Raw genomic sequence first — 72,089 nt, forward strand, 5'->3', positions numbered from 1 at the left:
AGTTCCCCCTAATATATAATCTTTCAGCCCAAGAGAGAGCTTAATGAATGAGGCTATTGACCCTGCAGTAAAATAGGCTTCCTTTGATCAAGCCATGCACCTGGGTGCACACGCACTGTTGGCATAAGCAGATTTTAAGTCAGTGTTCCGTCTGTTGCCAGTGCACCCAGATGACTAATACTTGTTGGGGGTTTCAATTTGATGGTTGCTTTTTTTTAACAGATGTATGCTAACGCAGTGTTCAGTTTCCTGCGTATATTTTGAAATTGTCAGTTGCTTCCTGGAGTGGGTCTTTAAGAAAGTGACAGGCACCAGATGGGTTCTGCACTACTTCGATGATTTCCTCTTCCTTGGTGTTGCAGATTCACCATTCTGGGCTCAGAACCTAGATGGTTTTGTTATTTTGCTGGGTTGCTTCAGGGTGTCGCTGGCTCAGGGCAAGACGTGTGGACGTCCACGGTAATGACCTTCCTGGGCTTTGAGTTGGACTTGGTGGCGGAGTGTGCAGGCCCCCAGAGGATAAGTTGGCTTTGTTTAGGGAATTCCTGAGGGAAGGTCTGGCAGCCAGGAAAGTAATGCTTCATCAATTGCAAGTGTTAGTGGGTCAGAAGATAGTTGCCCTCCGTAATATTCTCATGGGGCACCCATTTTACAGATCTTTTGTGCAAGCCATTGTGGGCCTTAAGCGAAAGCACCAGCGCACAAGGCTGTCATCTGAAGTTAGGTAGGACTTGAGGGCATGGACTCCTTTCTGCGATGCTTCAATGGGTCAGTGGCATAAGTTACCCCAAAAACCTAGTTCAGAATTGGGTCTGTTTACAGATTCTGCTGGAAGTGATGGTTTTAGCACTATCTTTGGAAGCCTGTGGTGCACGCAGCAGTGTACAAACAGAGAGGATGACAATGGTAAAACAAGGATGCTAGCACATACACAATTCGGGAAAGTACAAAATACACTTGTAGAGTAGGTGTGCTCAATGGAAGCAAGGACACTATGGCATCCCTAAAGTGTCAAGTACAGGGGGAGAATACCCATCTATACAAACTAATTCAAAAAATGTCCAGAGCACCACCAAAGAAGACAATCTGAAGGTCCATCACTTTAACGGGTGCATACAGGTAAGTCCAAAAGCATTCAGCAAAAGGTACACAAAGCCAGATGTTTGGTTCCATTTAGTTTATTCCAAATGATCGATTAAAAAGAGCCGACACGTGTTTCATCGCACTCTATTACTTTTTCAAGGCTCAGACCCAACCGGGACTCATGTGAAGTCTGGGGTATAGTAAGTGTATATATAGGCGGTCAAGACCTTGATAAGTAACGAGCACCCAGTGTAGTCATACTGCAGCCGCCTCTACAGCGTGTATATCCATGTGTTTGCATGACGGACCTTCATATTGTCTTCTTTGGTCATGCTCTGGACATTTTTTGAATTAGTGTGCACACAGCAGTGGCCTGCCGACTGAGCTGAGGTCAGTTTGGGCAGAAACACAGCAGTCTTGGAGTTTTTCCCCTATAGTTGTTGCCCTGGTGATTTGGTCTGTGCAGCTTGGCAATTGTGTGGTGGTATTTTGGTTTGACACTGTGGTAGTGATGTAAGCCACAAATCAATAGAAAGCTAGCTGCCAAATGGTGTTAAGACTGCTCAAAGAATTGATTTTACTGTGCTCATATTACCACATTACCTTCAAGGCAAACATGTCCCAGGTGTATTTAATAAAGATGCTTTGTCTCACCTGAAGCTGCAGGAATTAAGGCACTTCCACCCAGAGGCAGTAGAGCATCCCACTCCTTTCCTAGACCATCTTTGGAAGCTTGGTGCCCCATCCTACCGGACCTCGTGGCAGTCAGTTAGCTCTTAAATCAGGAAGAGCCTTGAGGAGGCATTCCAGCATTATTTGAAGTTTGAGGGTGAAAGGAGAGAGCGGGTGGTTTCTTCGCAGTCCTCTTGGGTGGTGTTCCTAAAAAAGCTTAGACGTGGTGGTCAGTCTACAGCATATGCCAGAAAGCATCAGGCTGCCCTCTCTTTCTCCGCACAATTGGGTGGGCATAAAGATTGGGCTGCCTCATTTCCTATCAGGAAGGTGCTTCTGGTTTGGCAGAGACTTGAAGGGAAGCATCACAACTCGAGAAGGCCAGTTGATGTGCAGAGATTGTCTAGCGTAGTCTCTAAGTTGCCTGAAGCGAGCAATTTACGTTTTGAGGCTCAGCTATTTAGGGAAATGGAATAAGTGATGGACAGAATGCTGATGAAGGGTGAATTCCCGAAACCAGTCCTAGGATGCTTGTTTCTGGTCCAGGGAGGACCTGGCTTGGCAGTTCGGGCTAGAGTGTTCCCATGAGATACAGGATCAAGACTGCTTTGCATATGGCCAGGTCTAAACTGGGGTGGCATGGTGAGCAAAAGAATGATGGATTTAACCCAGATCTCTAGAATGGTGGTGAATGTTTTGATTTGTTCTGTATTCTATCCATCAAATGTGTGTCTTTTATTTTCTGGCCCGAAGTGAGTCGGCTATGCCCAGACGTGGATCCCGGGTTCATTGTGCCACTGGATTCAAGCAATCCTGGCTGAAGAGGGGTGAAACCCCGAAACCAGTCTTAGGATGCTTGTTTCCTTTCCAGGGATGACCTGGCTTGGCAGTTTGGGCTGGACTGTTCCCATGAGGCATAGGGTCAGGACTGATTTGCATATGGCCAGGTCTAAACTGGGGTGGCATGGTGAGCAAAAGAATGATGGATTTAACCCAGATCTCTAGAATGGGGGTGAATGTTTTGATTTGTTCTGCATTCTATCCATCAACTGTGTGTCTTTTGCTTTCTCGCCTGAAGTGAGTCAGCTATGCCCAGACGTGGGTCCCGGGTTCACTGTGCCACTGGAATCAAGCTATCCTGGCTGAAGAGGGGTGAAACCCCGGACCGGTCCTAGGATGCTTATTTCCGGTCCGGGGAGGACCTGGCTTGGCAGTTTGGGCTGGACTGTTCCCATGAGGCACAGGGTCAAGACTGATTTGCATATGGCCATGTCTTAACTTTGATGGCATGGTGACCAAAAGAATGATGGATTTAACCCAGATCGCTTGACCGGGGTGAATGTTTTGATTTGTTCTGCATTTCGTCCATCAGCTGTGTCTTCAGCTCTTTATGGAGACTTTTTGCCAAGCCTTTAATTGGGCTTTCCCGGTAGGGGAGTTAGTCGGGCATTCTAAGAGAGTTTGATTGAATAAGCTTAGCTGGTGAGTCATTGGTGGCTACCTTGCCCTTTTCCAAAACAGATTAGCTGGGCAGAGGGGAGCGTGTAATCTTGCAGTGAGCCAGGACTCACAGCGCTGCCCGGTCCAATCTTTCCTGGTTCACCAGATAATACACCCACAGGAGCTGCCTCTCACTGTTCTTACCTGCCAACAGCTCCCTTCTCTCTAGGTTTCAGTTTACAAGGGTTATACATTCCGCTTGGGGGTGGCACATCAGCGACTGGGGAAAGGTTAGATGGGGAACAGTTTGAACATTTTAGGGTATGTCAGTCTGACTGCTGCAAGAGTTGTGTGCTCTTGCACGTGATGTTGATCTAATAGACCTCTCCCCTCCTTACCCATCCCTGTGCACGCAGGTGCTATGCCCATTTGGGAGATGTTGGTGCTGGGCCACCCATTCATCTGAAGGGCTCAGGAGGGATATCATACAGGCAATTTCATGGCATGTGCCAAAGCTGGAGCGTTCAACATGAAGTGGCATGGGCAAGGAGGACTCAGACTGAGAGATCTCAGGACAGCGGTCAGCAGACTGCTACCAAGGGGGCTTCCATCACCGGTGCTGCTCCTTCTTTATCATGGGGTAACGAGATGGCGCGAATGGTGAAAAGGGATGTATTTGACGCCATTGCAGTCAAGGTAATGCGGTTGGCTAAATGTTTCCCCGGTGTCATACAGGAAACAAGGGATGTGAGGATAAATCATTTGCATCAACAGTCTCGCAAAACACAACTAATTTGTTTTCATGACATCCAACATCCTCAGCAGAGCTCTAATAGAATATTCACCACACATCTATGTTTGACCAGTTGTATGTATTTACCAAATATTTTATTATTACAACGAACATATTATAGTGCATTATTCCATTATTCATCAAAACACAAGACAAAAATGTAAAGGTTGATTTAGGCGTACATTCCTAAAAACAAAAATAAGAATAAAAAATAAAGAACATAATCACATCAAAAGAATTAAGGGGCATATTAACAAGGGCTTTATCTCCGCTTTTTTGGCTTTAAAAGCCAAAGTAGCGGAGATAAAAATATCGTCCTATCAACAACAGGGTGCTAACATGCAAAATTGTATGTTAGCACCCTTTTTCACTACGCTTCCCTTTGCGTCTCTAATGAGATGCAAAGTGGGTGTTCCAGAGCAAAATAATAGGAGAAATGTCGCTAAGCGACATTTCTCCTATTATCAAGCTTCACACTAACCCTGTTAGAGACAAAAATAGCAGCACTAACCATGGTTAACGCTGCTTTTTTACGTCTGCTAATTTTCAGACTTAGCCATGTAATCCAATGGGAGGTGGATTACATGGCTAAGTCCACCATGGGCTATCAACAAGGATATCCGTATCCTTGTAGTTTTATCGCTGCATTACCAGCGATAACCTCTCAAAATCCCGCTATGGCTCGATTTTTTTATCGCTTAGGCGGTTAGCGTTATTAATAACGCGATAACCAGGTGATATTATCCAGCGATAGCGGGCGTTAAAAAAATTAACGCTAAGCGCCCTTAGCGTTAATTTTCCCTGTTCCTTGTTAATATGCCCCTAAATGGGTCAGTTCTCACCAAACCTGGCCAATTCATAAACAAGAGTTGGGGGCATATTATCAAAAAACAGAGTTAAAATTATCGCCGCTTTAGCGGCAGAAAACTGCCGCTAAAGCGGCGATAATGGGCTTGATAATATGCCCTTGAGAATTCCCATAGAAGCCCATGTTTTGGTGACAATATGGGCTTCTATTGGAATTCTCAAGTGCATATTAGCAAGCCCATTATCGCCGCTTTAGCGGCAGTTTTCTGCCGCTAAAGTGGCGATAATTTTAACTCAATGATTGATAATATGCCCCCAAGTCTGTCTAATCACTTAAGGGCTGTGATGGGGTACACTTGTGTCCAGAGGGAAATAATATGTTTGTGAACAACCTTTTTGCTTTTGCTTGCCAGTATGTCACTCAGCTATTGTGGGGTCTAGATGGTCTCTGAGCCATGCTGGCCTGTGGTGGTGTGAGTTTATGGTTGGTCTGTACTTTCCAAGGTCACTCTGCGCATTCTACAAAATATCCTCACGATATCGGCATCAACTGGACGTCAAAGGGGTGCGCTTGCAGCATTCATAAGAAAAACTGCAATTAGCGGCATTGGGGTGGTCACTTCCACTGCCCCTTTGCCCAGACTTACGCATGCGCATTGGCGCTTGGTGACATTGGCCCTTTGGCAGTTGGAGGAAGTGCTCTGCGCTAGGAGACCAAGGCATGGTCTGGTTGCACAGACTGTCTCTCTGATGATATGTTGGGGGGGTGTACCCCAAGGTTGGGTCGCTCTAGAGTGAGCAGGCCTCCTGCATGCAGTTAAGGTACATTATTTTGCGTAAACATCTGTTTGAGAGCGAAAAGCATAGGGATGATCACGCAAACGTGGTAATCCAGTAACGCGCACAGGGTGATCCAGGACAGGCCAACCATGAGCTCACAGAAGTCGTTCGATCGGGTGGTAGCGAGATTAAGGGGCATATTATCAAGAAACGGCGTTAAAATTATCCCCGCTTTAGCGCCAGAAAACTGCCGCTAAAGCGGCGATAATGGGCTTGATAATATGCCCTTGAGAATTCCCATAGAAGCCCATATTCTGGTGTCAACATGGGCTTCTATTGGAATTCTCACGGGCATGTTATCAAGCCCATTATCGCCGTTTTAGCGGCAGTTTCCTGCCGCTAAAGGGGCGATAATTTTAACGCCGTGCTTGATAATATGCCCCCAGGTGACTCGATGTGTAGCTAACTCTGTAAAACATGGGGAGCGATGTAAAAATCTTGTACAAATATGATTGGTGTTTTCCTTGCGTAAGGTTTCATAAAACATTACTGTGATTGAGTAAATGCTAATAAAATACGATCTGGGATTGAAAAAATCTCTAAATAATATTTCAAGGTGTTGTCTCAGGCTGTCTAGTTGGGGTACAGTGTGGGAAAGTTGTGCGGGCGAGGGTTCAAGTTGTGCCCTTATTTAGGTTGAAGAATGGCGGCTAAGGTCCTCAACGCGTCCCCTTCCCATATAATCCAAGCTCCTGTAGTAAGCATAATGATCTGTGTTGTTTTATTTTTGTGTCAAATCTTTGGATTTCTGTTTCTAAATTGTGGATGTAAGAAAGAAAGGATATCATTACAACGAAAGGGAGGAGAAGAAATTGAAATGAAGAATATTATGGATTGTATTTCTAACCAACCGGAAATGATGGTGGAGAAAAATAGAAGCAGAAAGTGATGCAGGCTGTGCTACAATTTCTTAAATAATTAATTTTTTGTTCATTGTGTTTTTAGTGATTATAGAATAATCAGAGGGGGGGGTTGTTAAAGATTTATATGGTTTGTATTTTTCGTGCATCATTTACAGTGAGAAGTATGCATTTAAACACACACATTAATATGTACAGACTGGTATAATGTGATTTTCTTTCAAACAAAATTCCTATGATGTGTAGAAGTGTGTTTTCCTAATGTTGGTTAACCAGGCCACATTTCTGTGGAAATGCCATCTTGTCCAAGATGTTGGTCATCTCTGTCAATCATTCAGTGTTCAAGTGCACATCCTCTCCCCGCAGGCTCCACACAGCACGGTCAAGATGTAATTAAAGAAGTTATTTTCTACTGTTATTGGTGTTCAGCTGTATCTTGTGAAGGGTTTCATTTTTCTTCTGCTTGTTCAATGACACCTATTCATTCACATAGAACATTACTGTTAATGTATATTCTCCTTGAGCATCTCAGGATGATATTAGAGTAGATGGTGCTTGATAATCATTCATGTAGTGGGTTAGTGCTGAGGTTTTAAGGCAACATCTTTATTTTTCATGTGCTCTGATTTGCTGAAGAAAGGCTACATTTGCTCACAGCGCAATGAACCTGCAGATCTTTCGATTTAATGTGCAAGAATAATGTATAGAATCCTCCATTTCAAGCATGAGCCAGAGCTTTCCGGAGTGCTGCTGGGGGTGCTGTCCTTTTTCCTATTGATTTCACCTGAAACTTAAAATAGTTTCTAAGTTTTTGCATACTCTGGGGCTCATTTATGAGTCCCTGCGTCACTTTTGCGCCACCGATGCGTCACTTTTTGTAACGCACCAGTGGCGTAAAACATGCGCCATGTCGCGCCATATTTACGAAGTGACGCATCTAGGAAGATGCGTCACTTCGTAAACCCCTGCGCTACATTATACCTGCGCCAGGTATAATGTATGCAGGGTGGGCGTACCTCCGCAAGAAAGGGTCGTAGGAGTGGCGCAGTGAAATTTATGAGATTTCGCTGCGCCACTACTAGGACGCCAAAGCGTCAAAACCTTAGGCGTAAGAGTGACTCAGGCCCTTTCACATGGGGCTTGCCCCATGTGAAAGGAACATTGCTGGAGTTGCGTCAGGCTTCCGACACAACTCCAGCAATGCGCCACTTTTTGCGCCGACAGATACGTCAGTTGTACTGACGTATCTGTCCTTCCTTGCGACATGATGCGTCGTATTATAAATATGACGCATCATTGGTGTCGCAAGGAGGGCGCACTGAGAAGTGACGCATCGCTGCTTTCACGCAGCGATGCGTCACTTCTCATAAATGAGGCCCCCTGTCTATATCTGCATAGAAATCATTCATAGCATTGACTCTGTAATGCTTCACCTTTTGAAATTTTGTAATAAAGCCCTTTTATTTTCCATTGATTTAGCACCCAGATATTGAGTGGGTCCAATTGATCACAAATTGGAATTATTTAATTAATTGTTGTATTCCTGATTTAGCTGTTTTGGGGGGTGCCTTAACACGGGGACTCATTGCCTCATGAAATTGAGGTTCAACACTTTCTCCGATTCACTGATTAAAATGCATTTTGGGATGTTCTGATTTTTGGGATACGATGTTCTGCTCCCACAACAATGAACACTCAATTGAAGAATTCGTGTCCATAGAGTAATTCGGTCACACATGATGGAGTGGTACGTTTAAGGCTAATAGATTTGCTCAAAAAATATGCAGAGCTCCTTGCACAGACACACAGCATCTCTGACCCATCGTTAATTACAACAATACCGCTTTTCCTTGTGTCCCTTTCTAACATGCATTTGAGCTACAACTTCCTGAAGAAGTCACATTGGGGCATATTTACGAGCTGGCGATAAAAAATGATCGCCACTTTTGCGGCCGTTTTCGGCCAAAAAGCGGCGATAATTTTATCGCCTAATTAGCAAGGCCCCGCTAACGCATGAAACCTTGCTTTAGTGTCAGGATTCCTAACGCCCAGCTTTGCATCTCTAATGAGATGCAAAGTGGGCGTTCTTGACCTAACATGACAGGAGAAATGTCGCTAAGCGACATTTCTCCTATCATCAAGCCCCACCCTATGAAGCATAGCGTCAGGAAAAGTAGCGATAACCCCTGTTATCGCTACTTTCCTTACGCCTGCTTCAGGACTGACTTAGCCATGATATCCTATGGAAGGTGGATATCATGGCTACGTTTGTGAGTCCCTATCAGCAAGCTAACGTGAGATTATCGCGTTAGCATGAGGATTTTTATCGCTGAGGAGATAAGCGTTGCTAATAGCATGCTATCTCAGCGATAAAAATCCACGTTACCCGGCGATAATTATCCTCACGTAAAGAGCGCTAAGCGATAATTATCGCCGGTTGTTGCTGATATGCCCCATTGTCCTCACATTGGGTAGAAATTTTCTTAATTCTACAGCTGACAGGCTTTGCCATACTATTAATCCTACTACAGAAACCAGTCAGAACACGGATTTCACAATCTGCAATTCATTCATGTGTCTCTTTATCTGAGTTCGTAAAGCTGAGCCACCTTACAAAACAAAGGGGCATATTATCAAGGGACATAACGCCGCTTTTTCGGCACATAGTGCCAAAAAACGGTGATTAATTTATCGCACAATCATCAAGGTGGCGCTAACATCCATTAGCGCATGTTAGTTGACGTTTCCGTGACGCTTTGCATCTTAGCGATATACATCGCTAATTAGATGCAAAGTAGGCGTTCCTGCAATGAAAGAATATGAAAGATGTCGCTAACACGACATTGGAGTATTTACAAGGCGGCCCCGGAACCACGTTGCAATTTAAAAGTCCGCACAAACCGCGGTTATCGCCGGATTCTTACGCCTTTTTGAAAGTTGACTTAGCCATGTTTTCTATGGAAGGGGGATTGTCTGGTTACTTCCACACTCCCCTATTATCAATCTTTTCATTAGCGTGTGAAATCATCGCTGGATTTCACACGCTAATGAGGATTATCGCCGTCTATCGCTGGTTTGTACATCGCCTGTTGGCAGAGCTAACACGGCGATGTGAACCTGCAATAGACGGTGATAATCAAATTTGCGCTAAGCGCGACTTGCGATATTTACCTCTACCTGTGGATGATATGCCCCAAAGAGTAAGCCAGTTAACTTTGGTACCCTCTGAAAATGAAGGCCTAAAGGGGAGTTTTTGTTTGCATATCAGTAACCTTATAGTACTATTTTGTTTCAAAAGCAACAGCGATATCTGTGGCGAGGCTTGCTACGTCGCCCATAAATTACTTAGGCATTGAGGGTCACCAGCCATAAGCTGTGCATGCAAGAGGAGTGATTGGAATTAGAATTTTGTGTTAGGGACATTTTCTCACCAAGCCCGAGCGAAATGTTTAATTACACCAGCAAGTTTTGCGAATTTCACATGATGTAACATTTACACATTTCAAAAATTTTGGTTGTGGAAAATTAATTTGCCACAATTTTTACACACTGGGTACATTTTTTCTAATCTGACTGATTTTTTAACTTGAGGTATTGCCTAACATTTTATTTTCACAGTAGCTACCACAAAGTGTATTCAACAAAGTTTCTGATTATTTTCACAAAGTTTTGTGAAACAAAATGTTGCAGTTTCACGCAACTGTAGTTCTGAGAAGCTGAGCTAACTGACCAGACCAGTGCAAATTCCTCTTTGGGATATGTAAGGCCAATTTCAGAAAAGATGGATATCGCATTTTCTGAATGATTTCTTAGCCAAGTGGCGGACTGGCCACCAGAGACACCGGGGAAAATCCCCAGTGGGTTGAGGGACTGGAAGGGCTCTAGGTCTGAAAACCACCCCCAAAATAGAAGTAAGAAATTGGCTTACACTTTCCATGTACACCTGCAGAGGATTTTCAGCTGTCAGGAAATAATGGTCCTTGATAGGGTGTCAGACTTTGAGCTGTTGGAATATTTCACGATTCTTTTTAGAACTGACGGTAAATACTTTTATTTTCAGCGAGTACCAGTGCAGCCCTGCACGTGGAAATCTATAAAATAATCATGTGGGTAATAATGCAACATCTCTCTCTTTAATATCCACGTTGTCTCCTTGGTTCTGTGTCCTCCCAATTCCTTCTCCTCTCCCCACGCGCCCTTTCCATCTGAGTCACAGCAAGAGCTGCATGTCTCTGCCAGTGGCTCTTGTTAAAGTGAAGGGTCCCGCGGTGGCTCTTGTTAAAGTGAAGGGTCCCGCACAATGTCAATACTGTAACGGTTTAAATAGTTTTCTATTGAAAAACATACTTTGTGATATTACTTTTTACAGTTGAACAAGAAAATGCCAGCTGCGTTGGCCGGGAATCGAACCCGGGTCAACTGCTTGGAAGGCAGCTATGCTCACCACTATACCACCAACGCTTGATGGATCTACTGTCCCTACCTTTGGTACAAGAAGCTGTGCATGAGCTGTGGCATCATGTTACATTAACTGTTTATTCACTAACACTTCTTCAGTGCTCTTCCCCTCAAGAGTGCTGTGAGACAATCCGGAGCAGGACCCTTCGGGTGCAGGAACACCTCCTCCCCCTTGAGTGTCTCTCTCTCTCTTTACAGTGCACGCGCTGCTCTGCATTAACCCGCTCATCGAGAGAGCTGGAGTTCACTGTCCTAGGACAGGATTTAAGTTGTAGTCAGCATCCGGGCCCTTGCGGGGGTTGGGTGAATGACGCAGCTGGTTTCACCGGTGTGAAGATGAGGGCTCCGGTCCGCGCTGCTCCGCCTGAGGAGGGGCTGCTAGAAGCGGACAGACTGGGGGTCTTGGAATGGGTCATTAGACTGAAAACGGTTGTGCGCGAATTGTTGCCTTTAGCTCCACGATGACATTAGCCTCTTGAGTGTTTGTGGCCAGTCTCGTCTCACGAGTAAAATATGTGAAAAACTGCTCAAAAGTGAACATCTGAGGAACGAACGAAGAAATCCGCAGAAAGATACAAATCCAGATCTGTAAAGTAAACACGTCATCGAATAACGCGCTCTGTGTTTCTGTACATAGATGCATAAGGTTTAGTTCGCAGCATCCTTGAAATATACAGGTGAGATTCCCCATCATTGCACAATGTGCTGTACTGGTGCAGTATTTCTAACCAATCACATATCAGGTCACTCTCTCCGTCACTGGTGTGGATTTACAAAAAATAATTGAGGGGAGAATCGCAGTCACAGCAGAGTGGCGCAGCGGAAGCGTGCTGGGCCCATAACCCAGAGGTCGATGGATCGAAACCATCCTCTGCAAGGTTTTTGGCACCATATTTTAACTTTACATTTCCTGGTTAGTTCTTTATTAACTGTCTTCTATTGCACATCCCTCTTTCAGCTTTAATACAATACTAGTCTATTTCTCAACTATTTCCTCGCACTTTACACTTCCTTGATCATTTTGTTATAAAAACAAATAAATAAAATCGATTTGATTTCTTGAAATGACTATATGACTATAGGTGGTTACTAGCACACAATATAATAATAATTCAGCTCAAAACGTGGTATTTATTTTCCATTCCACTAGAAAGAATGATTCGTCGTGAGCAGCCATATACTAATACCACAGCGCCATCTGCTGCTCTTCAACCGAAGTATCCAACGAAGACAATAGATAGCTAGCTCCTGTTAATATACTCATTTCTGATCTTATTACAACACACAGACCACGAAGTGGGCAGCACTCGCTATTTTCGGTGCTCAGTGTATCTCAAATACTTGGAAATAAAAAAGTGTACTTGCGCACAAAAGTATAAAACAATGTAATGTAATACTGCGTGGTGTAGACATTTTTAACTAGCAAGTCTGTTCCATGTAAATCCATGTGAACTCGATCTGTAGCTATTTTTTACATAAAATTAGTTTGTGAAATATAACTATTATTTTTTCTAAACTGCCAGATTTCAACGTTTAAGGTTAAAAAGGGCTTTTGCGTGACGCCGACGTGATGTGAAGACGCAACCTGCTGATCTGGAGTCAGACGCGCTACCTTTGCACCACGAAGTCAACTATAAAAACTTGCAGCATGATGGGCACATAAATATCGGTGGCTGCGGTGGTGTGACTTGTTTTGTTCTTGTTTTTCGTACTTGCTTGAGGAATGATGGGTTTAAGCTACAAGAAGGTGCTCTAACAGGGTGACACTCGGCAAGTGTTGCTAAAGTAAAAACGTACGATTTATTAAGTGAAATCGAGTCTACAATAACACTTATTCCGGTTGGGAGGCTAATCCAAGCTCATATTTTTTGTGCTCTCCGACCTTTTCGTGACGCCAAAAGGCTTAGGGGCATATTATCAAGCCAGGCAATAAAATTATCGGCGCTTTAGCAGCAGAAAACTGCCACTAAAGCGGCGATAATGGGCTTGATAATATGCTCTATGGAATTCCAATTGAAGCCCATGTTAGATGTGAAGGACATCTAACCTGAGCTTCAATTGGAATTCCATAGAGCATATTATCAAACCCATTTTCGCCGTGCTGCTAAAGCGGCGATAATTTTATCGCCAGGCTTGATAATATGCCTGTTGATTTGCTTCCCAAGCGGCTGTTTATATTGCTGCCTAGTGTGACACAGACTGTGCAAAAGCTATGAGGCATATCATCAACGAGGCCATAAGAAATTATCGCCGCTTTTGCGTCCGTTTTCGGACGAAAAGCGGTGATAATTTTATCGCCGCCTGTTTTCTGAACGCCCAGCTTTGCATCTCTAATGAGATGCAAAGTGGACATTCCTGCCCTGACATAACTGGAGAAATGTCGCTAACCGACATTTCTCCTATTATCAATGGGCACGTTAACCTGCAGAGCGACAAGCAAAGTAGCGATTACCTGTGTTAACGCTACTTTCCTTACGCCTGCTTCAAGACTGACTTAGCCATGATATCCTATGTAAGGTGGATATCATGGCTAAGTATGCCTTGCCCTATCATCAAGCTATCGCCAAACTTTGTGAGATTATCGCTGGGATTCCAGCGATAATCTGCCATTTGGCAGTTAGCGCTTGGAATTTTATCGCTTTTGAGATAAGCGTTGCTAATAGCACGCTATCTCAGCGATAAAATCCCACGTTACCCGGCGATAATTATCCTAAGGTATAAGTGCGCTTAGCGATAATTATCGCCGGTCCTTGATGATGTGCCCCTATTTTCTTCTATCACCGCAAGTGCAAGATCAGACATTTGTCACCACTTCAGCCGAGATCCCACAAATTTACCTGACTTGCATAAGTGCCACCCTCCCAGAGGGCACGGAGACAGAGCCCCGCCTCACGGCCCTTCAGTGGGAGCAGCTTTGCTTTTGTCGTCGCTCGTTTCCCCCTGATTAGTGGGAGGGTCACGCATGAGTCCAAGCGGAGAGAAGATTCTGGAGTGAACTGTGGACAGCAACCAGCTGAGCCAAAGAGAGCCATAAGAAAGAGGCAGGCAATGCTTCTCCCCTACAACCCTTTGCATCTTTGATCTATCATTTCCCACCTTCCCTGGCCCACACCATTAAGGACCCAACTTGGTGGACAGACATCAAGTACCTCCACTCTAATTCAGTGACTGCCGATTATACTACATTTCCCTATGTCTCCGCGGCCACATTTGAGATCAGATTTACAGACAGGGTATTTCTCATGCACTCACTGTGCTAGCTGCTACTTAGTTGAATTTGGAGGCAGGTCATACTGCAGTCCTTTTTTAGGTCTCGCCTGAGCCAGCGCGCATGCGTTGCACTGCGAGGCATTTAGTAAGGGCTTTTTAACTCTGAACACACGCTTGTGAGTGTGCTTTTCTTTGATTAACCCGCAATTGGCCTGTGCATGCGTCTTTCAAAGAAAGACAGCACACAATTGGTTCAAGGCGGGTGCATGTCCCGCCTTCTCTGTCCCCTGGCCTAGGGTGCTCGGGAGCGAGCAGCAGCGCCATCTGTTTCCAATTATCTCACCGGTGTCTCGCGGTCGCGTTAATAGGAAACAGATGGTGGTCAGCGCTGGTCGCGCTGGTTACCTTATCTTTCTGCCGCTTTTTGCCTGTCGCTGCAGACCAGCTCATGTTTCGCGCTGCCCTACCCACACTATAACTTTCTGCCCGTCGCTGCAGACCAGCTCATGTTTTGTGCTGCCCTCCCCACACCACCACTTTCTGCCGCTTTCTGCTTTACTTCTCCAGTCACTGCTCGCTTCAGTCGCCTGCTATGCAAAACAGATAACCGGAGGCTGCTTCTTCGTACTTCCTAACTGCTGGAGCACATCGCGCCTCAGGTGCCTGCCTGTGCCCGTGAAGCAGCCCGGTTACCAGCGTCACTGCCCCTGTTTATACCACAGATGGAGGAGCTTCCACTCCTATCACACAGGTAACTGGAGGCTTTTTGTTTGTGCTTCCCAGACCAACACAAGCTCCAAATGTTAACACATATTTACAGCCCATAAATAGTGCATTCCGTGACTTGCAGGGCTAATAACCTTAAGCTTCCAGCAAAGCCATTTGAAGGAATGCAAACAGTGGAACATATTTTCATTTCGGGTCACTATGTTAAAAGTATGTGCCGCGCAGCTGATTAAAGAAGTTGCTCCAAAGTGTTTGCCATTACTTAGCTCTCACTGTCTTGCTGAATTTAAGCCACATTTCTTTTATAGTGAAGTCTCAGTCTATTTCTGTCTCTTATAAGAGCAAATTCGGTTTTCCTATTGTAATGTTTGTATACTGGTTTTTCGTTACCTTTTATGTTATTTAAAGAAGTACATTGCATACAATGTTGTGTGCTTTCTGTTGAAGCAGGCATGATGTGCTGTCTGCTTTCTGCAACCCTTCATCGTTTTACTTCATGTACGAGGCACAATAGGTGATATTGTTTAACGCCTATAATTACTTAATTTTTTTAATTCACCAACTTCCATGTACTTTTCCCACCACCGTGTCACACTAATTATGTTACATTTTTTCCTTTCTATTTTGAACGCACACAGTTTAAAGTTCATTGCACCATGCTAATTAGATTTTCTAAATGTAAATCTTTTTATACTATGTTTCGGTAAACTTTCATTTAATTTACACAACTACAACCTGTACAATTTTGTGTTTGCATGATATTTTTTGTGAGAACAGAGGGTAAGCAGTGCAACTACAAAAAAAACAGAAGACATTTTTATGTTAAAATCTTATTTTAAACAGGTTGTTCAGTTGTATATAATATCGTCTTGGTTTGTATAAAGGTAACAAAAATGCTTAACACTTTTTATTATAACTTTTCAACATGATGCACAGCAGCCACAATGCTCTACAACATAGCCAAAAGTTCTGGCTAAACACATAAGGTCCCAAAGGCGAGACCTATTGGCTATGCCAATGCTTGTTTATTTAAGGTTAAGTCTGCAAGAGCATGGGCTAGTGCATGCGCTCTCACATGTGAGACACTATTGTTTAATAAAAGGGCTTGGAGCCCACTCTTTGCTTACCATTTGTTGGCTTCAGTGTCCCTCTTTTTTTGCAGTCTTCTTAATTGTCCAGTGCTGGCCAAATGTCACTCCCAATACTTTCAGTGGAGCACGGACCTAATACAGATTGGTTCAAGATAATCAGTACCCGTCCGGTGCTTGCACTGTGATTGAGGTACTATCAGTGGTGGCTGGCAGGGAATGGGTGTGGCAGGGGGAGTATGGAGAGGGACGGGGAGGTCAAAAACAAAGTATTATAAAAAAACACTTACCTTTAAACAGCTGCCGTCTCTCCTCTGTCAAAGCTCTTCTTCTTGGTGATACCAGAAGGAGAAGGAACACAGGCTCCCCTAAGTCAATCACAACGCTGCAATGCAGCATTGTGATCAGTGATGGCTCCTCGGCTAAGGCAGAGGAGCGTCACCCCACTGCTATTGCAGCAGTGAAAAAAGAAAATGATGATAACAAGACTTTATAATCTTTTCCTTTTTCTTTCCCTGAGGCCAGAGCAGGGGAGAAGTGGTCTGCACTCCTGTAAGTGCACATGACAGTTTGGTCAGCCCTCTAGGGTTAGCCAAAACATCATGCGCACTTGGCATGTTCCCCATAGGCTGTGTTGCACAGCCCCGTGGGGAACATGCCCAGTCTCCCCAGGCACTGCCTGAGCATCCAAACAAGACACTCTGCCACTCAAGACACATTGGCTGGGAGAGCCCGGAAGCCTGTGTGCTTCCAGTGATTCCAACAAACAAATGATGGACGGAATGCTGACAATGCATACATTCTCCCCCAGTCAAGAGATCTGGGTTAAATCCATCGTTCTTTTGCCCACTACACCACCCCAGTTTAGACATGGCCATATGCAAATCAGTCTTGACCCTGTGCCTCATGGGAACAGTCCAGCCCGAACCGCCAAGCCATGTCTTCCCTGGACCGGAATCAAGCATCCTAGGACCGGTTTCTGGCTATCAGCCGTCATCAGCCAGGATAGCTTGACTCCAGTGGCGTAGTGAGCACGGGTCAAGACTGATTTGCATATGGCTGGGTTCAAACTGGAATGGCATGGTGAGCAAAAAAACGATGGATTTAGGCCCAGATCTCTGTACTGGGTTGAATGTATGACATTGTTCTGCATTCTGTCCATCAATTGTTGTTTTTGCATTTGTCACCCCGAGTGGGAAGGGTATGCTCAGACGTGAGTCCCGTGCTCTCCATGCCACTGGAATCAAGCTATCCTGGCTGACGAGGGCTGAAAGCCCGAAACCGGTCCTAGGATGCTTGTTTCCAGTCCAGGGAGGACCTGGCTTGGCAGTTCGGGCTGGACTGTTCCCATGGGGCACAGGGTCAAGACTGATTTGCATATGGCTGGGTTCAAACTGGAATGGCATGGTGAGCAAAAAAACGATGGATTTAGGCCCAGATCTCTGTACTGGGGTGAATGTATGACATTGTTCTGCATTCTGTCCATCAATTGTTGTTTTTCCAGTGATTCCAGCAGAGGAGGAGAGGCGTGTGGCGGTGGGAGAGGCATGAGAAGGAACGTTTTTTATTGTTTATGTTTATTTTTAACCCCCCCCACTCAAGCCACCACCCTGTTGGACTTGGCCCTTTTTGCAGGGTCATCCCTAAACTTTTTGCCTTCCTCCTGCATTTTTTCTGACCTGTTGTTGGTTGTTTTATGACTCTGGGCACTTTACCACTGCTGAGCAGTGCTAAAGTGCGTATGCTCTCCCCATTGTAAATTGATATGTTGGTTGGATTCCATGATTGGCTTATTTGGTTTACTGTCAGACCCCAGTAAAGTGCACCAGGAGTGCCAGGGCGTGTAAATACAAATGCCGCTGGTGGGCTTGCAGCACTGGTTGTGCCACCCACAGAAGCGGCCTGGTAAAATGTGTCTAGGTCTGCCATTGCAGAACCAGCATGCAGTCTGGTACTGACATGCCGACTGGCAAGTGCACCCACTTGCCAGTCCCTAAACCTTCCCTTAACTTCATGTTAGTCACCCCTATGGTAGGCCCAAGGGCAGGGTGCATTGTAGCATAAGGTAGGACAAGCCCTGATATGTGTGGCATGTCCTAATAGTGAATTACAGCCATTTTCGTTTTTCACTATTGTAAGGCTACCTGTTCTCATAGGCCAGAATGGGCTGTTAAGATTGTTACATCCTATGATCCTAACAGACCCAGGGAACATGGTAGAAAATTGAGTTTAGTATGCCTGAACTCAGAATAATAAGGTACATCTTTTAGTAAGGTTTATTTTAATATTCTGCGTTTGCAGATGCCACTTTTAGAAAGTTGGCCTTTGCTTGCCTAACCATTTCAGTCCGCCTCTGCGTGATGTGTATCTGCTGTCTGGCTTGTGTGAGTGACAGGGCTGGGGAAACCCAGATGGGCAGGGCTAGGTAGCCTGGTGGTGAATAGGAAGATTGGCAGATTGATGGGTGGGAGGAGTACACCTAGACTCTGAATTGGGCTGTGCTCTCCCACCACAATGCTGGCTCCGCCCCCTGTGGAGCGTCTGATGGCTCTGCCCTGCACCCTGAAAGAAGCAGCCTGCATCGCAAAAACAAAGTGCTCAGAAACCGGACTGGACTAGGTAAGGGCCCCCTGGCCTGGCAGAACAAAATAATTGCTGTATAAATGTAGGAGCCCTGCTCCCAAGAAATTAGATCCTGTCCTGCCAAGAAGAAACCTCTGTCCGACGAGAAGGAACTGGGAAAGCTGCATGGAGGAGTACTGTCCCTGACCTGGGGTATTGGCCTGCAGTGGTTGCCTTGCTGCTGAAGAAGAGGAACAAAGACTAAAAAGACTTTTATCTTACTTGTGCTGAAGATCTCCAAGGGCTTGTGAGTGAGCTTGCCCCCTGAACGAAGTCCCAGGAACAGTGGACTTCACCGCCGTGGAATCGCCTTGTAAAATGGACCGTTTTCCTCACATGGTCGCGTCGAACGGCTGTGTACGCCTCGCTGATCGCGGCGTACTCCCTGTGAGCTGATATCCCGCTGTCTGGCACGAACAACGCGTCTTTGGCCCCTCTACGAGCCGTAGCTCGCACCGTGAATTAAGGTACTACCAGCCCAAGCAACACGAGTTATTGCCCCTACGAGCCGTAGCTCCCACCGTAATTGAAGGACATCACCATACCAGCTCGCACCCCCCTACGGACCGTACTATCACTGTACGCGCCTCTCCCCTGCTTTGGGAAAGGCCGTAGTACTTGTGGTGGTCGCGTACGTCTCTCGTCCGGAGCGTACTGTTCGCCTGTCTCAGCAGTCCAAGTGAAGATCAGCGATCCAGGTACATCGCGTACCCGAACGTCTGGCAGTACGGACCGTACTTTCGCCCTGTCCCCTGAGCCACACATGACCAAGGTCTCCCGTACCGTAGTACACGCCGCCCGGAGGACTTCGCACCGTACTGTACGCCTGCTGCCAAGGAAGTGTCCGTGACGAACTCACCAAGCATCAAGGTACTGTGCCCATTCGCGCCGTAGGGCGTACGCTTCACCTGAAGTGCCTGCAGCGCGTGTACGACCCGTCCCAAAGCCTGTGTCTACCGCGTCTGACGCGTACGAAGAGGGACGACGCGCACAGAACTGTAAAAGTACGCTAAACTTAAGAACTCTTTGAAAATAAGTATTGTGGCCTGCTGAAACGTTATTTGGTCTTGTGCTAAGCCTGATAATTCTATATAAAGTATTTTTGATATATATCCTGTGTGGAGTCCATTTGTGGAGGGTCACTGTATTACTGTGTGGGTATTTACAAATGCTTAACCTAAACGCCCTGAGATAACGCCTTGTCTGCTCGCGCCAAGCTACCTAGAGGGTGAGCAGGGGTTATTATTGGAGTGTATCCCCCTACCCTGACTAGAGGAAAGGTTCCCTGCTTGACACAAGTACCTACCTGTGCCAACCAGAGAACCCGGATTCTAACATTGGTGGTCAGCGGTGAGGAATGCGCATTTGCATTTGTGATACATATACAGTGATTGGTGAACGCCACATAGTGAAGGCAGACCAATAGCGCAACCACTTACTTTTAATTCGCATTTTTGCTGGAAATCGCCGGTTGTTAAAGAAATCATGCCTGGTTCAGTTGTTGTGGAAAGGGCAGCATCCCTCATCTCTGAAACTGAAGACGTGGAATGAGAAGAAGAGAGATTAGAGAGCTACACCAAGGCCCAGCTGAAGGGCTTCTGCAGAAAATTCAAAGTCCCCACTATTGGATGTAAGCTCAAAGTAGATCTTTACAAGCGCTGAGGGCCTGGATGGAGTCAAGAAAAGACTCTGATGAGGTGGAGGAAATTGAGCGGGCAGAGAGCATCGCTAGCTTGGGTAAAAGACCTGTCGCCAGAGGAGTTGGCCGACAGGAAGGAAACCAGAGCTCATGAGATAGAGATGGCGAAACTAAATGGACAACTGGAGCTGGAAAGCAAAAAGCTGGCTCTGGAAGAAAAGAAAATGCAAATGGAGCATGACTTGATAATGAGAAAGCTTAACTTAGAGATCGAGAGGCTTGAGACCATGAGTGTCTCAGTCCAGCAACAAGAAATATGTGTAGCTCAGAGATTGAGCTTTGCTGAGTGGGCGGAGGAATCCAGCTCAGATGGTGGCAGCAATATTGAATTTAAAAGTGCTGAGAGAGTAGTACACACACCCAGAGACATGGCACCTGACTTGAAGGAGTGGGTTAACATACACCAGGAGGTTCAAGGACATGAGGTAGCTCCAGTAGTGCGCAGTGTCCCTGAGAGGAATAGTGTAACTGGCGCAGGGGTTCATGGTCCTAGTGGTGGGAGGGACACTCTACTGACTCTAGATGAGAGGTGCAGGGAGAGGGGTTCCCCCAAAATTGAAGTCCTGGTATGTGAGTGTGAAGACCACCCGGAAGAGTGTGGGTTGTGGGATAGAGACAGTCAGATACTGTCTTGCCAGTCTCAGGAGAGTGGTGTGGAGTACGTGTGTGAGGCACTGGATGGTGAGGTGAAGGATAGTTTGGTTAACCCTGCTAGGGGGCTGTGTGATCCAATTGTGGGAGAGCATATTGTAAGTCCCTGTTTTCCAGAGCTATGCCAACACCTGTTGGAGAGTGAGTTCTCTGACCGCAGGGAGCTCACATTGGAGGCAGACCTTTTGGTGGAGTCCAGAGGGTCTGGAAAGGCATTGGGGAGTGATCCCAAGAGGAGTGGTTCAGGTATCTTCAAACCCAGTGTGGTGGAAGTGGCTCAGAGTAGCCCAACTAGGTCCTGTAGTAGTGAGAGGGGTGGTGTAGGGCCTCACGTCCTGTCTTTAAGGGGAAGGAGTGAGAATGGGTTCTGTCCCGGTAGTGCCCAACCTCAGTCTCAGAGCCTGGATGGTTCTTTAAGGGAACACCAGGTGGGGAGCCTAGTCTGTCCTGAGGGGCTGCCTGTTGTGCGGGATCCCCTAGTGTCTGGTGAACGGGGAGTGTCTGTAAGCAGGCCTCCATCAGTTCTGGTGTCTGGCAGTACCGCTCCAGTTGGGAGGGTGCAGAAGTCCAGAGTGAAGGGTGAGAGGGGGAAAGAGTCCCCAGTGGAAGAACCAGTGGGTCAAGGGCCAGCCAGAAGGACTGCGTCCCCAGTGAATGACCATGGTGACACCACTTCTGTCCTGGGGGATCTTTGTGCACTGTCCGATGGACAGGGGTGGGGAGATCTGTGCCAGGCAGACTGTCACACGACACATGAGTTATGTGTCACCCTCAGGGGTGGCATGCGTGCTCCCCGGGAAGTCCTGGTGCGCCAGGCGAGAGTTCAACCGCATGGGTTGGTCCCAAGGTTGGGAAGCCAGGTTCAGGTGTTGTCTGACCTGGAGGGTGGCACAACTGTAATCAGTGTCCTGACCCATGTTGCTTCTAGGGGTACCACTCCAGATGGGAGTGTGCAGTACTCTGGAAGGGGGTGCAGAGGGAGGGAGTCCTCGCCGCTGACCCCGGTGCAGCCTGAGGGTTTAGACCCTAGGTTGGAGAGTCAGGTTCAGGTGTTGTCTGACCTGGTGGGAGGGGCATCTGTAATCAGTGTCCCTACCAGTCTGTCTTCTTGGTGTACCACTCCAGGTGGGAGGGTACAGCCATCTGGAAGGGGGTACAGAGGGAGGGAGTCCTCGCCTCTGACCCCAGCTCAACTGAAGGGTTTAGACCCTAGGTTGGAGGGCCAGGTTCAGGGTGTCCCCCCTGACCTGGACGCCCAGTTGCAGGATAGAGCCCCTGAACTGGTGGGCGAATTGCGCAGGACACCTGCCACAGGTGCCCTGGCAATTCTGGAAGGGGGTACCACTCCAAGTGGGAGGGTACAGAGCCCCAAGGAGGAGGACTGGGTGTGGGAGAGGCCACCCCAGTCTTTGGCCCAGCCGCCGGGTACAGGCCTGGGGCTGGTGGGTCAGTGCCAGGATGTCATACCTGACCTGACAGGAGGGAGAATGGACAAAGGTTGCCAAGCACCTGGGGCTACTGCCCCCCGCTCCCTGGCGCCACAGAGGTTTGAGAGCCACGAGAGGCATAAGGCCTGGGTCTCATCCCGAACTACTGTCAGTAGCCACTGTGGCATTTTGCTGTCTGTCTGTTGGGACACACCTGTGAGCCAGTTAAGGTTAGGTGCTGCACAGGTGGTGTCCACAGGTGAGGAGAAGGGTTCCCCATGAATTGGCTTGGTGGGCCCTGAGAGTATGGACAGAGGGATTCCAATAGGTTCAGATTGGCGTAGGACTGGAGTTTGCCCCTGCAGTTGTGGGCCAGGTCCTTGTTCTATCGCCCCAAGCCCCAAGCAGGGAAGACCATCACGGTGGTGATTGGTCTTCCCCTGGATAGTATTTATTGCCCCTTCCACTCTCCCTGCCTTCTGCTCCCTTGTGTGTGTTTGTAAACCCCATTTGTTTGTGACTATTAGGCAGTTTTGTTATGTTATGTTAATTATATTTCTTAAGTGCAGACGTTACCCGAAGGTGTCCTGGTGCTAGCCGCAACCCTATGAACAGAGAATTATGTGGTGACCTATGCACTGAAAAGCCAGGATTTTAATCTTTTCCTAAATGTCATTAGCGCAGTGGCATTCCTGTTATCGAAGGAAAGCTCGTCCCAAGCCTTTGCGGCACAAGTGATGAAGCCTCTACCGCCCGAGTTGGCTTTTTTAAAGGAGGATATTAGCAGACATTTGGCTCCTGAAGAGCGAAGGGCTCTTCTGGGGACATACCATTGAAAAAGCCATCTCAGGTATTCCGGCCCTGTTTCTTGAAGGGCTATAAAAGCTGCGCATAAAGATTTAAATTGTATCCATTGTTTGACTGGAAGCCAGTGCAGCCTTTCTATTTCCTTAACGACAGATACAAACTTTGGTGTACCGGTAAGCAGTCTGGCTGCTGCATTTTGCAAGAGTTGGAGTTTGTTTAAATTTTGCTTTTGGATGTTCAGGTAAAGGCTGTTACAATAGTCCACCCGCGAGAGAATGAGAAGTGTTATCACTACACGTTGGCTGTCTTCCGACAGAAATTGCATTATTTTCTAGATCATTCTAAGGAGGTGGAAGCTAGTGGAAGTAACCCCGTTTATCTGGTGTTCAAAGGTAAGTTTATTGTTGACTATGACAGATTTTTAGCTTTCCTAGTTGGTTTAGGAAGAGTGCTTAGTTCTATCGGCCATCAGTTGTGGGTCCAGAAATTGGCATTATTTCCAAAAATAAGGACCTCCGTTTTGCCGGAGTTTAACTTCAGGCAGCTCCTTGTCATCCACATCTTGACCGATTTCATGCAGTCATGGAACCTTTTCCCTTCCTTTGACTCCTGCCCTGGTCGCAAAGACACCACGATTTGCGTGTCATCCGCATAAGATGTTAACTGAAATCTGAAAGATCTAATCAGAACCGCCAGGGCCACATGTAAACATTAAAACGTAAGGGACTAAGGGAGGAACCCTGGTACTCCACAAGGTAAGGAAAAAGGTTCGGAGCGGACCTTGTCTATAACCACCGTTTGAATTCTTTCCACCAGGAAAGACTTCAAAAGCTTCCAGGCTTTGCCTTGAACCTTGCAGACTGACAAATGGCTCATAAGAACTTCATGGTGGACCGTATTGAAGGCAGCAGAGAGGTCCAACATGACAGTGAGCCAATATTGCTGCCTTTATCAGCTTTTCTAAGTTGGTCGTCCCTTGACCCAGTACCACTGGTTTTGCTAGTAGCATGCGACCAATGGATAAACAAGCACACTTAGCCTCACGCCCTTTGATGGGCTGTTCCTGTGCTTGCGACCTGGCTCGCTGCACAAAATTCATCTTTGCTCTTAGCCCCTCATTGATGGATAAGTTCCCTGCTGGATTTTTCAACAGTTTCTGCTCAGAGGACAAACAAACATCTTCTCTGATGTGGTCTCTCTGTCGGACGTTGTCATTCAGCACGCTGTACCAGCATGACTCGTAGGAGGTGGGGGTGGGGGCGGGTGGGGGATGCGGGGGTGCGAGTTAGTGCAAAGAAAAACAAAACAAAACAAAAATTACAAACTTACCTTGCCGGCGGTCCTGCCCCCGCTTCTCTGCTCCTTGCTCCTCCTCTCCTCATGTGACAGGAAGCCAGGCTCCTCTGACAAATCACAACTCTGCAATCAACATTGTGATTGATAAGCACCCAGGCTCCCCTGACCATTCACAACACTGCAATGCATCGTTGTGATTGGTTTTGAATGTCCTGGTTCGACGCTTAACCAGGGAATGGGTGTCTGGGCTTGTTATCTACGCAGGCTGTAACCATACTAGTAGGCAGTATATCTTCAAAGTGTTTGGTCTAGAAATGCAAAAACTCTGGATTTAAAACATACTACAGTGGTTGGGGTTGGCTTTCTTAATAAGAATGTATTTCTACCCAAGCAAACCTGTTTTAGCAACATTGGGCTGATTAAAGATTGGGGAAAAAACATAACGCCCCTGTCACTGATGTAACTTGTAAACTTGAGCAGGGTCCTCCTCTACACTGGCTCACTCAGTGCCACTGATGCACGCTGTGCTCCTGGGCAACCTACTCCTGGTCACTCACTGGTGCAGCTTGTGCTCCTGGGCAGTCACTTCCACTAACCTAGCTCACTTAGTGTCAATGGCTGACACATCTTGGGCTCCTCTTTTGGGCTGGCCTCTCACAAGCCTGTCTCACTCCCATCGCTCCCTGACACTGCTTGAGCTTCTTGGCAGCCCACTCCACTAGCCTGGCACACGCAATACCATTGACCCATTTTGTACTCTTGAGCATCCCGCGCCCCTTCATTCACTGATGCAGTTTGTGCTCCTGGGCAGTCCCTTCCACTAGCCTGGATCACCCAATGTTGCTGACTGATGCACCTTGTGCTTCTGGGCAGCCTCCTCCATGGGTACCACTGGGTGATCCTTGTGTTCATCAGATCAGTCACACACCACACAGACATACGCCCGCTAGAGTTCACCCGCTCTTCCCAACAGAAGAGAACTAGCGCCTTTATGTGCTTCCAGCACAGGCTCGCCTCTTGGCACTCTAAATACTAGTGCAGCATTCCAGTCCTTTAATGGCACAGTAAAAACATTTACATTTAACAAAAAAATGGCGCCACTTCTCAGCATGTCTACCATACCTTTAATGGAACAGCCGGGACCACCATTTCTCTTCATGGCTTTTGTACATTTTAAGGAAACTGCCAGCACGACTCAGCAGGGCAGCTATACATTTAATGGGAAGTACCAGCACATCTCTGCAAGACAGCAATAACTTTTATAGGACAGCCTCAAACACATCTTCTCAGCAAACCTGTTATCCACATGAAATACAGTTATGTGATCTGCATAGGAGACATTCTTTGCAGCACGCACATTAGCCCTCTGTGCTACTTTATGATGAATCAAAACTGCCACTAGACAAAACTCTGATCTCTCGCCAGCAGGAGCATTAATCACCAGTTATTTTGACATTTTAATTGTTGCCTGAAAACTGCTGGACACACAAGGAACTCTGCAGCAGGTGTTTTAAAACCACAAATTATTTCTAAACTCAGCACCCCTAAACTCAGCATCAGGTACTGCTGCACTGGTTGCACTGCCCTAAAGCCAGTCCTGCAGGTCAGACAGGGGAGCCTTTTGAAAAAGCGGCAGCCCCCACAAGAGAGGGTGTGGCTTGAGTGTAAGTGCATCTATGTATCCTGAGTTCCTAGTGCGTAGGTCACTCATTGGTTGCTGTTGGTAGCCGCTGGGATCAATGGGAACTGTAGTCTGTAAACGGACGCTGACATCTATGTGATTTGCTTTCAGCATCAAAAAGAGCAAGACAAACAGTGATTCCGCATCCACAAGAGGGAGGTTAAAAATGCTTTTGAAAAAAGGATTAAAAAGGCGAGGGAATTATGCACAATTGGCAACCACCATAACTCATCATTGGATTGATAAGAACGCCTAAAGTTAAATGTATGGTATGCTTTCAGCGCTAATCAGGGGCCAAGTGTACAATTAGCAACTTAGGGGCAGATTTACAAGCCCCCTGCGCCACCAGAATGTCACTTTTTGTGTCGTACCGGTGGCACATTTACTGCTCCATTTTCACAAGGACAGGAAAAGCCACCCTGCATGGCTTTTCCTGTCCTTGTAAATATGGCCCCTTCACACGCAGCATTTTGCGTGAAAGGGGCGCTCCATGGGTGTTGCTGTGGGTGTTCCCGGCAACACCCATGGAACCAGACACATTTCCAGATTAACGAGGAATCGTAAATCTGGAAATGCGTGTGAATGCTACGCCTCCCCAGGGGAGGCGTAGTGAGGCGCAACGAGGAGAAGTGTTTTCATTTCTCCCTGTTTCTTTACTCCTTCAATGCGTGCTGCATTCTACAGCACGCATTGAAAGAGGAACATGCCTGTAGTGATTGTTTTTGTGCAGGAAGATGCCCCTTCCTGCACAAAAACAATCTCCCCACGACGCTGGCATCCTTGCCCCATGATGCAAGGGTGCCTGCACCGGTGCATGGCAGCAGTTTGTGCGCCAGCGCAGGGGGAAGCACAGAGATGCAACATATTGTTGTAAATATGTTGCCAAATAGCTAGCGGAATGCACTGAGTCACTATCATTGTAAACCTGCCCCATAGTTTGCCTGACTATTAACCTTACTGAAGGCAGTGGTCAGAGCTCTGCTGTGTCAATCTGTCTGTTGTGTTACTCATGTGTCGCTTTTATCTGTTTCTGAAGCGATATCACCTTACAAAACCAAGATGAAGCCGTTCAGCTTTTATACTCTCTGAAAAGGAAGACAGAAATGGAGGCTTTTCGCATATCAGTAAGCTGATTACATCAGCAGGACTTGTGAACTTGGCATGATGCAACATATACACAATTTCAAGCACTTGTTGCTGGGAAATTAATTTCCCACATTTTTACTCACTGTGGTCATTTTTTCTTCGAACGAGTTCCCTTATTCATGTCAGCAGGCTTTTGAACGTGAGGTTTGGACTCACGTTCAGTTTTCATGGTAGCTAGTAGCTACCACATAGTGAATTCCACAACATTTCACATAATTTTCACAAATGTTTGGGAAACAAAGTTTTGCGGTTTGACACAACTGTAGCTCTAGCCGACTGAGCTACCTGACCGGACAAGTGCAAAGTCCCTCCCTTGGGATAACATCCAGGGTGCTAGAGTAGGACCTATTTCAGGAAGGATAAATCTCTTTTTTTTAATATATTTCTTGGACAAGCAGAAAGTGCCGGACTGGCCACCGGAGACATCGGGAAAATCCCCAGTGGGTAGAGGGCACGGAGATGCTCTTAGCGCTGAAAAGGCTGAATGATGCGCAGTCCTCCCCAACACCAAAATAGAAGTAAGAAATTGACTGACTGTTTCCACAGAGTCATGCACAGGACTTGAAGCTGCAGGGAAGCAATGGTCCTGGATTCAGTGCAATAAATGCAATTTAAACTCACCCTGTACTACTGGGTTATTTTACGATTCTTTTTAGAACTGACTGTAAATAGTTTTATTTTCACCAATGTGTTGGACGCCAGTACAACCCTGTAGGTGGAGATCGATGGCAAATGCTCGTGGGTAATAATGCATTTATCTCGCCCCTCCCTCTCGGTGATATCATTCCCTCGTCGTCTCCTTGGTTCTGTCCTGCCAGTTCCTTCTCCTCTCCCCATGCCCTTTTCCATCTGAATCACAGTAAGAGCAGCATTTCTGACCCAGTTGCTTTCATTAAAAAAAAGGGTCCCGCACAATGTTGATGCTGTGAGGGGTTAAATAATTTGCTATAAAAAATAATGACATTTCATATGTATTTTCAGAGAAAAAAAAAATACTGTGTGTTGGCCAGGAATCAAACCCGGCCAATTGCTTGGAAGGCAGCTATGCTGACCACTAGACCACCAACGAAAATGGATGCTTTGTGCTGCATTCGCATAAGAAGTGGCACTAAATGTAAATGTATGTGTCTTGTAAAGCGCACTGCTGCCCTGAGGTGTCCTGGCACTGTAGACCGCTGGGGAACCCGTCCTGGCTATCCCTGTGAGATGGTACCTCCAGGGTATCTACAAGGTGAAACCAGGCATCCCTGGCGAATGTGGGGGGCCGTTGTGGAGATGAGGCAAGCTAATACCCAGAGTTGCCGAGTGTGTTCCTGGTTAGAGTAGGTACCGAGGCGAGAATTATCGAGTCAGTTTTGACCCTCGTCCACAACCCTGCTGCGTCGGGAATTGAACCCTGGTCCCTGGCCGATTCTCTGCTTGCAGATCTGCCGCCTCTAACCAGTGAGCCACACCTCACACTAGGTGTGCCACACTGTACTCATAGAGCATTTGTGAAGTTAACTGCACCATATCTGCACAGACATTATCACTCTAATGACCCTTCTAAGACCCCCAGTCTGTCCGCTTCCAAGAGCCCCTCCTCAGGACGAGCTCCGCTGACTGGAGCCGTTATCTTTACTCCGGTGAAACCAGCTGCGTCATTAACTAAACTCTGCAAGTCCCGGGATACTGACTACAGATTCAATCCTGCTCTAGCAGTAGGGGAGCCTTAGTGTCATAAGCCCTAGTGCAAGGAAGGAAATGGACCTCTGAGGCCTCTGGGCCCGGTGCCACTGCACATGCTGCACCAATGCAAGCTACGCCCACGTGCCCTGGAACTGTGGACTCGTGCTGTCTCGAGGGGAGGGTACATGCCACCTGCAGTGCATAGGTAGGGGGGTCTCTAAGGGATTATCCCGCTCCAGATATTCTGCTTTAAGGAAAGTGATGGAGGACACCCCCACCCCATTACCTCAAGAATGCCCTCATTGAACTAGAAAAGAGAGCGGCACTGGGACATTTATTCCACCATACAGGGTGATTCTCGTTACACTTCATGGTTCTCAAGTCTCCAAGGCCCACGCATGAGAAGCTCACCCAGTCCATGCTTTTATTTTATCTGGGGTTTGTATCCTGCTTACCTAATTATAAACCCAGGCCACAAGTCCCAGAATTGAAAGAACAAGCCTGGACTGGGAGAGCGACTCACCCCTGGACCTGGGAAGCTTCAGAGCTCTATACGTTCACCAGGGCAGATGTACATCTGATGGAAAGTACCAGCAAATCTCTGCAGGGCAGCAATAATCCTGGGTGTGAGTGTTGGAGACAGGTACGCAACACCCATAGAAAAAAAGGGATTCAGCCCCACCCGTCACGTCTCAGCCCGGGATGCTGCAGCTCGTTCTGCTGTGGGTTCGGCTGGGCAGTGTCTGGAGTCTTATCTTCGGCACACCCAAGTTTTTCACAGGTCTTTAAAGACCATTTGCATATTTGCATACGTTTGTAAACTGGTTACAGAGGCTTACATTTTTTTCTGGTTTCAGTACCCCCTATCCCCCACTCTGCCTATTCTTTACATTTGCATTTTACATATACTGCCGTAGTGTGAGAATGCATTTCATGAAAAGGAATATCAAGTAGGGTTTCCTAAAGAAAAATGCCAGCCACGTGTTGTTTAAAGAGCCTGCAAAGACCTCCTCTTGACACTATGGGCCTCATTTCGATCTCGGTCGGAAGTGCTCCGAACGCGATCCGGCCCGAAAAAGTACGAGCTGAACGCGTGTTTACGGACTGACCCGTACAGCTGTACGAGCGAGCAAGTACGATGCGGGAAATGCAAAATCGCCATCCGAATCATTTACGGCTCCGAACCGCTCCATACGTCTCGTCCGTAAGCAAACCGCGCCGTGCAATGGAGGCCATTTCCAACCGAGTAAGTACGATGAACAAATCGGATGGCCGGGAAGCGGGCTTCAGGGGTTGTAGGGGGCCCCCCTTCACCAGTAGCCATACGAGTCAGTCACAGGGGGGACCCAAGGGTCCCCCCTACAATGCATGCATGGTACAGATGGCACTGATGCGTCCCAACGACAGGGGGTGCCCTTTACCGCAACCTACATTTTCGTCAATGGCAGCCTTTGTACGAATCGTACAACAGGTTCCCATTGACTTCAATGGGGCTCCGAGCGAGCCGTGTCCATCAGCACTTGTTCGTATCGTACTCGGGCGCTCCGAGGCCTGCGGCACGAGTCGGTTGGTAAACCCTCTGGATCCGAGTCGGACTTAGGCTTTTCCGACCAGGATCCGAATCAGGCCCTAAATAGGGTAATAAATAATAAAGTATGTATTCATTTGTAATGTGACTTTTCTGTCTTTGTTCCTTTACTTATCAGTCATGGATCATTCAGACAGCCCTACAACACAATTAAAAGTGCTTTCTATTTATATTTGCTGTTCCAAGTATGCACAGGTAAGTTCTGAAAATACGCTTTAGGTGACTGCTTATTTTTGTACTATCTGGACATCAAAATAATGAGCTGGCAACCCTAATCATAAAACTGGAAGTTTGTTGCAGGATCAGCAAATTATTTATTTCCTCCACCCTCAATCCCTGATTAATGCCATAATAGCAATAGTTTAGCTTATATCTGAAACCCTACTCTGCCGTCAATAACATGCTGAGTTACTCAAGTGTCTAGGAATGAACCCTGCATTCAGATCACTCACTCCTCATTCTCGCCCTTCACTTTCACGCTCACCCAACAATCACAGCGATCACAATCCACTCACACTGATCACCATGCACTCCTACCATTCACCCGCTCACCCTGCACTCACAGTGATCACTCTGCACTCACAATGCACTTGCGCTGTTCACCCTGTACCTCACCCTGCAGTCACATGAGCACACTACTCACCCTGCACCCATGTGACACTTCTCACCTGTCCCCCTTACTGCTCAATCTGCAATCTCACTCAAACAAGCCCATCCCTAACCATGCATTCATTCGTCCCACTCTACACTTACATCCACACCCAAATTCATACGGTTGCCTCACTCACCCTGCAGTCACTCCTCTTACCTGACTCTCACACTGTCACATCCCTCACCGGGCACTCACATGGGCACTTCTGCCACCCACACAGCACAGAGGGTTAATGTGTCTGCTACAAAGAGCGTGTACCATGCAGATCACAGAACTGAGTGTGAGTAAACTATGAGTAGCGCTATAAAAATATGAAATGTTTGTCAGAAAGGTGCTATAGAGAGATGAGGTGCATTGTTGGTGAGCGAAAGTGAGGGAATTCAGGGAGAAGGAGGAAATGGGGGAGGGAGCGCTAAAAAAGACTTGCACCGTGTGCGACCAGTGCTAGGGCAAGACCTGGCTGGGAGTGTTAGCCCCCTTCCGAAATTCAGGTTTAGTTGCACCCCTTATTGGAGAGAAGACTGCTCTTGCACCTCACTACCGGCCTCGCACTGCCCAAGCCCCACAGTCTTGTTGTCGGTTTGCCGCCCTCTCCCCAGATGTACCTGGGCCTCTCCTCTGGGCGTTCGGGTGACCAACTGTCCATACATTTCACGGACCGTCTGTTATTTTAGTATGATGTCACAAGGCATCCGTAGTTTGGGGTCCCCAAATTATGGACGCCTTACAGACATCATACTAAAATCGAAAATGGGAAATTTCAGTGAGGAATGCGGTTTCCCTGCGAGAGGCCCCATGAGTTTAAAAGATTTCACTCAGGGCCTCTCGCACCCATCTTTTAAACTGTAGAGGCTGCCTGCAGCGGCCCCTCCCCCCGGGCCTCGCACAGACTGTGGAGTGGCCCATTCTCATTCTGAGACTGCAGCTGGTTAGCACTTATAGAATGACAATGGGCTCAATTGTAGTGACAGCATGCGCCTAACTATGTGCCGGTCATGATGGCTGACGACAAGGGTTCTACACCAAAGCTGAAAGATCTGGCTTTTCTGAAAGATAAGATGGAAGGGTGGAGGAGGGGGTGCAAGCTGGCGTGACCCAGGAAGGCTCGTTGCTAAGTTCTCCATTTCTGAAGGGCTTCCTCGCGGGGTATGTGGTGGCCAAGCTCCGAGCCTCAGCTGTCCTAGGTTTTGCTATTGGTGCCTGCACCGGGATCTATGCAGCTCAGAAATATGCTGTTCCGAACGTCGAGCAAACTATCCGTGATTACCTTAGCTCTTTGAAGAAAGGGCGGCCGAACTAGCAAAGCACCCCAGATATTGCAGATCTCATGCTGCTAACCTTAAACAATCTGCACAGTGAAATGTGTGCACACCTTCCTAATGAGAGAATTATATGCTGTTTTATTGTTGACTTGAGAAGGTGTTTGACAACTCAGCCGGTCTGCTCAAACACTACGAATAAGGACACTTAGTTTAGGGGTCAATACTGGAACTAAGGAGCCTTTTCATTTCCTTTTCTGACCTGAAGACTCTTAAGATATAGGTGTACTATTTTAATAGTTGATGTATAAAGGAAAAGTTGGCTTTATTTCAGCAGAAATCTCTCATAATGGAAAGTGTTCATTACTTCAACTGGTTTCCAAAGGTCAAGTTGTTGATGATGCTTTTTCTCAAATTCTAAAGTAGCTCTGAATTGCAAAGCAGATGAACGTGGGTCTGCTTCAGCCATGTTTGTACCCTGCTTCTCAATGCTACGAGGTCTCTGCTGCAGTGTTTTCGTTTGGGAACATAACTTCTGTCGCCTAGTTTCTTGAGAATATGGTTCTGTAAGAGGCTGCAAATAAGAAACCCTCCTGCTCTATACTCGGCAAGTGGTTTGGTGCCTTTACTTTATTGTAGCATTGAAGTTTTGGGTCGAATTTCAAGGTCCTCAGTTTGAAGGGGCAGATTTACAATCCCCTTGTGTGACTTTTGCACCGCCGTTGCATCACTTTATAGACGCAGCTGCGGCGTAAATGTTGCGGCCCATTTACAACGTGACACATCTAGGGAGGTGCGTCACGTTGTAAAGCCCTGCATCACATTATACCTGCGTCAGGTATAATGTATGCAGGGTGGGCGTTCCCACGCAAACAGCCATGTAGAACTGATGCAGTGAAATCTACAAGATTTCACTGCGTCACTCTATGCCTTCACTGCATCAAAATCCCTATGCCTGCTCAAACCAGGCATTAGGAATGATGCAGGGCTTTTTGAATGAGACTCACCCATATATTGTGGCACATTGCTGGAGTTGCGTCACTTTCATGAGCAACGCCAGCAATGCGTCACATTTGCACCAACAGATGAGTCAGAATTAGGGGTGGGCGGAATTTGCGAAAGTCACTTTCGCAAATTATCGCGAAAATGTTAAAAATCTCCGCAAACACATGGAAATATCGCGAAGAGGCGGAAGTTTTTTTCCCACCTGTTCGTGGTATTTTCTGCGTGGTTGCGGCTCGCCAACTTACCCATGCGGTTGCTCGCGGGCGCGGCCATCTTGTTTTCACTCTTCTCGCGGTGCATGATCGCGAGAAGAAAAACGTGATCGCGCGACTAATGACATTACTGCGGGCGCGAACTGTCGCGAGACAGCGCAAATGGCTACCAACAATCCAACATCTCTTGGAGAACGCGACCGGATCGGGAAAACTTGTCGCCGAACGCGGGGATTCAGGTAAGGCGATCGCGCGCGCGCAAGAATGTATTATTTTACAGCGCGAGCAAGAAACAAATTATCGCTAAGCTGCGGAATGCGGAAATTTTTACATTTTCGCGCTCTCCGCGGAATGCGAAAATGTCAAATTATCGCAATTTCCGCGAGCGGAACGGAAATTTAGCCCAGGCCTAGTCAGAATTTCTGACGTATCTGTTAATCCTTGCGCCATGGAGCACTGTATTGTAAATACAGCGCATCCATAGTGGCGCAAGGACATTCGGCGCTGATGCAAGGACACTGACGCATCTCTGCAGATGCGTCAGTTCCTTGTAAATCTGCCCCGAAGTCTTTAAGGTTTAGGACTGACTGTTTTACGTTTGGCGCAGAATTATCGCAACTATCTGCATGCCTACCAGACAAAGCGTATTGCCCACAGGTCTGAATTTTCTATCAAATGTGCTGCTCCTTTCTTGCTTTGCTTCATACATTATGTAGAAAACTTGCTGGTGGCAGCGCGTGGTGCGCCTCCTCCTGCATCGGACTAGGGCAAGGCCTTCTGCTTCTGTCTTGGCACCAGGCTGGAGGAAATAAAATAACTAACAGCGTTTTCACTGTACATTTAAAAGTCAGATTTCAACATACAAATAACAAAATACTATTTGATGTTTGTTACATCAGCACAAATCGCGATTGCAGAAAGAGCCTGATGTCGCTTTGCAAAGCTGCGCGCATACTGGAGAACTGTGGCGTGCACGATAGTCACAACCTTATATAAACGTATTTTGACTTGTATTTATTTTGGTTGTCTATTTACTTACTTTTATATTATTGTGCCACCTCCTCTGATATGTCTGTAAAACGTATGTTTTGTCCCAAATTTTTGTCCTGAATTTTGACCTTTTGTCCTGAATTTTTACACTGACGGTCCTGAATTTGCACCCATGCCAGTTGGTCACCCTACTAGGCGTGGCAGGGGGCCGCTTGACCCTTTGGTAAATAAGAGGTGGCTTTGGGGCACATTTTGGAGCAAACTTTCCCCTCCCACCCTCCCAGTGACGTCATTCTATATGAGGCTATCCTAGTGCCTATCTGCAGAGAGGCCCGTCCTCGGATGGGTAAGGACGCCCGATACTCCGGAGAGAGAGGTCGATGTTGTAAAAATAGCCGCGTGAGAGAGAGCGGCGGAGAGAGCTCGTGAGCCGCCGCCAGAGCCCCTCCTGCGGGGCAGTGAAACCATGAAGCCTGTCCATGGAACCGAGGCAGACCCCAGGCCGTGGCAGGCGGTGCCAGCTGGTTCTGAAGTGAGACTGAGAGCTTTTAAAGCTAGAGTATTGTGAGAGATGTGCTGAGATCTGTGCGCGAGTTCAGTGCAGCAGAAAGCGCTAAGTGAAACAAAGTGCTAGCTTGGCGCTTGTGTAAGACATGGATGGTCCACTGTGTTTCCAAACTGACAACCCTTCGTGGCCCAGTGCTCTGAACTCTACTGAAATTCTGTCTTCACAGGAACGGCTCAGCAGGTCTCTGTGGCGCAATCGGTTAGCGCGTTCGGCTGTTAACCGAAAGGTTGGTGGTTCAAGCCCACCCAGGGACGGGCTCATTTTTTCAAATTTTGCATTCAGCACACGCTGCTCATTTTCCCTCCTACACGTCTACTCCTTGCACCTGTTGTCATTCACCTCAGCTCTGAAATACCAGAAATAAACACATCCACCCCTCGAGCACCGGCCGAGCCTGGCCGCACGAAAACACTTTTAACTGTGGTTTTAAAGGACAAGCAAACAGAAGTCTTACGAGTGTTTCTTTTAAGAGGGATCTAGTAGACTCGCACGCTGGACTGTCTCTTGCCCTCTTTTAGAATAGACTTTATCTGCAATAGACTGTAGGACATGACATCATTCGACTGAGGTTCCATTGAATTGCTCTATGGGAGTTTAGAGGTGACTGTCTTTTCCTAATAAATGCAACACATTCTGTAGGCTTGGCACCAAAGAAGAGGAAATGGTCATTTGTATTTTTTGTGAGTCTTTGGGGCACTATTAAACAAGATTGTGGTTGCAGAGAGTAATTTTGACAAAAGGGGCACACACCCCTGAAAGACTGACTACGGTGTAATATTGGGCCTCAGGCCCACATAGTAAGGAATAACAGACACCAAGGGTATGCTACAGTAACTGGCCACGAGCACGTGCAGCCGGACCCTTTTATTGATGGGGCATGTCACTCGTGGCACCCGTGATGGATGGGTGTGGGGGTGTAGTGTGTCCAGCCCTCGAGGGAGTGGCTTGGATGACAGCTTCCTGCAGGACACTAGAACGTGTCTCGCAGGACATTACATTCCTCCCCAACTTTATTGAGGAACAAACAAAGTGTTATTCCAACCTCTGGGGATAAAACAAACAGTTAACTAAATACCACAGGGTCCATCAGTCTCTCGAGTCAGGTGGCAGGACGACATCAGACATGGGCTGGTGACCTTGCTTGCAACAGAACCTTCTCGGCAGGCACCCGTAGTTTAACCTGAGGGGTTCAGGACACGACCGCTGGCTCAGAGACGTCCGCTGCATACCGTCAGTTCGCTGACGATGACATGTCTTGCTGTCTTGCCTGGCTTCCACTTTGCTGACGTCAGTGATGGTCTGTGGTGAGTTCTAAACAATTCCTTTACAGTGGATTGCGTCTTGAGCATGGATGGAGTCCCAAGTGAGAATTCACAGAGGTGTTGCTAGACTGACTGTCCCTGTCGAACTGCTTGGCTGTGACCGGTAACCTGTCAGTGAGGCAAAGTCTCTTCTCGCTCTCCCGCCTGGGGAGGCCCGTCGTCGGGGTTGCTGCAGGACTGTAGGAGAGCTGTAATGGGGGCAGCTTGTGTGCCATCTGGGGGCAGCTGCAGGACCGTCGAGGAGCCGTTACTTAGTCGCACGCACAACCTTCACGAGTGGATGAGTCTTGGCCAAGACTTGCACTCGCTGCAGCGGTTCCGGTGTATGCCAGGTTCCCAGGTAGCTTCTGATTTTGTTAGTCAGCTGGCGTGGCAACGGTGTAGAACTCCAGTCCACTGGTGCTCTGGTAGTGGTGTTTGACGCAGGTGCTGAGGGCTGGCGTGATGGCGGTTGCCAGCCATGTGGTGAGTCGGAATGACAGGTGGTGGTGACTTGCTGGGAGAGTACGGATGTCAGGAGGGACTTAGCAGCCAGGTGTCTCCGCTTTGTTGATGTTGATCTTCGGTGGTGGCTTGACACGTAGAGTGTATGGATCCTCTCTTGCCTGTTTTGGGGCCACTGCCGACTCCATCTTGAGGCAGTGTGAGGGCGGGCACTCAGAGCTGGTCTTCATCCGTGGCATCTGCGGACAGGAGCAGGGATGCTTCTTGACTTAGACTCCTGATCCTCGGGGATGGACGATTGCCTGGGGAAGCGTTAGGATGAGACAAGTGTTGGCGCTTGCTGCGGCTTATGTTCGGTTCACCCATAAGGCTGTATCCAGGGACATCGGTCCACCTTGGTGGCTGTCTGGTGTGTCAGGGTGTGCTCTTGGCTTGCTGTGTGAGTCCTCGGTCTTCTCCCTTTGTTGGTCTGTTCAGCCCACCTGTGTTCATCCGGTTTTCGGGGTGAAAGGGCTGTCGCTCTCTTCTTTCGTCAGGGCGTTGTGCTTGGACTTCGAGGCGGCGCTATCATGGTGCCGGCTTCTGTCTTCGCTCCGGCGCGCTATTTGCTTGCTGGGTGACGTGACGTCCTGTCGCGTGTTGTTGGTTGTTGGAGCGCTTGCAGCTGTGGCTTTTCGCCAAGTGGGGTTTGCAACTCCTCTCTTGCCTGTCTTGGGTCGCGGCCGACTGTCTTGAGGCAGTGTGAGGGAGGACACTGTGTGTGGTCTTCGGCCCACTGCGGGGTTTCGCTGGGGTGGTGGAGAGGTGGGTGCTCTCCTACCTGCGATCAGCAGTGCTTCTTTGTGGAGATGTCTCCTGGGTTCTGTCTGTGCAGTCAGGTTCACTGGCGCGGCTTTCTGCGTGCTTCTGGCTTTGCGGGTTCTTTGCATGCTCTGTCGTCTTCCTGGACGCTCCCTTCTGGCACTTGGGGTGCCTGTGGTGCGGTTGGTGGTTGTGCCAGTTCACCCGTAGGGGCGAGTGATGTGACCTCTTCACTGGCGGTGACTTTGGGCAGCCATGTGTGTGGTGTGTACTCTGCACCAGTCTTTCTTGCACTATTGCTGGCAGCAGCTTCCCTTGAGACATCGGTGCCTTAGCTGGTCGTCCATTCTTGTTGGTGGTGGCTGTCCGTGCATAGCTCTGAGCTTCTTGCAGCTCTTTGCGGGGTTTGGCAGTCTCTCCCTGTACTTGCAGAAGTGGCAGGCAGCACTCTTGCTTCTCTGATGCTGGTTTGCGCTGGTGCAGCTGGGGGCACCTTGGGGCTCTTGGGTGTGGCGGCTACCTGGAGATTTCGATGTCTTCGAAGGGCGTTCTGGCTGTTCTCACTTGCAGGGTGCAAAGGGCCGCTCTATGAGCATTCTTCTTTGAGGGCGTGTCTTGCTGTGCCAGGTGCAGTTTGTCTCAGCCACTGGGCGTGAGTAGGCCGTCTTCCAGGTGACGGCGGTGTGCTCGCTTGGATCTGTTGACTGCCGCTGCCGCTGCTGGTTGGTTAGCCAGATGCTGTGCTCCAGTACTGATGGTCAGTAGGGTGCAGCGCAGCTATGCTTGTCGCAGGTCTGCAGCCATGGGTCACGGTGGGCAGTGAGTGTGCTGGACTGCTCTTTGGATGTGCTCGTTTGGGACCTCCTGCTCAGATCCCTTCCCTTCGCAAACTCCTTTTGCTGATCCTGCTGCTTCTGGCAGGGTAGTGGGGTGTCAGGGCTTCCCCTCCAGTCTATAGTGCTGCTGGCAATTATGCCACGCGCCTACCCCTGGACCGTACTGGTCGCCTGCAAAAGGTAGGGGGGCACAGTCGGGGTGTCGCACATGGGCGGGGCAGCTCACAGCTTGCTGGCGGTGGCGCTTTGAGCATGGACAGTGTGGCCTGTACTCCTCCGCGTCCCAGCTCATTCATGTGCAGGCTTCACACCAAGGGATAGCAGCCTTGGTTGTCTCTCTCGTTGGGTGCGCACCAGGCTGGTGGGTGACAGACTTCTCGCGCTCACCGTATGTGCTGGGCATCGCTTCGCTCCAGTATGGTCGGGCAGCTTTTGGGTGGTCTTTGGTGCCTCGTAGGCGGAGGAGGCACGGGACACTCACCACCCTCCTGTCGGCGCCGCTCGGACTCCGGTATTCACACTGCCTGTTGCGTTGGGTAAAGGCACTCTTCCCTTGCGGCAGCGACCGCCACGACTAGGGTTCGTGATGATGGCAGCATGAAGAGGTTCCCATGGAGCTCTCTGGGGCCTTGGTTGTCTGTAGCACCTCACCGTGAAATTATGTGGGCAGTTCTCGCCTCGTGGCGCTGCGGCCGCTCCCGAGGCAAACAGCCGCTCACGTCGTCAAAGGCTGTGGGTATTGGCCGGGGGTATGCACCGCGGTGTGGCAGCTCTGCGCCCTTCCTTCACTCGCAGGCCACTGTGTGCCGGCTGCCAGTTGCAGGTTTACGCTGTGCAGTCAGACGGATGTCGGTGCCTCAGGGTATATCACTCTTCCTACTTTGAGGCAGACGTACCTGTCGTGCACGGGGCTGGCACCCCCTCGTCGACATTGTAATATTGGGCCTCAGGCCCACATAGTAAGGAATAACGGACACTAAGGGTATGCTACAGTAACTGGCCATGAGCACGTGCACCCGGGCCCTTTTATTGACGGGGCCACGTCACTCGTGGCACCCGTGATGGATGAGTGTGGGGGTGTAGTGTGTCCAGCCCTCGAGGGAGTGGCTGGGATGACAACTTTCCGCGGGACACTAGAACGTTTCTCGCAGGACATTACATACAGTTACAAGGAAACTCTGAGAATGCACAGATTCTGTGTAGAACCATTACCTTTCTGTGAGAAGTCATGACTGGCCTTCGTGCTGAATGTGTGGTACATTCAAGTCTAGCTTGTGAAAGTTAAATCCATCTATCATGTAATACTGAACAGCAGAGAGAAGATCAGGGCACTAGAGAACCTGCACCAATCAGATTAGTACAATAGTGTAAATAAACAAAAATGTGGTGCAAAGAGCCAGGGACGTGACCTTCCTGCGTCCCTAATATTTGGTGTCACCCAAAGAAATTACAGAAAACAGAAATGGCTCAGCACACAACTCAAATTCACATGTAATGGACAGAAATATATGTCAAAATCAATAAACAAACAAATATGTGAAGTATCCCCAAGGATTCACGGAAAACTTCAGCATCTGGATGATGAAATTTTCTTTATTTTGTTGTTCAAATTATTCTGATTTAAAATTACAGCATACAATTCATAGCCGACGCGGCGCGTTTCGTCCCAACGGGACTTCTTCAAGTCTCACAGAAAATGCTTATAAGATCCAACGCGAGTCAATGTTTTCCCTTATTCTTTCTGTAATTGTATATTCAAAGGTCTAAAGCCTTCATACAAACAAAAACCTCTATATTTATGTGATGTAGAGGTGGAAGATTCAAGGTGAGATAGCCTTGATCGTAAGATATGGTCAAAATGCCACAGGGTCCGCGCTCAGCGTGTTCGAAAAAGTAGAACACGCTGAGCGCGGACCCTGTGGCATTTTGACCATATCTTACGATCAAGGCTATCGCACCTTGAATCTTCCACCTCTACATCACATAAATATAGAGGTTTTTGTTTGTATGAAGGCTTTAGACCTTTGAATATACAATTACAGAAAGAATAAGGGAAAACATTGACTCGCGTTGGATCTTATAAGCATTTTCTGTGAGCCTTGAAGAAGCGTCGGCTATGAATTGTATGCTGTAATTGTAAATCAGAATAATTTGAACAACAAAATAAAGAAAATTTCATCATCCAGATACTGAAGTTTACCGTGAATCATTGGGGATACTTCACATATTTGTTTGTTTATTGATTTTGACATTATTGATATTTCTGTCCATTACATGTGAATTTGAGTTGTGTGCTGAGCCATTTCTGTTTTCTGTAAATCCATCTATCATGCATTTCGTCACCTCGTTTTATTTTTTGAGATTTTTCTGATTGTAATGGTTTTGCTCAACTTCGTAAACTACGTTGAAATTTAAATTCATCTAAAAAACACCTGGGCTCGGCTACTGTTAGTCCTGCATGATAACTTGCAGTGGGGGGGGAGGGGGAGAGAGAAATATCACGCAAGACTGACCGTCTACTCCTGCTTCTCAGCCTGATACAAGGTGCACTGCTGTACCACGATGGAAACCATGGGGCAGATTTACAAGGCCCCTGCGCCACCAGTACGTCACTTTTCATGACGTAATGGTGGCGCAGGGGGCTCCAACATATTTACAAGGAGAGGAAAAGCCACCCTGCGTGACTTTTCTTCTCCTCGTAAATATGGCCCCTTCACACACAGCACTGTGCGTTGAAGGGGCGTTCCATGGGTGTTGCTGTGGGTGTTCCCACCAACACCCATGGAACAAGACACATCTCCAGATTTACGAGAAATCGTAAATCTGGAGATGCGTCTGAATGCTACGCCACCCTCGAGGTGGCGTAGCGAGGCGCAACGAGGAGAAATGTTTTAGAAATGTTTTCATTTCTCCTCGTTTTTTCCTCTTTCAATGCATGCTGCATTCAACAGCACGCATTGAAAGAGGAAAAAGCCTCTTGTGATTGTTTTTGTGCAGGAAGGTGTCCCTTCCTGCACAAAAACAATCTCCCCATGACGCAGGCATCCTTGCACCATGGTGCAAGGGTGCCTGCGCCGGCGCATGGCTGCAGTTTGTGCGCCAGCGCAGGGGAAGCACAGAGATGCGTCATATTCTTGTAAATATGCCGCATCTCTGTGCTTTCCAAACTAACGCAGAACGGCGCAGCAAAATGACTTGCTGCACCGTGCTGCGTTACTTTGTTGTAAATCTGGTCCCATGGCCCTAGGCATCACTGCGTCTCCCCTGCAAGAAAGCGCTCTCCCTCTGTAGCTCAGTCCACGAGTAATGAGTGAAGCCCTCCGGAGCCCCCAGGGTGCACCATCACTCTTCAGCCGATTGCCCACGGCTCTAGCTCTACTCTGTGGTTGGTTTCCATCTTGCCTTCTTGGTTCTTGGAGGCCCTCATGCTCTTTCCAGGCATCAAATCCAAACCTCGCCAGCCTGACTGAGACAGCTGTTGCCCCAGCCCGCCTGGCCGCATTGTCACATGGATTGTGCCCCCGGATCCCTGAGGCCTGGACCCCACCCGCCTTGAGATGCGCCTCAACCAACCGCGCCATTGAGCTCTAGCGCTCTCCTTCGTATCCAGACTCACAGTGTACATTCGACTGCAGAGTTTGTGTCCAGAGAGTAATTCAGGAGCAGCTGAACCAGGTGTGAGGGAGCGCTACTCTTACGACTGATAGACGTGCGCACAATATCTGCAGCGCTCCTTGCACAGACACGCAGCATCTAGGCACATTGATGATTATGAAACACAGGTGTTCTTGTCACCCTTTCTACCATGCAACTGAGCTCAACTTCCTGAGGAGGTCAGAGTGTCCTCACATTAGGTAGATATGTTGTTAACTATAGACCTATCATAGTTTGACTATTAACCTTAACAAACAAAGCAGTCCGAGCTCTGCTTCGATAATCTGTCTATTGTGTTATTCATGTATCGCTGTTAACAGAGTTTCTAAATCAATATCACCTTAGAAAACAAGATGGAGCCGTTCAGCTACGGTACCCTCTGAAAATGAAGGTTGAAAGTGGCGGTGTTTTTGCTCATCAGTGAACGTCCGGCACTCTTTGTTTCAAAGGCAACAGTAGTACCTGCCACAGGGCTGGCAGTATCACCCCATAACTCCTTAGGCATTGAGGGTCACCTGGTATGAGCTTTGCAGGCAAGTCAAACAATGCTGTTTACACTGAAAGGGCTGATTGATGCGCAGGCCTCACCAACACCAAAAATTAATTGAGAAAATGACTTTATATTGATGGAGCGTGGGTTACCAGCTCCGGTTACACACACACATACCTAATACTCAACTGGGCCCGTAACATTTATTTTTTTATTTTTTTTATTTTGAGAGTTTTATAGAGCACGAACTAGACCCTTGCGAATATCAGAGCGCTTTACAAGGTAGAGTCTTAGTTACATAAAAACACGGTAAATAGCATAAAGTTCGCTGATAGACAATGATCAACCAATCATTGATACACGGTATAAGATACATAACAAAGCGTTCACTGTATATCAAGCATAATATAGATACAATATCTAGGATGGCTGGGCAGTGAACATTATAGAGTTTAACGTGGAGGATACGTAGGTCTCCAATGATACTAGCCCCTGCTCAGATGAATTTAGCCAAGAGGAGCGATTTCACTTCTTTTTTTAAAAGTGCAATAGATGGATGGATTAAGTCTGGTTTCTGGGGGTACAGCATTCCAAATTCTGGGCACCATCCCTGAAAATGTTTGGTTATACATTTTTTTCTTGTTGAATCTTTGACGTTTCAGTAGAAGGTTGTTAGCACTTCTTAAGGATCTAGCCCCACATGAGGGCACCAGTTTCTGTGCCAGATAGCTGGGTGTGTTGTGATGAATGGCTTTATGAGTCATACATGCTATTTTCAAATGAATTTTGGCTTCAAAAGGTAGCCAATTAAGGGATTTTAGGTCAGTGGATATGTGGGAACTTCTTTTGGAGCCAGTGATAAGCCTCGCTGCGGCGTTGATTGAGGCTCTTAGAGGGGCCGTTGCCACTCTGGGCAGGCCACAGAGAGAGACACTACCGTAATCCACTCTTGGGATGACTAGAGCTTGTACTGCCAGTTTGAAGTCCTTATCTGGCAGGAAAGGTTTCGGTTTTCTCAAAGTGTTTATCTGAAAGTTTGCTCCTTTTGTTGCGTTGCTGATGTGGTTTTGCATATTGAGGTTTCTTTCCAGAGATATTCCCAGCGATTTGGCTGAATCCACGCTGAGGGGTTGGCAATTGAGTGCAGTAAGGTGTTTGATCCAGTCTTGCATTATGGGTACTTGGGCAGGGGGAGCGATGAGGAGGAATTTGTTTTTGAGGGCAGTCAGTTTTAAATGATTTTCTGCCAGCCATGGCTGAGTTTTTGGAGAATATTGTTGAGCGATGTGATATCTTCTAGGGTATGGATCTTCAGGTATAGTTGCGTGTCGTCAGCGTACATGTGGTATTGCACGTTAGACAAGTAGAGAATTTCAGTGAGGGGTTCCATGAAATATTTGAACAATGTCAGAGATAATGCAGATCCTTGTGGGACTCCTAAAGTGACCAGAGCAGGTTTGGACAGGGAGGGATTGACCTTGAATCGTTGTGATCTGTTTTGGAAGAACGAGGAAAACCAACTTAGAACTGATCCACCCAAACCCATTCTGTGTTCCAGAAGATCTATTAGATTATTTTGTTTGACAGTGTCAAAGAATGAGGAAAGATCTAGTAAGATGAGTAGGCAGGTCCCGTTCTGATCTAGGATTTGTAGGGCATCGTCGATTATATGGGTCATGGCCGTTTCAGTGCTGTGACCTGCACGGAAACCTGATTTGTATATGTTGAGTAGGTTAAACTGTTCAATATGTCTTAGCAGCTGGAGGTGTACACATTTTTCCTAGAGTTTGGCCACGGTAGGTATGTTGGCTATAGGACGGTAATTGTTCAAGTCTGCAGCGTCCGCCATAGGTTTCTTTAGAATGGGGGATACCTGCCCGGCCTTGAGGGTTTCAGGGATGCAACCCTGGAGTAAGGAATTATTTATGATCTTGGTCCAGACAGGTAGCAGCAGCGGGGTTTCATTCATACATTTACACAGATAAGCTGATAAACCCCGCTGTCATCAAATTTGAGTTTCACCTGTAATTTGATATTCACCTTTACCAAGTCTTACCAACTTGATCTCCTTAATAATTCCTTTACTCAATGAATCAGGTTGCTGAGATAGTTTAAGGCAGAAAATGACATTTAACTTTAAACTTGGAATAACCACAAACTCAAAAGTTTTAAAATCTTTATCTAAATCAATAATTTTGTGAGTCAGAATCAAATACAGTTTAAACACCTTCTCTCAAGAGGCAAGACAAAAGTCAAATAGAGCAAAGTCATAATAATGATCAATGAAGACAGTACCAGTAAATGGGAAAAAGAGAGAGCAGGCTCAAAGACAGGTTTCACAAAATTATATTTGCCTAAGGTGATAGATGAACCCAACTCCCTGAAGATGGGCCAGATAGAATCTCCCAGGACAGGATGTAGACAGAGGATCGGGCAGATTCAGATCTGGGAAGGTGACCTCTTCTAAAGTGCAACGCCAGTGTCGCACCCCTCTCTGGCACTACTCTCCTCGAATGTCCCTCGTCCAAAATCCCCTTCTAGATCATTAGATTATCGATCAGTATCTCATTTTCTCGACAGAGTTTCTAAAAGCAGCAGGGTCTGAGACAGTGTCTCGGACAGAATCTGTAGCAGCATACGTGTTGGGTCCATGACGAGTCAGAATAACGGATCTGACAAATCTGACAAAAGTCTCTAGGTAACTTCCCCTCAATTATACTATTCTGTATTCGTGTACCACCCCAAAAGTTTCAACATTCGTGTTTTCCCCTATTCTGATTGGTCAGGGCGAGGAGGTGAGTTCATCACACAATACTAAAAGTAATATTTTCTCTTTGGGCCATTGTTCTATGTTTCCGCCCCTTAATTTACTTTCCCAAAGCTTTATTCCCACTCTCATTTCACATTATGATCAATACAAGTTATACATTTTATTCAAAATTGTTGCTTTCCGGGTCAATAGTTTGCTTCCCAGGCGTCTTCATCCAATGTGGCCTTGGCTGTGATTCAGTGTGCCATCAAAGTTTTTGGCAAGTTTCTATGCGCATGCGCACGGATCAGGTGGGGTAGGAATTTCAGTCACCCTCCGAGGCCCAAATATGAACTAATAATAAAGTCAGAAAAAGACACGTTAGAATGTGACAATAAATGATTTCACTGTATACCACTTATCCCTAATCTATCCCCATTTACTTATTTTAATCTTTTCGCATTAGTGCTTAGTAGAACTTAGAAGAACTCCCACTGAAGGTATCAATGCACCAAAAATGTCACCTACAATTTCTGAAGAACTAGCTCTTTTTACATTATTGTCTTCATTGCTTCCAGTGATTCTTTTTACTTGGTAAACTTTAGGGAATACTATTCCAAAATAGCAACTCACATACCAATGGTCTGGCAGCCTAAAGTGGGCTTTATTGCCACACACACAATAGATTCTAGGAAATACTGATTCCGTCCCTCCTTTTAGTCCCCATCCCCCAATTACTAAGAAATTATGTTCACATTCACTGGAACCAATAAACACATTGTTATATTCAGTCTCTAACCTATGGAGACAGAGCTTTCCCTTCTTTTAAAAATCCAAGGACATAGCAGCATGAGTCTTGCCAGTTGCATAATGCCCTTCCTCTTCAGCCCATTTAGGTATCTGAGGTTTAGGTTCAGCAGCTCTCCTTTGAAAATCCTGTCTCCTCGTCTCAACTAAATCAAAAAATATTTTCTCTTCTTCATGCAATTTACAAGTTAAATTGTGCTTATGTGCTTCAGCTATATCTATTGCTTTCATTGTTAGAAAATATTCACCCATAAATTGTGAGTCCCTCGTACTAAGGACAGGGTTCATGCACTTTTGCATAGGAACCTCGGAAAAGATCACATCTACATTAGAATAATAATATTGCAATTTCCCTGATCTATAAAATAAGCTTGCTAAAGCACTACACGAAATACCATATGTCAATGGTAAATTATGATATGTTACTCCTTCTGCTACAGATGCGGGTAATTTCATACACACATAGCAATCCTCCATGGTCTCTATATATTGTACTAACAGGTTTGTTAGTAACATGTTGAAACATTTAAGTCTGTATCATTTTTATGCACAGTGTGATGTAAATCTAACTCATCTGGTGCTTCTAATTTTACTTTGTCTCCTTTGATGGTATCTACCCTTTCATGTGCATTAATGCTATTTTGTACATTTGTAACCATCAAATAAGGAATGGCCACAGTTAGTACTAACCATATTATTAGTGCTAAAAATATACTACATATACATATTCTACAACATTTCTTAAAACAATTCGGTTTTCCAGTAGCTCTATTGTCAGCCATTTTATCAAATGGAATAAGAAGATTTCTCGTCTTTACTTTAGTATTTTAACTTTGTGACAGAATATAAAGGGGAACATTCTCTCCAAGTTGTTCTCACTTTTTCATCGATTTGCTCTGCATTTAAGCTTTCATCATCTTCTCCAATTATATCCAAATTTCCAAAATCTTCAAGAATAACGTACGCCGATTCAGGACCTTTGAATTTATTATTTACTCATTTCAATCTTGGACTTCTTTGTTTTGGTATTTCAGTTGATGGTCCAGATTGACTTGATACTTCGTCTACTTGCTCTGGTTCTTCTGTTATGGGTTTAAACCGGTATTTCACTCTTTTGATAACACTAGGCCAATTATCGCCTCTTCTGATTCTTTTAGCTTGCACTGTACTTTCACTTTTTTCAAGTGTTCTTTTATTTTCATTAATTTGTGGCGCAACTTGATTATTTTCGTTTTCCGAATCCCTCTCTACCTGACCTTGTCCAGGGCTTATTATTTTAATGTCACCTGCCTGGATGCGTTCTTCTTCCCTAATATGACCCTGTTCAGGTTCAATTTTGATTGGCTTTTCTTCTTCTTTTCCTGAACTTGTTTGACTTTTCCTGTCTGGTCCTGCTCAGGTCTTTCTGCTTCTTGATTTTCTTCTGCCCGAACGTGTTCTCTAAAACCTATCTGTCCCTCCTCAGACTCTGGGGCTGTGACTTCGACTTCATCTGTCTGAGTAAATTGCTCTTTCCTTGTCTTGTCCTGTTCAGGTTCCCTAACAATCATATTTTCACTTACCTGAGCGCGTTCTTCTGTTCCTACCTGGTCCTCACTCTTTTCCTGACTAGCTAATCTAGTTTGGCTCCTTGTTCTTACAATTTCTTCAGGTATCTCAACTATTGGGATCCAATCATCCTGACTGGTGCTTGGTTGTTCTCGGTCAGCTACTTCAGAATTTATTATTCAAGATCCTTCAGCTGTACAACCTTCAGCCCCTTCACCTGCTCGAGTCTGTTGAGGTTCTTCTTCGTCAGGTGCTGGTACTCTTTTAGTACAGCTTGCATGAATCCAATTAGGCAAACCTGCACATTTTACTGCTGTTGTTGTAACCAATATAACCTGATGTGGTTTATCCCACCTTGGTGCTAGGCACAATTCTCGAGTGTGATTCTTCACTACAACCCAGTCACCGGGATTCAGATCATGCGCTTGGTTCAGCTGCCTGGGGACTACGTCTTCTCCAACCTGGTGAGATATAGAACGCACTTGCTCAGCCATCTCTTTGCAATACTCCAGTACCAAATCATCAGTTATATTTAACAGCTTGTGTCCTGGTATAAATGCCTGCCTCATTGCTCTTCCCATGATTATTTCATGGGGACTCAATCCGGTATTCTTGTCTGGAATACTTCTAAGTCCCATCAGAACAAGAGGTAAAGCATCAGTCCAGTCCAGTGGAGGGGATGCACACACCTTTCCCAGCCTTGACTTAATTGTGCCATTCAATTGTTCTACCACTCCAGATGCCTCTGGGTAGTATGTGCAGTGCAGCTTTTGTTCAATTTTAAATGCTTCACAAATTAATTGAATTATTTCATTATTAAAATGAGATCCTCGGTCTGATTCAATATTTACTGGGTAACCGAAACGTGGTATAAGCTCTCTTAATAGGAGTTTGGCCACTGTCAAGCTGTCATTTCTTCTGGTGGGGTATGCCTCCACCCACTTTGAAAATAAACAAACGATGACAAGTACATATTTCAATCCTCGACAAACAGGCAACTGAATGTAATCAATTTGAGGTCTTAAAAAGGGACCTTCAACTGTTCCAATTTTCCCCGTACAGACTATTGTTTTCTTTCCGGGATTCATTTGTTGGCATGTCAAGCATCTTTGGCAAAGACTCTCTGCAATGTTCCTGAACCTTGGATTAAACCAATCTCGTCTGAAGAGTCTAATCATTGCGTCTCTGCCTATGTGGGTGTCTCCATGATACATCCTAGCCATGGGTGCAAGCATACAGTCAGGCAATACAGGTATGTCATCTAAGTAAACCTATACACCATCTTCTGCCCTTCTCTGACAATCGATTTTCTCCCACTCTTCTCTTTCCTTTGCCTCTGCTTCATCTTGGAGTTCTCTTCCTTCTCTCCATGTTTGTAATCCTGACAACAGCATAAGTTGGCAGCTGATTCCACAATTTTCAACTTTCCTGTTTACTGCCATTCGAAATTTTGCGCAGTGTTGGGCAACCTGGTCAGCATATTGATTACCTGCAGTCACACAGTCATTTCCTGACTGATGTGCGGCACATTTGACCACTGCCACTTCTTTTGGTAATTGTATTGCTTCAACCAACTCTTTCACAAAATTTCAGTTTTTAATGGGAGACCCTGAAGAAGTCAGGAAGTCTTGCTGCATCCAAAGCTGGCCAAAGTCATGCACAACCCTGTAACCATACTGACTGTCAGTGTAAATGGTTGCTCTCCAATTTTTCCCATTTTTGCAAGCTTTAATTAAAGCTATCAATTCGGCTACTTGTGCAGACTTGATTCCTGGTAAATAGGATGCTTCGACTATTCCAGCCAATGTATACACAGCATAAGCAGCACTCAAACCTCCTTCATCATGGCACATACATGAGCCATCTACAAAAAGCTCCTGCTCAGCATCTTTCAAAGGCTCATCCTGTATGTCTGGACGGGTTTTTACTGAGTTCTGTTACGTCAAGACATTCGTGTTCAGCTTCATCTTTCACTTCCTCCTTGTATGGATCTGGCAACAAGGTACCTGGGTTAAGAACAATACATCTAACTATGGTCACATTTTCTGCTCGTAATATGATCCTTTCATATTTTGTCAATCTGCTCGGAGTGAGATACTGAGTTTGAGTTCCTGTTAAATGAATCACAACTGCATGAGGGACGTCTACGGTACCTTACAGGGTGTCCCATCACAATTGACTCACTTTGTTCTATACTTACACACGTTGCAGCCACAGCTTTCAGGCATCCTGGCAATGCAGATGCTACAGGATCTAAGGTAGCAGAAAAATATGCCACAGGACGTCACATTAGACCATGTCTCTGTGTTAAGACTGAGAGGGCACAGTTATCTCTCTCACAACAGAATAATGCGAATTCTTTTGAATAGTCTGGCATACCTAGAGCAGGTGCTTCACATAAACAATTTCGCAATTTTACAAAAGATTGCATGCTCTGATCACCCCACTCTATTAGGTCTTTTGCTCGTTTCTTTGTCATTTGTATCAAGGGTTTTGCCATTGGAGAAAACCCTACAATCCATTGCAAGCAATTTCCCACAACACCAAGGAACATTCTTATTTCTTTTTGTCACTGCGCTAGTTTAATTTGCCTTATTACTTTTATTCTCTCAGTGGTCACTCTCCTTAATCCTCGTTCTATTTGGTGTCCCAAATATTTTACTTCGTTTCTGCAAAATTGTAATTTCTCAGGGGGCACTTTATGTCCACCTTTTGCTAGATGGTTCAATAGGGCAATGGAATCAGTTACACAATCACTCCTTGTTTTAGACGCGACCAATAGGTCGTCAATATACTGCACCTGGACTGACTCTCGAGGTAGTACCAATGTCTCAAGAAATTTTCTCAAAATTTGGTTAAAAATCGAAGGACTTTCTGTGTACCCTTGAGGAACGAGATTCCAAACATAGATACGATCCTCAAATTAAAAGGAAAATAAAAACTGAATATCAGGATGTAGTGGGATGGAGAAAAAAGCATGGCATAAATCAATTACGGTAAACCATCTTGCATTCCATGGTATTTGGTACAAAATCACTGCAGGGTTGGGTACTAGGGCAACATGGCACAACAATCTTGTTTATCTTTATTAAATCTTGAACTACCCTGTATTTTCTGTTTGGTTTCTTAATGCCAATTATAGGTGAATTACAGGGACTACTCCTGAGTTTTTTTAGAATGCCTTGATCGACCATTCGATCAATTTCTGCTGCAACACCAGCTTTTACTTCGGGACTCATCTTGTATTGTCGAGTATTTGGATAGACCGCACCTTCTTTTACAGTCACTTTAACAGGGTCTACATCTGTCATCAACCCTACTTCTTTTCCTGTAAAATCCCACACTTCAGGATTCACTGTCGTTTTGACCTCATCGGGTAAGTCATCTTTGGTCATCACTGAATGCAATTCATCTACTTCTGTTCCTTGTTTGGCTAACATGATCTTATATATTCCATCTTTGTCAGGGGCTTGAATGGCAACACCGTCCGGTGTGAAAAATATGGTGCAATTCATTTTGCACAACAAGTCCCTTCCCAATAAATTTACAGGACTGGAATCGCACACCACAAACTTGTGCATTTCTTTAAAATTTCCAATGCACATTTCCATTGGTTTTGTAATAGGGGTCCTAATTTGTTTATTAGAAATGCTCACTACTTGGATTGCTTCTCCAGAGAGGGGTAGGTTTGGTATGTCTGCTGTTCTCACAGTAGAACGGGTAGCACCAGTGTCCAATAAATAGGTAATGTCATTTCCTTTTACCTTTCTATCACTATAAGGACCTGACTGATCTACCGGTAAGGATGCGCTAAGTACGCACTCCTTCTCCTCCCCTCTCAGGCACCATCATTGATCTCCGAAATATGTATCCTGCAAAAGAAACTGCGATGTTAAATAATTTTTCTTACCACTTCCTTCTTGGAATCCGGTGTCCGCACTGTACTTGGCTTGACTCACAAAATTTGGCAAAGGGGCAGGTGGCAATTGACTCTGTAGGTTTACTACCTGCTGTGGTTGACTCACTAGCACCTCATTCTGCGTCTGTGGATTTAAATTTTGACTTGGGCCATTATTATGTTGTATGCTTTTACACTCGTTCTTCCAATGTCCCAATTTTCCGCACACATGACAAGGGAACTTTTTCTTGGCCTCTTCTCTGCTTTTCGGTTTACCCCCATTATTTTCACCTTGACCTTGCCCCCATCCTGTATTTCCTGCCTGATTTTGTAACTGGAGTTCTTGCTGTTCTACTAATTTCACTTGAGCCCACATCACTTTTTCTTCTAAATTCTTTCGTCAATTGTCAATTTCATCTCCACAATATTTTGCATATTTCAAAAACTCATCTATTGGGTTTGCTTGCCAGCACCAATTATTCTGCTTAATCATTTCAGATATTTCTTTTCGTAACCCTGACACAAACCGATACACAAAATGAGTCATGTCCTTATCCCCAATATTCTCAAATCCACTATACTGTTTGAACACCTGTAGGAGGCGCTCATAGTACGCATGTACAGACTCATCCTTTTCCTGAGTTGTTCTATCTATTTTTATCCAATCTGTTTCTGCAATATAGTCATTAATTCTTTAACCTGCAATTTTCTTCCTGACACATTCATGTTTTCCAAATCTTTATCAGAAAATTCTGCTCTATAAGGTTTTTGCAATACTTTGGATCGCCCTATTTCTATTCTCATTTCAGAGGATATATTTACTTATTTTTCATGAAATGCTTTTGTGTTTCGGGTTATGCTTCTGCAAATAAACAGCAATTCTTCCTCATTATAGGTATTTAACCTATCTAATCCTACATTTCCAGCTATAATTTCTTCTAATTCAACTCTTAATGTGAAGATGTCTAATATTTTTGGTGGTGGATTTGGTTTCTCTATTTCCTGTGCCCATCTTTCTATTTCTTCTGGAGTTACAATTGTGACACTTTTTGATCCGGTGGATGTCTCAATTTGTACCTCTTTTGAGCAACCTAGTGTGACTCTTCTGGGTGTGTCATTTATTTGCCCTCTTATCGGCAAGTCCATTAATGATATTACAGACTCGCAATCACTAGTTTGATCATCAACTGCTAGCTTCTCTTTGACTGGTTCGGTGAAGGGTTTGGGTTAGCACAGGAAGAAATGGCGCTCAAGCAAGTTCGCACAGGAGTGTAAGAAATGAGGAGTAATTACGGTGCTGCAAGGTCAGGGGGAACACACCCCAGAAAAGAAAAAAGTGTGCGAGAGTGTGAGTAGGAACCCCCACTGAAAATTGTAACCAAGTCCTGCGCACACGTTTTTTTAGGGTGTGAGTTTCAGTGTAAAAAGCATCATTTGGAATTATTGTTTGTACAAAATATGAAGGTCAACATCAGGAATGTCTTTCAAGTTGAAGTTTATATTATGTTTCCTCTAATAGATAAAGAAAGAAAAACCAGCCGACACGTGTTTCGTAATTCGGGAATTATCCCGTGACTCTTCAGGGCTGTTGGAGAGGAAAACACGGCTGTGCGTGAAATTGCTGGACCGGTGATAATTCCAACCCGGTCAATGAAACGGGTTAATATTACTGAATGGTGACTGGAAATGCCACAAGAGGTGTAAGGGGAGGACAGGTCCGTCACTATCCCCAAAAGTTCAGTTTTCTGTGTGAAGTAGGAGGACGTGTAAGTCTGTCCTATGGGTGGACCGTGGTTCTCGGTCCGATGGGAGACTGCTCCGCCTCATCTTCCGGTTAGCTTCTCTTTTCTTGGCTCAATAATGGGTGTAGTCATGACAGGTGTTTTAGGACAATTTGATTTATCCCCGCAAAATGGGACTACAGGACCTATAGTCACTGGTATAGTCAGAGCTTTGGGATGTGCGTTTAACTGTGTTATCTTCTGTATTAAATTGTCTCTATTCTTGTTTATTGCTTCTCTTTCTTTTTCCTGAAGTACCCTTTCCATTGTTCTCTCATGTACTATTTGTGGCACTAAGGGTGTATCTAAAATCGGAGAACTCGGGGTAGTTCTATTAGGTCTTTCTTGATAAGGCGGAGGATTTTTCATTAAAATATCTTCTAAATAATCATCTTCTGAGTCTCTGCAACCCGTTACTGTTAAATGCTTTTTCTTTTATGTGCACTTTCCTCCTGTCTGTTCCTCAGCCATCAATACATGATATAACCCTTCAGTTAACATGCCCTGCCTCCACTGTTTCATCTGCTTATCTAGAGTTTCACGTGGAAATTTTGGATAAAATCTACTCAAATTTATGTCACTCCTGGGTCTTTCTCGCTCAAATGCCTCAGTCTTTCATTCTTCTAGTGCTTCATATTGAGTTAATCTGGGTCTTGGCTCTAACTCATTCATTCTAGTGCGTAAATTATGTAATATTCTTCCATTAAATGTTCCGTACTCTGGGAACGCCAGTATTCCATCATCTTTTGTATATTCTACCCAATTCTCTAACCATACGCAAGTATGATAACCTCTTTCTGCCATCATATAGGATGCAGGAGTTTTTGGAGGAGGAATGAGAATTCCTCCTCTAGTTTTAATGGGTTTATCCTTTTTAGGTCTCGGCTAGCGAAGGCTGCGCTTGCGCAGTCTCGCTCGCGAGATTTATTGTTTTTCAGAAGTGGGGCTTGAACCCGCCCCTCTTATCCCCTCTTCTCTATTGGCTGGCCTCTTAAATGCTGGTCAGCCATTGGAGAAGAGCTTTGTCTCTCCAAACAAGCCCCGTTTTTTTCGGATTCGGGGGCGTGTTTTTTCGCTTCTTTCTCATTTTTTACTCCCTGCCCCTTTTACGAGTGGTGCGTGTGGTGGGCGTGTTTATTTTTGTTTTTTTACCGTCGGAAGGTTCGGCCATTTTGTGCGCGGTCGGAACGGAGCGGGACGTGGGGTCGCCTCTTCCTTGCTCCAAGGCTGATCTCGGCGTTTCCTGGCGCTCGAGGACCCGCGGCAGATAAGTAACCAGACTCTGTCTTTTCCTTCTTACTTAGAGAAGAAATATACAGTGTCCGCTTCTCCTCTTCCGCTTCAGCTGCCCCCCCCCACTCTTTCCCCTCCTGCTCACCCCTCTCCAGCAGTGTTTTGTACAGTGCCTTTGACGCACACAGGGCCGGCTTTAGTGCCTGTGGCGCCCTGTGCGACAATGCTTCAGTTGCCCCCCTCCCTCTCTTTCTGTCTAGCAGTTCTTCTCTTACTGAAAACCTTGACTTCAAGATGGGGTACTTTCTTTTATTTGCTCCCCTGTGAAATGAATCCAAAAAAGAAAATAATTTTTGCTGGAAATGTCGTATTGGGTGGCGTAAGGCTGGGTGACGAAGCCTGCTAACGTGATCCGCGGTTCGCTGGTAAGGGGCATTGTTCCATCGGTAAACGTAGGTTTTACGCATGCGCAGAGCGCCAGCGATTGTGGCTCTAGGTTCTTCCGAATATGTCCTTCTCGATGCTCAGCACGGGCGGAGATACTGTCATGACGTAGGGTCATGCCGCGTGGCTTGCGCCAGTCCAAGTTCACCTCCTGCTCTAGTCCAATCCACAGTAGAGTCCCGGGTCTCTGAGGGGCGGAGGCTGCTCATTGTCAGGAACCGGCTGGGGCAGCAGTGGATACCGCACCAGCAGACAGGTGAGTGCGGGGCTTCTGTCAGGAAGGAGCCTGATGGGTGCCGATGTGTCCAGGGTGCACTTGTGTCCTCTGTGGGCTCCCCACGGAGGGGCCTGCAGAGGTAGCCTGAAACCCCGGATACCTCTCGGCTCACCCCCAGCCTAGTGCTTATCCACGACCCTGTCCTTTCAGTGACTCCATAGAGGGACTTCACCCAGCTGGCCTTTCTTATCAAGTGACTCTCAGAGATGGGCCATGAACTACACCTGCCTGGCCCTCCCAAGTAAGTGACTCTCACAGAGGGACTTCACCCTGCTGGGCCTCCTTATCAAGTGACTCCCAGAGACGTACTTCACCTAGCTAGGCCTCCCAAGTAAGTGACTCGCACAGAGGGGCTTCACCTACCTGGGCATTTGTTTTCTTGTCTTTGTTTTTCCTGGGCTTGAAACTAGTGCACCAATCCTGGAGGTACTGCAAAGTGTGGATTGGAAAACAAAATGTGTACTGCGGCTCTGCGTCCAGGGATGTGGTCTTTTTACCATACTGCTAACGTTTTGTAAGGATATCAGCAATGGACATTGAAATGGGACCATTCAAGGCCCCTTTCAGGCAAAAGCACTCACTGATTTCTGAATAGTGAGTGTAAAAGCGTTAAGGTAACAATGTTGTTCCTGCTTGCATTTCACATGGTTTGCTAAATTTTGCATTCCCCTACGAGTGTTTGCTTTTTCCAGGATGATGTTACTTTTTTCTGTAAGCCGCCTACTGCTCTTGTCTATTGCGTCATTTAAATTGAGCCTCATCCAGGTGTTTATAGCCGACAGCAATTGGATTGTAGTTGAAGGCAGTGTGAGTTTTTCTCAGTGGGACAGTCTGGTGTTCAGTGGGGGAGACGATGTGGCACTATGGCCAGAGCTGCTGAATTTGGAACTGGGGAAGCAGGTTCAGCCTTAATAACTAGTCCACCAGACGACTCTCCTGAGAGAGCACAATCCCATGCTAGACCTTAGAAGGCTGCGCAAGACCTTAGAAGCGCTGGTGTCTTAGCACCAGCAGGTGGACCCTAGCACTGGCACATCTGGGTTAACCTTCAAGGTTTGTCCACCACAATCCATACTGAAGTTCACCTCCAGTCTTGCTAGCAGGCCTATGAAGCAGCACAGCCAAGAACAACAGTGACTCTGTCACTGAGGTCACAGGACCCTTGAGCAGGGCCAGCTCTAGGGCAGTGCAACCGGTGTGACCGGGCGCTGACTTTGGGTGGAGACATTATATTTGCAAGTAAATTCATGTTTTATAGCGCTTGCTGCCTCCTTCCTGGCCTCCAGCAATTTTCGGCAATAAAAAAAATTTCATGATGACTCTGGTGTTTAATGTTCTTCCTAGAGAGAGATCGGAGTTTTGTCTAGTGGAAGTTTTGACTCCTGGAAAGGTAGCACATAGGGTTAATGTGCCTGCAGCAAAGAACATGTACCATGCAGATCACAAAGTGCACATAATGTAAATAGGTCAGTGGGCTACTGCGTGTGTGTGTGTAGGTGGCTCTGTGGGTGGCTCTATTTGTGTGTGGGTTGCTCTATGTGAGTGGCTCTGTGGGTGGCTCTGTGTGTGTGGGTGGCTTTGTGTGTGTGGCTCTATGTGTGGGTGCAAATGCAATAGATCTCGCATTTGAGAGTGATTAAGCTATTGACATTGTAAATAACAATGCCGTTTCTTTAAATATTTTTAAAAACAAAAACATAAACAAAAATAATGTAATGAGAAATGCCAATAGCTCAAACTTTAACAATGCCGAGACCATTGCATTGTGAATGCTTGTTAAAATAATTCTTAATTTTCTGCATAAATGACATTTTTCTTTTCTCTCCATACATTTTGCGCGAGCTCCCTTTTATGTACTCTTCGTGTGCAAAGCCTAAATATCTTCTGTCTGGGCAAGTCCCTATTAATGTCAGATCGTACATACAAAATCCACTATCAATTATTTTTCTTTGGATTTCTATGTTTACAGTTATTCAAATGTCTGCTTTTTCTTTATGCACTTCTCCAATAGTATAGCGTCTTCTAGTCTTGCAACCAATCAGGGTTTGTTTTTCACTATGCGTTTAGCCAATACTAGAGTGGCTCTCAGTGATGTCAGTATCACTCCTCACTACTGACCCCTCCTTCACAATTCTCACGTTAGTCACACACTCGCTGTTTCAACCATTCCCAGCACTGCCCAAGTCCAGTCCAGCAGCCGGGTTCTCACTTTCTGAGGCATACCTCGCTGTTAACGCGCAAACTTTTTTTCTTTGAAATGGGGCACGGAAGTGTGGTTGTTCCTCCTGTTTCCACTTGCGGTCAACTTGACGAGGCTGATAACGTCCCCGTGGAACAGGTTGACTCGTGCCACGATCCTGACATTCTCCACCACCGACTTGTGAGCCAGATGAGTCCTGTGAAGAACAAGGAGAACGCTGATCAGGGACTGAAATCTATCAGGATTCTTATTTTTTTGCACGGTCGCGTAAGTGATAAGTACGCTCAGAAGATTCATGTGTCGGTGAACCAGCACGCGACCCTTACTTCTGTTGTTGCTGCCCCCTTTTTTTATTTTTCCAGTTCTTCTTAGAAAATACTGGGTGCCCATGTGTGTCATATGGAGCTTTCGGTTGTGTTTGAGACTGAGTTTGCGTTTGAGTAAAAGGCTTAACTCCCAAACTATTGCGGCCAATGGTTTTATAAGCCTTTGCAATAATTTTTGGTAATTTGCGTGGTTTGTCTATGTCAGGGATTGCTGACAAGCCGTTAGTGACTTCAGCACCATGCTCATCTTGAACACGCTTAATCACGGAGGGGAGGACAGTCATAGAGGGAGTGCCGAAACACTTTGAATACACAGCTTCAAACACCTTTCCCCAGGTGTTACAATCAGCTAACTCGGCTATTAAGTCTTTAGGAAAACTAATTGTCAAAATTCTGTGTTTTTCTACAGGAGAGGTATTAGGAAAAACAGCTTCAAGCTGTGGAAATTTCTCGGCAAGCCAATAAGGCAATTCATCCTCATTTGTTGGACGCTTGCCCATCCCCGAATTAACCATAACGGGACTGATAGTCAATCCACCAGGCCCCACAGGTTGCGCAACAACTCCAGGTGGAGCCACCTAGAAAGTACGCAATACGAACTGAATAACAGCTCTATATACTTGAATCAGAGAAGTATGCAATACGCGTAGCTCAGGCAGCGTTGCTGTCGTTAACCCACGCTGGTGAGGTGCATACCCAGCCAACACCGACCATGTGGCCCCTTCTATCGGTAAAGGACCTAAGCGGACCGGCGTGAATGTGTGAAGAAGGGGGCCATTAAACCAAATTCGGTGTTGCCAAGCTGTTAGTGGAACCTCAAGGGTCCGATAGGGTTGATACGCAATGGGAACAGCCATGGAAGTGTATTCATGAAACAGATTGTCTTCCCCGTCCACAGCCGAAAGGGTGACCCAAGAGTAAATAACCTTGTACTGGTACGCAGGATCTGCTACCACTACAGAAATCAGATCCATACCAGTATCAGGGACACCGTATGCTCGCAAGTGATCCCTGAGCGGAGTGCAATTGTGAAGAGCAACATTATGCCCCATCACAAAAAGAATGTAGAACAACTTAAAAATCAGCAGCACAACAAGGGCTAATAAGAGAGAGAGAAACCTTTTTTAAAACTTCAAGCTTCAAAAAACCCATAAAACTGTCAATATAGGAGGTTATACTGTCACAGCTGACTCCGGAGGCAGAAGTAAAGGTAGTGTGGAAAAGCACAAGCACTACTCAAGCGTTTTGCAGATAGGAACCAGACCAAACGTTGGCGGTGCCATGTTGCAGGGATTCTGCACATATACAGAACTATGCACAGGAAAACAGGACCTCAGTGAATAGGGGTGTACCAACCTACCACATTGGTACCCAAAATCCCAAACCGACTAGCTATAGTGTCTCATTCGTTCTCCGTCTACAGTGAAGCTACCAATGATGAGACAACCCAGAACAAGTCACTCTCTCTTGGGAACCGTGGGAGCCAGGCACTCTTTCGCTCACTCACTCGTACTTGTCCACAATGCGAGTAATCTGAGACGCGGTATAGTTTAAAATGTTTATTTCAACTAACGCTCTCTATGGTACAGTACACGAGCCAATACTTGCAGCAAAATGCATAAATACAATATAGTCAGCATTGTTACAATTCCATACAATGTAAACGGGGATATCATTTTATAAAAAAAAGTGGAAAAGGACTAAATGACCTAACCACCCTCTTCATGGTAAGTAATAGTTTATTATGAAAATAAAGAAGACCTCTGGGCTTTGTCAGCAGAACCCCATACCGCAAGGCCTAGATGCAATGTTCACATTGCAGGACAAGCACAGCTCTTCTCTTCGGAAAGGTGTCTCTTCAAGTGTGTCAAAACATGTTGCGCTTGCAATATAAAGGCACACAATTTCCAGTAGAGCAGCTGTGTGTAGCATGTTACGTCTAGGTGCGAGGGACTGACCAGAACGGAATAACAAGGGGCATTGTTGCTTGACCTTGAACACTGTGTGCAAACTAAACCTCAGAGCCTAGCAGAGAACGTGCAAGGTAGACAGTTCTCATGTGAAAGGGGCACAAACAGAGTCTTGCGAAATATATGCATGCAGTGTCGTGCGCAAAAGCAGCCTCATGACAGCGAAGCTCATGCTAACTTAGCAAATGTCTAGAATGGACCCATAAGCCATACTACAACCCTTGTAAGAGCCCCAGTCTGTCAGCTCCTAACAGCCCCTCCTCAGGTGCATCAGCGCTGACTGGAGCCATCATCTTTACTCTGGAGAAATCAGATGCATCATTTACCCAAACCCCCCACGTCCCGCTTTAATCCTGTCCTTGCAGTAGGGTAGCCTAAGTGTCATGAACCCTAGTGCAAGGAAGGAAATAGTCCTCCGGGCACCGGTACCACTGCACATTCTGCACCGATGCAAGCTACACCCACGTGCCCTGAAACTGTGGATTCGACTCGAGCTGTATCGCGGGGAGGGTACATGCCACCTGCAGCGCGGAGATCGGGGGTGTCTCGAAGGGATTGTCCCGCTCCAGACAATCAGCTTTAAGGAGAGTGATGGAGGACACCCCCGTCCCATTACTTCAAGAATGTCCACAATGAACTAGAAAAGAGAGCGGCACAAAAGGGGTGTCTGCAGAAGAGCCGGAGAGATGTCAACCTTCAGTGTACGAAAGTGCAAAGGGACACCAAACTCACCACTGTGGTGTGTAAGGGCATATTGACGTCACGCCCTGGACAAAACCATATGGTACCAGTGCTGGGGAGGCTACAGGCGGCTGAGACCCATCTCCCGTTCTATAGTGTGCCCTTTAATATTCCCCATCTCGATACGGACTGTGGAAGTGGTGAAACAAATCACTCAGGTCTAGTCTAGTCACATCACATATCAAAGACCACAGAGGGAAGGAGACAGAGAGAGAGGGAGACAGAGGGAGGGAGACAGAGGGAGAGACGGTGGGGGAGAGGGAGAGAGACAGAGGGAGGGAGACAGAGAGGGATAAAGAGGGTGACAGACAGAGAGAGACAGACAGAGGGAGACAGCCAGAGGGAGGAGGGCGACAGAGGGAGGGAGACAGACAGAGGGAGGGAGACAGAGGGAGGGAGACAGATAGAGGGAGACAGAGGGAGTCAGACAGACAGAGGGAGACAGACAGAGGGAGACAGAGGGAGGGAGACAGAGAGAGAGGGAAAACGTGGGAGACAGAGAGAGAGGGAGACAGAGGGAGGGAGACAGAGGGAGGGAGTCTGGGGTAGACAGAGGGAGGGAGAGGGAGACAGAGAGAGGGAGACAGATAGAGGGAGACACGGGGAGGGAGACAGACAAAGGGAGACAGAGGGAGAGAGAGAGAGAGAGAGAGAGAGAGAGAGAGAGAGATAGAGGGAGGGAGACAGAGGGCCGGAGACAGAGGGAAGGAGACAGAGGGACAGAGACAGAGAGAGGGAGACAGAGGGCGACAGACAGAGGGAGACAGACAGAGGGAGGGAGACAAACAGAGGGCGACAGATAGAGGGAGACAGATGGAGGGAGACAGAGGGAGGGAGGGAGACAGAGGGAGAGAGACAGAGAAGAGGGAGACAGAGTGAGGGAGACAGAGGGAGATAGAGGGAGACAGAGGGAGGGAGACAGAGGGAGGGAGACAGAGAGAGAGGGAGACAGACAGAGTGAGGGAGAAGGAGGGAGACAGAGAGAGAGATGGAGAGAGAGGGAATCAGAGAGACTGGGAGTGAGACAGAGAGAGAGACAGAGAGAGGGAGGGAGACAGAGACAGACAGGGACAGGGACAGACAGAGACAGATTGAGGCAGAAACAGGGACACGGGCAGACAGATAGAGGCAGAGACAGACAGAGACAGAGAAGGAGACAGAGGGAGGGAGACAGCGACATACAGGGACAGACAGAGACAGGGACAGACAGTCAGATAGAGGCAGAGACAGGGACAGACAGAGGCAGAGACTGAGACAGACAGAGAAAGAGAGACAGAGAGGGAGAGGGAGACGGAGGGAGAGAGAGAGAGGGAAACAGAGGGTGAGGGAGGGAGAGGGAGGGAGACAGAGGGAGGGAGATGTTGTAAATGACGATACAGAGTCCATCTGTACATGTAGGATGTTCCTTTATTAGTGGCTTGGTTCTAGCATATATGATCAGGATAAGAAGAGTAGATAGATGGTACAAAGACAACCCCACCAGGAGCAGGCTCCCAACAGCTCAGCCTGAGTTGACCAACTGCCACTGTAAGCCCAGAGAGACACCCAGGCATTCCATGATGTCATGAAACATTCTACAGAGCTATACAGTGGAGAATAGTAGAGAAGTGATGTACTACACATCTTCCTTCCTTAGGGAACAACAGCAGAAATGAAGAAAAGATATGTAAGACACTTCAAATATGACATTAACATGAAAGTACAACAATGAGATGTACATATCCAATAGTGAATAGAGACAACAGAACATTGCATTACTACAACACACCCCATCCCCCTCCCTTAGGGAAGCATGGCTTAGATGAATGAAACCCATGCAATGGAGAGTGGTCACAGCCACAACTTCCCCAAACACGGGTATCCCACAAAATAAACACCCTGGTAAAAGGTACAACTGAGGTAAGATACAGTCCAGAAGAGTGCAACCTCCACAAAAACAACAATACACCAGGGAGAAGGCATGCTGACACTGATAAAAATTTGTTAAGAGTAAAGTAAGAGAACTAAATACTTCTCACACAAAGTCCCACAAATCTGAAACACTTGACCACGAGTTCCAAGTAAGTGAACTTCAACCGCATAGTGTCAACATGAAAAGATGCCCCATGGGCAGTAACCCTGGGAACTAACCAAACAACCTCCACCAAAAACCCGACACAGCGTACTACACCTGGAGAAAAAAAACACAACCTTCTCTAAACAGAGTACAACACAGAGTACTCTTCCTGGAAAACCAAACTACAACTTCCCCTAAAAAGAATACACCATAGAGTACTAACCCTGGAAAACTAGAGGCACCCCCACAACCTTCCCAAAGAAATACTCTGGAAAAGAACAAAACCTCCCCTAATAAGGGTACACTACAGGGAGAAGTGCCCTGGAAAAACTATCCAAAAAAAACACTATGGAAAGTTGGAAACAAAAAAAAATAAATAAATAAATAAATTAGAGGCGAATAAATAAATTAGAGGCGTTGACTACCCCCACAACCCGGAAATGAGTACACTCTACATACGAAGACCAAATCGGGACACACACCGCCCAAAGGTCCACTACACCAAATCGGGACACACACCGCCCAAAGAACCACTGCACTTGTGAGCTATACGTAACACACGCTGCCTAACACAAAAGAAAAACTGAAATGGAGCACAAACAACTGACTACCCACAAACAACACAGTTTCCCCTAAATAGGGTAAACCTAGACAGGTAGACCACAGGGTGCTCACCGATATGGAGTGTAAAGCACCCCTAACTTAAAACTACAACCTCTCCTAAATAGGATACATCACCTTGGAAAATTACACAACCTCCCCTAAATAGGGTACACCAGAGAGTACTAACCCTGGAAAATATTTCACAACCTCCCCTAAATAGGGTACACCACAGGGTGCTAACCCTGGAAAACTGCAACTAAATTAGAAGCATTGACCACCCCCCACACTCTCCCCTAAGTAGGGTACACCACAGGATATTCGCTCTGGAAAACCATACAACCTCCCCTAAAGCTACAACCTCTCCTAAATAAGATACATCACCTTGGAAAATTACACAACCTCAATAGAATACACCACAGGGTACTAACCTTGGAAAACATTTCACAACCTCCCCTAAATAGGGTACACCACAGGGTATTCGCCCTGGAAAACCACACAACCTCCCCTAATTAGGGTACACAGAGAGTAAGCGAGTAAACGTCAGCCTAAAAAACAAGTTGAGGCACTGACCGCCTAGAAACAGCTAAGCATTAATTGCCCACTGAAGAGGCTATGTTATAAACTGAGTGCCCCCACAAAAGAAAGATATGCACAAATACAGAACATGAATCATCAGTATAAGCATTACCCCAGGTCTCTACACACAACTCCATTCTAACTTGAAGTTTCTTTTTTTTTTTTAAAGAGTGAACACTTAGTCCTGGTTGCCATGCTCTTAACTAAGTCCATGGCCGGTTCTGGGACCTTTGTCCCCACACGATACTGGTTGTGAAACCTTTGTCTCCTCCAGGTTCTGGTTTGGCACTCAATAACCATTTCCTTGTTTTCATCACCTTTAAGTAGCAAATTTGCTAATTACCAGCTCTCAATGTACCAAAATTGCATCCAAAATATTTTAGATGGATATTAACATCAAGCAAATTTGCTAATTACCAGCTCTCAATGTACCAAAATCGCATCCAAAATATTTTAGATGGATATTAACATCATGCATTCCGCCAGTGTAATTGCGTTACTCATGGCAGCGATTGAGAAATATCTCATCATGCGGACAGAATTGAATGAAATCTCTTCAAGTTCAGCACCCAAATCAAATGTATAAATATGACAGAAAACGCAATACACCACCAGCACTACAACAGACTCCTTTCCAATACTTCATCCCCTGCGTTTTGACATTCTGGCGGTATCAAGAGGATCAAGAGGATACTCCTTTTAGGTCTTCTTCAGTGACTTTGCTTATTTATGTGTTTTTGAAGATAAGCATCAAAACAATATCTGTTCCTGTTCTTGACATTCCTGGTTTTAAACTCTCTGTCCTTGCTCTGTGTTCTTTTCCACAGTATTATACCTGTCTAGTTCCGAACTTACAGTCATGTCATGTGAACTTCAACCTCTCCAGACATATTCCCGTGGAAACTTGAATTATGAGTGTACTGTCTGTCCTACCACTGTCCTACCACCCAGCAAATACTTTTAAAATAGATAACAATGTATTTTCCTGTTCAACGAGCTCTTAGATGTATTTTTCCCCTTTACTTGTGATAATTAAAAGCTCCACAAGGTGGCAGTGTTGTAAGAGATTTGACGCTGTAACATTCTCTATACATCCTTATAGGTGGAATGCAGCGTATACCCAATAAACATCAGGCTTGACACTAAGTTGAATGTGTTGCGATTCCGATTTCCTAGAAAATTCTACCGAAGCACAGCATTCAAACAAAAGAGCAGCAATTACACACTGTTTCCTTTCCCCACGTTTAACTGCTCTATCTGGTTTATCTTTCTGTTAATTACACTACGTGTTCCGGTAACCTTGGGAACAAAATATCCAAAATAGCTGCTCAACATTGCGTGACATTGCACCATGACACACTGAAAATCCTTCTCGGGCCAGATTCTGGATACTGATGACGGAGCACTGTGAGTGCGCCGGTTCTCCACTAGAACATAAGGAAATCCCACGACATCATCAGCACGAATTTCCCCCCCCCACCTGCCACCTTGAACCAACGTGAGTACTTCCAAGCGTGTGAATCGCTGTATGCGTGCTGACCACCAGCGCCAAGATCCACGACAAAAATGTACAAAGTTCGCAAACTCCAACAAACCACGAGACTCGTAGTTATGGTGATGAAGCGAAGCACAATGCCGGAAGAGTAACCATAACGACCATCAAGATGGCGGTGACAACGTAATGTGCGTGAGGACGTGGACAACGCTTAGACGTCTGACACACGGAACAGGAAAAACGTAGAACGCTGTACCCTCGAGGCTCCACTGTCACCAGAGAAGATTCTATGATGTCACCAGATCAAGGCAAGGAATCACAGACGACGGACCTCCCCACGAAGTAACTGCCACTGCCAGGGACTGCCTCAGGTACGCCGATGAGTTGCTCTCTCCTCTTTTTACTGCGCTCTGGTTCGGCACGGTGAACGGCTAAATTTCTGGTACCTCAAAATTAGGGACACGCACACCTTAACGGGTGTCAGTCAGAACGGTCTGCTTTGCGTTAGGAAAACAGTCACTGATCAGATGGCTTGCACAGGGACACTCAGGCATAGTAAGACTGGTCCTGTTGTTGCTTGCGGCTAGATCATTCAACAGTAAATAATTAAGCAGAACGTACAAGAAACCAACACATTCACTGAACCAATGGCCTGTCCTGCATGCAGCTTTACCAAACAAACACAGTAATTGCCGATTTCCACACCAGTTGAATAAAAGTTGCTCACTGCAGGATGCTCAGACTGTCCCAAGAAGTTTCCCTTCCATTTTAAAATACACTGCTGCTCTCACAATAAGACTTTCTTTGAACTTCGATAGCCCTTTGGTGGCAATTCACTGAGAGCGCCGACAAGACACAACACTTCCAGGCAGACTGAAGACTCAAATACCGCAGGCTTGTTGTCAGAGAGATTGTGCGCTCTTAAAGTCTTAAAGGTGACAGCAGACTCCTTAGAAGACAAACGCCCAGGTTGCAGGCTGTCCAGATGGTACAGGACACTGGTGGGGCTGTCCAGGGCGTTACCTCTCAGTTTCAATTGACGTTTTGAAAGTCCTGAAGGTGTTTAACTGCTTGTCCTTCAGTTCCTTGATTGACCTTACTCCTTACTACACACGTAGGTTCAAAATCGTCGCCAAAGATTGTTGTAAATGACGATACAGAGTCCATCTGTACATGTAGGATGTTCCTTTATTAGTGGCTTGGTTCTAGCATATATGATCAGGATAAGAAGAGTAGATAGATGGTACAAAGACAACCCCACCAGGAGCAGGCTCCCAACAGCTCAGCCTGAGTTGACCAACTGCCACTGTAAGCCCAGAGAGACACCCAGGCATTCCATGATGTCATGAAACATTCTACAGAGCTATACAGTGGAGAATAGTAGAGAAGTGATTTACTACAGGAGACAGAAGGACGGAGACAGAGGGAGGGAGACGGAGTGTGGGAGACAGAGGGAGGGAAGCAGAGGGCGACAGACAGAGGGCGACAGACAGAGGGAGGGAGACAGAGGGAGGGAGACAGACAGAGGGAGACAGAGGGAGAGGGAGGGAGAGGGAGGGAGACAGAGGGAGGGAGACAGAAGGACGGAGACAGAGGGCGGGAGACAGAGGGAGGGAAACAGAGGGAGACAGAGGGAGACAGACAGCAGGAGACAGAGGGCGACAGACAGAGGGAGACAGACAGCGGGAGGGAGACAGACAGAGGGAGGAGGGCAACAGAGGGAGCGAGACAGATAGAGGGAGACCGAGGGAGGTAGACAGACAGAGGGAGAGAGAGGGAGGGAGACAGAGGGAGAGAGAGGGAGGGAGACAGATGGAGGGAGAGGGAGGGAGAGGGAGGGAGATAGAGAGAGGGAGACAGCTAGAGAGAGAGACAGAGTGAGGGAGACAGACAGAGTGAGTGAGACAGAGGGAGACAGAGAGAGGAAGAGAGGGAGGGAGAGAGAGAGAGATAGAGAGAGGGAGTGAGAGAGTGAGAGAGGGAGGGAGACAGAGAGAGAGAGAGAGAGAGAGAGAGAGAGAGAGAGAGAGATGTGTGTATGCCGGGCCTGGTGGCTCAGTGGACGAAGGCATCCGCTGCAAGGGCCTGTGTTCAACCTCATGGTCTCAAATTTGCTTGAAAATGCACCATTTGCCCACTTTTATTTCAAAATTTTCTTCTGGGGTTGAACCCCCCGAACCCCCTTTAAGTGGTTCGGGCTCGCCTGCTACACTCACTCGCAACACTGCCTTACTGTGTCCCAAAATGATGCATCTCCAAAAAGTGTGTCACGAACATGAAAAGTTTGGAAAGCTGTGCACTAGATAATCCCTAAACACCAACAACACAACCTCGCGATTAAAACAACCGGTAAATCAATCGAGAACCTCAGCCGCGCAGACATTGAGGGCCCTATTTATGAGGCAGTGCAGCAGTTTGGCGCCACTGTTGCATCACATTTTGTGACGCATCAGCGACGTAAAACATGCCCCCTTTTTAACAAAGTGACGTATCCAAGCAGATGCGTCACTCTGTAAACCCCTGCGCTACATTACACCTGCGTCAGGTATACTGTATGCAGGGGGGCGTTCCCGGCATATAAATCTAGTAGAAGTGATGCAGTGAAATCTATTAGATTTCACTATGCCACTTCTAGGACGCAAATGCGTCAAAACCTCACGCCTGCCTCATAGCAGGTGTAATGGTGACGCAGTGCTATATTCATGGCACTCCCTCCTGCATTACTGGACTTGTGTCACGTTTCTGACACAACTCCAGCAATGTGTCATTTTTGCTCCGACAGATACGTCAGTAAAACTGACGTATCTGTCATTCCTTGCGACATGATGTGTCCTACAGAAAATATGACGCATCCATCATGTCGCAAGGAGGGAGCAATGAAAAGTGACGCATCGCTATTTACACGCAGCGATGTGTCACTTTTCATAAATGAGGCCGTGATTGTATTCCTCGTTCCAAAAAACTGGGGCAAAACTCTTCTCTTTGTCAAGACGCAGCAAGAGGCCAAGATGTTGGCAAATGTGGGTAAACATACTGTAACACCACATATAAGACAAAGTACCAAAACGTGACAAATCAGCATAGAACAGTATAGCATAACATATATATTTGTAATTTTTAGCTTGCACTCTACTTGAACTATGTGAAGTCTGCCCCCAGGTAATGTGTGCTTCATTGTCAGACTGTGTGTACATCAAGCACATCTGTGATTGCAGATCACATGGCTGTAATGACTTGCCACACAAATATGCACCACAGCAGAGTAGTGCAGCAGAAGTGTGCTGGCACCATAACCCAGAGGTCAATGGATCAAAACCATCCTCTGCTAGCATTTTCAACGTCAACCCTCATATTTTAGCTTTACATTTCAAGTTTGCCCTGGATTAACTCTGTGTTTTTATTGTCTTTCCTTCGTTCACCTTTAATAAAATATTCGACTGTTCATACTGTATTATGTCTCACTTCATAGGTGTCCTCAATCATTTTGTTACAAACCAAATAAATAAGATAGATTTGGGCCCTGCAAATTACTATCTGACTATACTATGATGGTTACTTGCACAAAACAAAATAATAATTTTGGCTAAAAACGTCATATTTTATTTTCCGTTATGCAATGGGGAAGAATAAATTATCCTGAGCATCCATATAAAAATGCCAAAGCGCCCCCTACTGCCCTTCGACTGTAGTATCCAACAAGAAGAGTTGAATGGGGTGGACAGAACTGGTGTTATTCAGTTTAGCTAAATAACGCTTAATTACCTAAAAATTATGCAATATTATGCTTGAATTGTGCAAGAAGAATAATTCTGCAATTAGCGCTACTTCTTAGCACAAAAATGCACTAAGAAATAGCGCTACATGCAACAGAACACGAATAGCGAGCTGTCAGTACAGCTTGCTAAATGTGATCTTGAGGTAGGATTTTGTTCGGGCAAAACACACCTTTGTGCTCAAAATGGATGCGAGGATGCATTTTGCGCTAAGAAACAGTGCTAATTGCAGCAGAATATAAATAGCGAGCCTGAGCAGCCACTCGCACTTGCTAAATGTGCTCTGACGTTAGGACAGGGATATTCAAAGTACCACCCGAGAGCCGCATCCTGACTTTTAATTGCATCCCTCTGGTGAACAGCAGCACTGGGTTGTTGTTCACTTAACAGAACAGGAGCATTCAGAAAGCTGTGAAACGGGCATACTTTATTTGCACGTTAACTAAACTAAAAGTAAAGAAGCAAAGAATGTTTCCTAGACAACTTATCTTTAGCATGCATCGGCTTTGCGTTCCCCTATGCCCACCTTTCAACATCCCGACCCTCGCCCTGCTGTCGTCGATGTGGCACCCAAGAAGCCACACACAGTACTGAAAGGGCTGGGCCCATAAGTTCTAGACCTGTTCTAGAATCAAAATTTGATGGTTTTTTGTCGCAGCATGAAAGTGTAAAAGGGAGAAAAGTCATTAGACGGCAAATTAATTAGTCAATAATTCTCCTGGAGACACAGTAACCACAGACAACTACTTAAGGTTAGTTTGATTTATTACAACGCCAAACATAACTGAACATAAACACACCTCAATACGAGAGTGTAAAAATACATCGGAATCAGCATGAAGCCAAATCTTTGTATCCAATTTAGGCGACGCAACATAAGCAATACACTTAGGGGCATATTATCAAGCACAACGTTAAAATTATCGCTGTTTTAGCGGCAGAAAATTGCCGCTAAAGCAGCGATACTGGGCTTGATAATATGCCACATAGAATTCCAATAGAAGCCCATGTTGACACCAGAACATGGCCTTCTATTGGAATTCTCAAGGGCATATTATCAAGCCCATTATCGCCGCTTTAGCGGCAGTTTTATGCCAGTAAAGCGGCGATAATTTTAACACCGTTTCTTGAAAATATGCCCCAAAGTTCAAGAAGTAAGATGCAAAAGATCAGAATACATGAGTCCAAGCTTCCCTCCATCGAAGTTTAGTGAGGGAATAGCATTACATCTATTCCTACTCTAACACTAAAGTGACATCCCTACTTAAGATGAATGTGTAAAAGGTGTCAGTATATTGAGTATTCCTAAGAAGTCTCTCCACAATCAATGGGTCGTGTAGCATAAAGCTACCAAGGCAGAGCTTGTTCTAAGATGCTCTCTCTCTCAAGGCAAGCAAGAATTGTGTACTTTCCCTACTCCCAACAACACATTCTTCATGGATCACATTCCCAGAATTCAGTGCGAAAGACGCCATCTGTGCTGGGTACGATCCTGAAGGTGGTTTTCCACGGGACAACGGTTCTTTTCTTGATACATTTTGTCCTTGGTTCCCAGGCTTTCTCCTGTATGAAGCACAACGACCTTCCTTTCTCGACTGAAGCAACACAATTGTAACTTCTTCTCTCCATGTCTTACTGGCAGTGCTTAATTTGTGCCGGTGCTTTTCGGTGCTCAGCACTGGCACCTTTTTATCAGGGCTAGGTCTACAACTTACATCAACTGCATGACTGCACTGCAGTCTATACGTCATGCGTCAAAGAGTAAATTATATATAATTGCCTTACTGCAGTGTTGTTCACTTCACACTCGTTCAGACAGTCTCTGGAGTCCCTCGGTGAAGAAGAGTGCTGCTGTGCAGTGCTGCACTCAGTGCTGAGAGAGCGAGCCAGTCCGCCCAATAATAAATCTAGCTCCATGATGCGATTGCAAATCAATTTGTTTTCAGTGTTGCTGGTGGGCGGGCTGAAGATTGGGCTGTATTTGGTTCTACTATGGGGGCAGGGGGCAGCCACAGTGTGCCGTGCGTAACCTTTTTTCATCCCAGGGACGGTGGAACTCACCGCAGCGCACACGCACTGCACGAGTTACCAGCACAGCGGCACCAGTTAGCACGACATGAAGCAGCAGCAGGCCTCATAATAAGGCGATCCTGCAGTCCTGGCAGTGCCAACATGCAGTGAGTAATAACAAAAACAATGCTGCTTTTACTGACGCATGTTGACGGTCACCTGAACTTAGTCAGAGCCTCAGAGGCCCCAGCAAGCAGGCCACTGGTGTCGGGCGGGGCACCGTGTGCAGTGCAATGTTCCGAGGCTGCCGGAAGGGCAGGGTCTTGCCCTGGCTTGATTTATTTTAACCCCTGTCTGTCTACTATAAAGTGTCTGACTCTGACGTACTTGCTGCCACTGCTCATAAGAAATGAAATCCATCATGAAAGCCAAAAGCATTTGCAGGATAAAAAAAGGTGTGATAATTGTTTTACCTCCTCCAGATATCATTAAAGTTACTTTATTTTGTATAGTTTGTATGAATCACACTTTCCTTCTTATTGCACTTGGCTTTGTGATGTCATATGGAACCTCCAATTGGTATATAGCACACGTCATGGAATGTTGCTCCATTCCTTAGCCAGCTGCTCTCCTTGCCAGCCACGCTCCTTGCCGGCTGCTTGTGGGCCTAATTAAATAAAAATTCACTTAATTCAACTTTTGCCTCTGCAACCATTTATTTTGCTGTCACTTCAAATTGGCGACGAGGGTGGGATAGCGAATAAAGGTATTTCTGCAGGCCCGCAACAGCCCAAAAACGACTTCGAA

The 72,089-nt window shown here is 46.3% G+C and overlaps 2 non-coding genes and 1 pseudogene across 2 annotated transcripts; 2 read left to right on the plus strand and 1 right to left on the minus strand.

The window, feature by feature from the left end:
- Positions 1-10,884: 10,884 nt before the first annotated feature.
- On the minus strand, positions 10,885-10,956 carry TRNAG-UCC (transfer RNA glycine (anticodon UCC)). The gene has a single exon. It is a non-coding gene; the product is annotated as a tRNA-Gly (tRNA).
- Positions 10,957-32,186: 21,230 nt separating this feature from the next.
- Positions 32,187-32,514, plus strand: LOC146780893 (SLC35A4 upstream open reading frame protein pseudogene; annotated as a pseudogene).
- A 2,914-nt stretch (positions 32,515-35,428) lies between these two features.
- On the plus strand, positions 35,429-35,502 carry TRNAN-GUU (transfer RNA asparagine (anticodon GUU)). Its single transcript has one exon. It is a non-coding gene; the product is annotated as a tRNA-Asn (tRNA).
- Positions 35,503-72,089: the final 36,587 nt, after the last annotated feature.

The sequence above is a fragment of the Triturus cristatus genome, chromosome 12 (assembly GCF_964204655.1).
Source record: "Triturus cristatus chromosome 12, aTriCri1.1, whole genome shotgun sequence".
NCBI classification, from domain to species: Eukaryota; Metazoa; Chordata; class Amphibia; order Caudata; family Salamandridae; genus Triturus; species Triturus cristatus.